The 72,089-nt window shown below is 42.8% G+C and overlaps 2 protein-coding genes across 3 annotated transcripts; one reads left to right on the top strand and one right to left on the bottom strand.

Moving 5' to 3' along the window:
- Nucleotides 1-22,136: 22,136 nt before the first annotated feature.
- Nucleotides 22,137-50,513, bottom strand: mtpap (mitochondrial poly(A) polymerase). Its single transcript, XM_029699458.1, has 9 exons — nucleotides 50,331-50,513; nucleotides 42,477-42,643; nucleotides 42,120-42,353; nucleotides 41,390-41,614; nucleotides 38,847-39,058; nucleotides 36,281-36,507; nucleotides 28,971-29,063; nucleotides 28,783-28,856; nucleotides 22,137-22,911 (listed from the first exon to the last, which is right to left on the bottom strand). Exons 1-9 carry the CDS (start codon nucleotides 50,503-50,505, stop codon nucleotides 22,573-22,575), a joined length of 1,746 nt encoding a protein of 581 aa, XP_029555318.1. The 5' UTR covers nucleotides 50,506-50,513; the 3' UTR covers nucleotides 22,137-22,572.
- Nucleotides 50,514-50,631: 118 nt separating this feature from the next.
- On the top strand, nucleotides 50,632-63,578 carry LOC115153850 (mitogen-activated protein kinase kinase kinase 8). Of its 2 annotated transcripts, none has more exons than XM_029699479.1 (8): nucleotides 50,632-51,127; nucleotides 51,554-51,974; nucleotides 53,393-53,566; nucleotides 54,301-54,562; nucleotides 58,061-58,167; nucleotides 59,580-59,732; nucleotides 61,115-61,358; nucleotides 61,581-63,578. In XM_029699479.1, exons 2-8 carry the CDS (start codon nucleotides 51,630-51,632, stop codon nucleotides 61,709-61,711), a joined length of 1,416 nt encoding a protein of 471 aa, XP_029555339.1. In that variant the 5' UTR covers nucleotides 50,632-51,127; nucleotides 51,554-51,629; the 3' UTR covers nucleotides 61,712-63,578. The 2 variants fall into 2 exon arrangements, with proteins under 2 accessions (XP_029555339.1, XP_029555330.1); XM_029699470.1 differs by having other exon boundaries at nucleotides 50,633-51,127; nucleotides 51,604-51,974.
- Nucleotides 63,579-72,089: the final 8,511 nt, after the last annotated feature.

The following is a 72,089-nucleotide window of genomic DNA, read 5'->3' as shown; positions in this document are numbered from 1 at the left end:
TTAGATGTGTAGTATAAGATCAATTAATCAATCAATGTGCATGCAGAAACATAGATATTAAAACAAACTATTCTATAAAATAACCTGCAACAAAGCATGCTGGGAAATATGATAATGAGGCCCATCCCATGTCTTTTTCACTTAGCGAGTTAACGGAAAATGAACTCAACACTGTCGAGTAACAACATCACCACCTGGTTAACACATTTATTCACTGCTGGTGGCGTGAATTTTAATCCCACTGGTGTTAACCCCACAATAATTAACACATACCTAACACTCACAACACTTTTTGCTTCAACACCGAGATTTTAACACCCCGAAATGTGCTGTGTGCTTGGCTGGCTGGCATAGTAAGGAAGATGGTAGGTTTCAACATCAACAACAGCGTCGTCAAGCGTAAATTCAAGATCTTGTAGAATTTCACCTCAGTTTAGAGGTTTGCCTGAAAGGTTTAAATGTTTATTTCTCTCTGTCAGCATTGTACAGGCTGTTATAGGATATTGTCCATTGAGTCCATATGAGTTGATGTCTTACATAACTGTGTTGTTGAGTATTATGTTATTGGTTTCATTCAGCATTATGTTAGTGAGCCACAATCATTAAACGGTCCTCTTCTGTCCCCTCAGTTGGGTGTCAGCATTACCAACCATCACAATGGATTGACTGGTTTGTGTTGTGTCGTCCGTGCCCCCCCCCCCCCCCCACACACACACACACTCCACCATGGGTAGGGGGAGGGAGGCTGTGCCTGGTACCAGCTAGGACAGGCCAGGGGTGACATCACTCCACTCACAGCACAAACACCATATTACACAACACTCCCTCTTTTTCTCTCTTACTGTTTTTCTGTTGCCCCATCCTCCTCCTCCTCTTCTTCTTCTTCTTCCTCCTCCTCCTCCTCCTCCTATCTCTTACTTTGTCTTTATTTTTAAATGTTAGACCCATGTGGATACCTAAGTGCCTTCATGCTTATTCAACCACATACATAATCATTTAGTAACACTAATAGCTACAGTAGTTAATAGCTAAACTGTTATGTCAAACAAGCTTTCCTCAGATCTTGAGTGATTGAAGTGGCACATGGCTTCCGTCCTGTGTAGGAAACATTTAAAGTGCTGCATGGCTTTATGAGGCTATGAGCGCACGCACGCGCACACACACGCACACACACACACACCCCTCTGGCTCCTTAGCGAGTTTTGGTTTGAAATAACCTGTGATCAAAAGCCAGCGTTCCTCGGCCCTGCCCCCTCCCCCTTCCTTTGTAAACAAAGCTAATCTGCTGTCCAGCTGAGCCAAGGTAATACAGGAGAGGAAAGTTACGAGAGAAAGAGAGAGAACTTTTCTGAGTGTAATGTTTACTGTTTTTTATTGTTTATTTCACTTTTGTTTATCTATTTCACTCACTTTGGTAATGTTAACATACACTACCGGTCAAAAGTTTTAGAACACCTACTCATTCAAGGGTTTTTGTTTATTTTTTACTATTTTCTACATTGTAAAATAATAGTGAAGACATCAAAACTATGAAATAACACATATGGAATCATTTAGTAACCAAAAAAAGTGTACAAATATATTTTATATTTGAGATTCTTCAAATAGACACCCTTTGCCATGATGAGAACTTTGCACACTCTTGGCATTCTCTCAACCAGCTTCATGAGGTAGTCACCTCAAATTCATTTCAATTAACAGGTGTGCCTTGTTGAAAGTTAATTTGTTGAATCTCTTTCCTTCTAAATGCGTTTGAGCCATTCAGTTGTGTTGTGACAAGGTAGGGGTGGTATACAGAAGATAGCCCTATTTGGTAAAAGACCAAATCCATATTATGACAAGAACAGCTCAAATAAGCAAAAAGAAACAACAATCCATCATTACTTTAAGACATGAAGGTTAGTCAATCCGGAAAATTAAGAACTTTGACACCGTCTGTGATTTATTTCAAATTCAAGGCACACTTAACCAGCATGGCTATCACAGCTATAAGGGCACGAGGCCAGACCCAGATGGAGACACGGGAGGCAGATGGTTTGAGTCTTTGATATGTATTATATTCCAAAAGGGTAGGCAAGAGAATGGTTGTGGACAGGCAAAAGGTCAAAACCAGTTCAGAGTCCAGGAGGTACAGTGTGGCAGGCAGGCTCGAGGTCAGGGCAGGCAGAATGGTGAGGCAGGCGGGTACAGAGTCCAAAAACAGGCAAGGGTCAAAACCGGGAGGACTAGCAAAAGAGAATAGAAAAAGCAGGAGGACGGGAAAAACACGTTGGTTGACTTGAACAGACAAGACAAACTGGCATAGAGAGACAGGAAACACAGGGATAAATACACCGGGGAAAATAAGGGACACCTGGATGGGGTGGAGACAATTACAAGGACAGGTGAAACAGATCAGGGAGTGACAACAGCATTCTGCAGCGATATGCCATCCCATCTGGTTTGGGCTTAGTGGGACAATCATTTGTTTTTCAACAGAACAATGACCTAACGCATCTCCAGGATGTGTAAAGGCTATTTTACCAAGAAGGAGAGTGATGGTGTGCTGCATCAGATGACTTGGCCTCCACAATCCCCAGACCTAAACCAAATTGAGATGGTTTGGGATGAGTTGGACCGCAGGGTGAAGGAAAAGCAGCCAACAAGTGCTCAGCATATGTGGGAAATCCTTCAAGACTGTTGGAAAAACATTCCAGGTGAAGCTAGTTGAGAGAATGCCAAGCGTGTTCAAAGCTGTCATCAAGGCAAAGCATGGCTATTTGAAGAATCTCAAATAGAAAATATATTTTGATTTGTTTAACACTTTTTGGTTACTACATGATTCCATATGTGTTATTTCATAGTTTTGATGTCTTCACTATTATTCTACAATGTAGAAAATAGTAAAAATAAAGAAAAACCCTTGACTGAATTTGTGTTCTAAACCTTTTGACCGGTAGTGTGTTTCCCATGCCAGTAAAGCCCTTTGAATTGAATGGAGAGAGAATGGAGGGGAGAGACAGGACATCCACACCATGCACACTGACCAGCCAGGGGGAAAGCATGGCTAAATGTCCCTTTCATCATCATAAACGGATGGCATCATCGTCACGTTCCCTCATGTATCTCTCCATCAGCACATGAAAGAAAGCTGACTACATAAAGCAATGAAAGATCACAAACACACCGATAAATCTCACTGGATTGTCTGGTGCATTTGCTGTAGCAGTGCAATACAATACTTTGCTTAGTTAGGTTCAGTGCCCATCCATCCACTGCAACCAGGAGTAAGTCAACACACACCCACACAGTAGGGGGTTTCCCACCCAGATGCCACTTCAGTCTGCTTTTTGAAAACTGATTAGACTGTATCATAAAACCTGAGCAAAGCAAAACCCCCAACGTAGTGCCTAGCCTTCCTTTATAGGCCCCCCACTGTATATAGACTTTTTGTTTTCTTTTGTTCTGCTGTATTAGTGACTGTATGTTTTGTTTATTCCATGTGTAACTCTGTGTTGTTGTATGTGTCGAATTGCTATGCTTTATCTTGGCCAGGTCGCAGATGTAAATCAGAACTTGTTCTCAACTTGCCTACCTGGTTAAATAAAAGGTGAAATAAATAAATAAACTAAGGACTACAGGTTTTTATATCTGGTGGTTCACTTACTTCTGCGGAAAAGTGTAAAAGACCTTTGAAAACTTTGAAACTTAAACCAGCACAGTGTTTGGAAAGTAAGGTCAAATACGGAAAAACTACATTTCATTGTTTTTCGGTTCAACTCACTTCTTTGCAGGTCTCTGGTACTCTAGGAGTAATGCTGGGTTGTAGGACTGTCTGATACAGTAATTACTATTCTTGGAAGACACACCTCCTCCACAACATTACTCATGTAAATATGACGCGGTGAGACGACAGAAAGATCATGCAAAGCACTTCTGATCCCCCAGCCTGCCGTTGAAACTGTAACCCTGTCTGTGTCCCAAATGGCACCCTATCCACTAGGGCAGGGGTATTCAACTCTTACCATACGAGGTCCACCTGTTGTGAAACTGGCTTCGAGGTCCAGAGTTGAGTTTGAAGGCCCTAGATAGAGCACTATATAGGGAATAGTGTGACATTTGGGGAACATCATTGTGATGATGACAAAAGGTACACAGCAAATTGGCCAGTGTTGATTTTTCAGTATTACATTTCTAGTGCTGATTCAGGAGGAAAACTCTGTTACAGTGAAATTAATACTCAGTGGTGTAAAATAACTCCAGTGTTAGTGTTAATAAAATGGTCCCATCAAAACCACACCCTTCATTATCATATTTCCCAGCATACTATGCAGGTTGGTATTTTTTGGGAGATTGTTTTTAATATCTGTGCTTTTGCATGTACATTGATTCATTAATCTTATGCTACACAAAGATAAATAACATACATTTTGCTAAATTAATCCAATCAATTAGTTAGATTTAGTACACCGTTACTGAAATGGTTGTTCCGGTTTAAATTATTTAAGTGGTCTCCAAAATAAGAGTTCCTAATCCTGGAAGTCATCTGAATGCAGGTTGTGGGTGAATAAAAAGTTAAACTGTTGGATATCTTAACTCTGTCTGGATTCCTAAACTGGAATTACACATCACTTTGCCAGCCAGCATAATTTCATTTGCAGGCCTGATGTGACCTGTAATTTGTAAACCAGGATTTTCCTAACACCACTGTATTAGGGCCAAACTAGGCCAACAAAGCAAGACTGAATGCTATATGTAATGTACTGTCATAAAGTAAAATTTTTATACAATTTTATTTTGGAAAATTTCTCTTACATTTCCTTTAAAACCAACTCATTTATATTTGTACAACGATTATACACATAAAAACAGCAAAAAAGCATATACACTTCAATTGTTAACATTCACCCAAATACTAATTTGGAGAAGGCCACGGACCTGTAGAAAGAAAGAATTCAACAACCATATCTCTGTCACTAACAAATACAGTCATGGGTGGTAACTCTACAATTCACTCAAAAAGAAAAGCCACCATGGGAAATATGCAAATTAGGCTTTAAAAGCGTTAAAACAACATCCAAAATCACTTACTGTAACAGCGTTTTTGCACAACACTAATAGCAGTTACCTCTAGATTAACACTAGTGTTGAATAGAAATAACACTGAGTGTTACTTACCTCAGTTTTCAATTTGAGTAACAATGGCAAGTGTAATGCAGTGTTAATGTAATGCTTTGTAGTGTGAAATTAACACTCAAAATATAACATTTTAATCAGAGGAAGTTTTACACTGTAGAGTGGAATCATATGTTATCTGAGGTAGTGTTAAAATGAACTATTTAAGTGTTGATTTCATTTACTGTGTAGGCTTCTGTTCCACTCTCCACCAGACTCTCCACCAGACTTCCCCACCAGATCCTCATACTGAAACAAGCCATCCAGCTTTCCATAACAAACAAACAAACAAACAAACAAACAAACAAACAAACAATGTTGTGCTCCTTATTTGGGTGGAAAATCAGATCAGGTTGTGATTTGGGGCTCTGATAAATTGGAAATGAGTCTGTTGTACTGCAGGAATTACAATAATGAATTTCTGGGAGGGACAAACAGCCCTGATGTCTGACACACTTCAGCTCATGTGTTCACTCACTGCTGAAATAGTTTGCAGACTAACAGTTTGTGTCCCCCACATGGCACCATATTCCCTATGATGCACTACTTTTGACCAGAGTGCACTGTATAGGGGAAAGGGTGCCTTTTGGGATGTATACACTGTTAGTCTGCAAACTATTTCAGCAGCATTTCAGGGCCAGCATGCAGCTAAAGTAAGAAAGTGGTTTATCACACTGCCTGTCTGCCTAAAATAGTCTGAAAGGGTCTGTAGTGTCACACACACACACCACACTCACTCTTTATTTTTCAATTTCTCTCTCTGTCGGTTAAGGCCAGTAACCGAAAGGTCCCTGGTTCGTATACCCGAGCCGGCAAGGTGAAAAATCTGTCCATGTGCCCTTGAGTAAGGCACTTAATCCTAATTTTCTCCAGGGGCACAGTACTACTATAGCTGACCCTGTGAAACAACACATTTCACTGCACCTATCAGGTATGACAATAAAACATCGTTTTCTCTCCCTCTCACGGGGCGGTCACTCTCATCGCTCGGAGACTCTCCAGACCTCATGGGAATAACTCCTAACTCTGGGTCGAACATGGTCACTTGTTTGTGTGCTTGAGCAATGACACACATTACACTAATCTGAGCTTTACGAACCAACAAAATAAAGAACAGGTCGTTTCTTAAATGAGAAAACGTGGTGGGTGTCTTTGCATAAGACGAGTTTGAAATGGAAATGAAAAGAGATTTTAGGTCTTATTTAGTCTGCAGACGATTAGGAAAATAAACGGAGCGCTGCAGCTCAGATCTCAAATCAAGCTCATTGGCAGCAGACCGGACCTCAAACCCAAACCACTCATCATAGATTGAAAATACCATGATTATACGCACGTGATTATATGTATGCTGCTATATGCAGAGTACCCGGCATTAAAGTGTACCATTAAAATCTGATTACGTAGGTATGTGAACAGATATGCATACGTGTGCACATAGCCACACACACACACACACCCCCACTCTCCTACTCTGACTCTACAGATTGCTCACACATGCTTCCAGTCCTGGCCCTCTGCCACCCGTCTCTCTCCCCAGCACAGGAAACTCAGCAGGCAGGCAAAGGGCAGGGCGGGTTGGAGACGAGACAAGAGAACCAGATAACCAAAGCGGTTTCCTTTATAGTGTACTACTGTTGACCAGGGCCCATAGCATCCCACATATAAATGTTTTCTCTTCTGTACCTCCAGTAATACCTGATGATTCATTAATTGTAGTATGGAGAAGTGATAGTTGACAGTCAGGGAACACTTTACTTGACACCCAGTGCCATAACACTTTATGACATGGTCACAGCCATGTCATAACAGCTGACATAACTTCTAATAACCTGTCATAATATGGTCATAACACTGTCATGATCCACATAGTTACACCATGACTGTAAATAATGAATTACAACAAAAGATTTAAGAAACAAACTCATTTGAATAAATGTGGGTTTTGACACTTATGTAGGTGTTATAACCAGCCATAAAATAATATATGTCACAACTGGTCTAAATATGTGTGTCATGACAGTGTTATGACACGTTTTGTCAGACGTTATGACATGGTTATGACATATGACATGGTTATGACCATGTCATAACTTGTTATGACGCTGGGTGTCAAGTAAAATGTTACTTGACTGTCTACCAGCAGTGCATAGAGAATAGGGCACCATACAGGATACAACCATAGTCAAAATGATGTGAGAGGACATGGACAACAAACCAGCTGCTTACTCCTCCAATCCACTGTATTATAGTTCTCACTCACTACTCAAATCTTCCTTCTAGTTTTTAGTTTATTTTTTGAATCTTACTTTTAGAAGTGTAGGTGTCTCTGAAGAGCTAGAGACTTTTTTGCTTCAGGTCTCTCTCTTTCTTCTTCAGCACACACCCATGTTTTGATTTGCTGGCCAGTGGAATGGAGAGAGAGTGTGAATGGGCCAGACGTTGGAGAGAGGTGATTTTCATGTAATCAAAACGGGTGTGTATTCCCATTCTGCTGCCTGCTACATAGTCTAAATCATACATTGACATTCAGACAGCCACCAATACAGTAATGCTATAATGGATGACTGGTTGCCAAATAGCTAGTGTATTTGCAGTTCACAATCAAAACTATTTGAAAAGTAGATGAAATGTACTGGCCATTGCTTCCCATCTATCGCATCCAATATGTGTCATACGTAGGTTAATATAGCTTACACATCTCACTACTTACTTGACTTTTACATTCATTAAGAATGATGTCATTAACAAAGGAAAAAAAAAAAAGTCTGCCATTAAAAATATTAATTTGTGCTTTCAAATCTCATCCCAAAGTGTTTAGGTTCTGAACACAGAGAAAACGAAGAGAGAAAAGCCTCTGTTCAATCTACTGTCTGTCTCTGAACTCATTTGAAATGGAAAGATGGAAATCTGTCTCAAAGATCTGTGTGGTTATTTATCTGAGAGAAAATGGAAATTCTTCGTTTGCGTCCCAAATGGCACCCTTTACCCTATATAGTGCACTTTTTTCGACCCATGTGCCCTGGTCAAAAGTAGTGCACCTATTGGAAATAGGGTGCCATTTGGGACGAAAGCCTCTATTACCCCAGTGTAAATAGTAGGGTTTACCGTACCGGCCGTGTTCCTCCAGTATCCAAAATATCAAAGCGTTTTTTGTAGTTACTATTTCAAGTTGCAGGGACTCAACCGTTTCCCCACTCCTCTCCTCCACACAAGTTCTCCTCTACAACTTCAAAGGCAGCAGTATTCTTTTTTTAACCCTGTCTTTCTTCTCTCTTAAACAAAAGGAGAGCAGAAAGAAATCAAACCATGGACAAGAAGACAGAGTATGCATCTGAAATGGCACCCTATTCCCTGTATAATGTACTACTGGGCGCTGGTCAAAAGTAGTGCGCTATAGAGTGAATAGGGTGCCATTAACAAAGCCAGAGTACAAGAGCAGCAGGCCATGTGGTGGAACACTGAGCTAACTGGTCTAACATACTGTATCTGGCAGAAGCATCACAAGGGCTGCATCTGAATGGCATCCTTTTCATTATAGAGTGCACTACTTTTGACCAGGGCCCGCATAGGGTTCTGGTCAATAGTAGTGCATTATGTAGGGAATAGGGTGTCATTTAGGACTCATCCAATATGATCCTGTGATATATAATACAGTAAGCAAGTTCACAGACAGAAGAAGAGAAAGATCACTGATGGGTAGAAGAATGGCATTGTGGGATTGAATAGAATAGGAGGATATGTCAGACCATAGAGAATGATAGAGGACTCTTCTTTGTATCTGTCCCATTTTGGCATCTGAGTGCACGGGCAGCGCTGATGAGGCCATCTCCATTTTGAAGTAGTCCATTTTCTTCTTCTCTATGAGTTGGTAAACAAACTGAAAGGGTGCATACTGCCACCTGGAGTGTGTTGTTTGAACAGATATAAAGACAAGTTTGGCAATTTACTGCCACCTGCAGTTATGGAATGTTTGCTCACAAGTATAATTCATTGGCTGAACCCTCCCTAAGACCTGGATGGAATTATGTGATCTTTCCTTCACCCAAGTATTTAACTGGGTGAAGTCCCACCCAGTTAAATACCATTAAACTTAAATTAATAGCCTGGGCATTTTTTGGCTTCAATCACTGAACACAACCAGCGCTTATTAGATACAGGCTTCTATTTGAGCCAGGTGCCTATTTCATTAATGCACACAGCTTCCACCCACCTCTCAGTCTCGTCCTCTTCTGATCCACCTCAAACGTTGAATTTCAACTTTTTGATTTAGCCATTCTCTAACTCGTTTTGGATCAATTCCAAAAAACCTGGCTGTTGCCTCGCCCAAATCTTGCTCGGCGAATTTGATCAATGCTAGCTTGAAAATGATGTGTTTTCTTGTTGGTGGTGCCATGGCGAGCAACGATGACAGAATTGTAAAGATTTTATTAATGAGCTGTGTAAACAATTAATTTAGACCCAACATTTACAGGTGTTTATTTGCTATTAAAAAGGGACAGGCGGCTATATGAGACTTGGCATTTAATTGAAGTTTTAGGGTACTTCAAAATGGTGAAAGTCCTCAATGGTACAGCCCATGCTAAAATGGGCTTTTGGGAAGATGGTGTGAGGTGGATTGAGAAGGTGGAGAAGCACATGTGCTCCGTCCCGTAATCGCAGCAGAACCCCACTTCTCTCCCCCCTTTCCGTCTCTCCCCTCTTTTCCCTCCACTCGCTCCTTCCCTGTCAGAGCTCTGGCACGAAATTCCACACATGCCTTTAATTTGGAAAGAAGGGAGCCCAAGAGTGAAGCTATCTTACCGCTCTGGAATTTTCCACCCCTCACCTTCCTCAACGGTTAACCCAGATGCAATTAGAGCGAAGGGGGGTAGACAGGGTGGGGTTATTGGAAGAGGGGTGCCTAACTAACGAATGTGTGCAAAATAAATGGAGTCGGTCTCAAAATATGTCCCATTGGTTTGGCTGTCATTCCGTCTACTTGTTTAAGGATGTCTAAATGTAAGGGTGTAAATGAGAGTGAGAGGATGGGGGGGTAGCATTGGGGCGGAGAGGTGATGACTGGATAAAATGTACAGCTTGTTACTGTATCCAGAATTCCAGAACCTCCCCCTCGGTATACAACTCAGAGCACTGCAGCAGAGGTAGTTAGCCCAAAAGCGGCGGATGGTGATATTGAGTAATTTCATCTTACCGGCCAAACGCATTGCATCCAGCCGGCAATACATTCCCATCCCTCGTGGACCGGTTCGTACCTAAAATAATTCTCCATTCAGGCTGCATAGGCTTTGATTTCCTCAACGTCATTTAATGGCGAGAAGGCGGAAAACAACGTATTGGGGAAAATATGCATACTTTCTTTATGAAACACCATTTTCCATCACAATGCTAGTTGCCTAATGCTAATTCCGGATGTTCTGTATCATGTTCAGCCAGAGACAATAAAAAAGTAGGAGATAAGAATCCCAGCGGGAAATTAATGGAGAAACGTATAATGCTCCGCCTGGCAGACTGTCGACCAATCACGTTGTCATGCTAATCGCCACGCAAGATGCGAGTTAATTATCTCGAAAAATATTTGTGTAATGTTGTACTTCTTGTTCACGTAATTCATGCTAATGTTGACTCCCATTCACTACTTGAAGGAATGGTCTCCTTGTCCCAGAATCGCCCAGAATGCACCTCCTGGCCCATTGACAACGCATTGGCAACATACACAATGGGTGTTAATACGATTCCAATGGAGTTTCCCAACTCCTCAAAAATATCTCTGGCTCAGTCAGGTTGAAACTATCAGACCAGGGGTTCTATTTATTTAATTCCTGCTGTGTTATGTTAGGGGTAAATATAAAATAAAATGACTGCTGCAACCTGATTGGCTGAACATGATACACAACATCCGGGATTAGCATTTAGCCACTCTAGCATGGTGGTGGAAAATGGTGTTCCATAAAGAATGTACGTTTATTTTCCCCCTTTATTCTGCCTTGTCATTAAATAAAGTTGAGGAAATCTAAGCCTATGCAGCCTGAATGGAGAATGCCTTAAGTACGAACCAGTCCACGAGGGATACCAATGTATTGCCGGCTGCGTAAAATGCATTTGGACGGTAAGATTAAATGACAATTTCGCCATCTGCTGGCCTTTGGGCTACTCCTCCTCATCACCCCTGCCCCACCTCCTCCCAACCTTTCCTCCTCCTCACCCCACCTGCTCAGTTGTCACTAAATAACACAGCCACTAAGTCACAATGTCTAAAACCCACCCATTTCTACAATTTATCTTCTTAAAATGTTATTTTAAACCTAAACCTAACCCCAACCCTAACCTTAACCACACTGGAAATCTCATCACTAACCTTTAAACTTAGACCAAAAGCTATGCTGAACAACCACCACCACCACCACCACCACCACCACCACCACCACCTCCACCTCCTCACCCCTCTGCTCCCTTGTGAGGGCCAGGAGCAGAATAAAAGCAGTATAGAGTTACAGAGTCTTGTCCAACTGCACCAAATGCCTATTTAATCAAAAGAAAATAAACCTGGCCACATTCAAATATTGTCCGTCTGAGTAGGTCAACCTGTCCCTATTGGCCGAGCCCCAGAATTGGAACCTTCTGTCTGAGGTTTAGGCATTTAGACTCAAAGTTTGAAATGGCACCCTATTCACTATACACTGCACTACTTTTATGCAGGTCCTGGTCAAAAGTAGTGCACTACATAGGGAATATGGTGCTATTTGGGACACAGATATAGAATCAGGCATCTGGCCTGGCCTGTGTCTTCAGGCCCCCACGCCTACTACCTAAACACACTGAGGAAGGAAGAGACACACCCAGACAGCACTCAGGATGTATGCCTAGGCCATACCACACATATCACCTGGAAGGAAATACATAGAAAAAAAAGGTTCTACTGTTTTATTCAGTTACATGTTGGAAACGACCGATAATGATAAGTTGCAGCAGAAGTCAACAGAGTAAAAACTTCTAGAACATGTTGTGTTGTTAGGTATAGGAACCCCTACCTATATGAACAGTACATAACTTCCTCAGTTACCTCGTACCCCTGCACATCAAGTCAGTACTGGTACTCCCTGTACATAGCCATGTTATTTTATACTGCCTGTATAAAGCCATGTTCTTTTCTACTGCGTCTATATATCCATGTTATTTTCTCCTGCCTATATATAGCCATGTTATTTTCTACTACTTCTATATATAGCCATGTTATTTTCTACTACTTCTATATATAGCCATGTTATTTTCTACTACTTCTATATAGCCATGTTATTTTCTACTACTTCTATATATAGCCATGTTATTTTCTACTACTTCTATATATAGCCATGTTATTTTCTACTAATTCTATATATAGCCATGTTATTTTCTACTACTTCTATATATAGCCATGTTATTTTCTACTACTTCTATATATAGATATGTTATTTTCTACTACTTCTATATAGCCATGTTATTTTCTACTACTTCTATATAGCCATGTTATTTTCTACTACTTCTATATAGCCATGTTATTTTTACTTGTTATTTCTATTTGTTATTCACTGTGTATTTATTCCTCGGGTCACTACTTTATTTTTTTACTACATTTTTAAAAATCTTATCTTTAACTCTGCGTTGTTGGAAAGGGACCCGTCAGTCAGCATTTCACTGTCATAGTCTACACCTGTTGTTTAACTCTTTAACTCTGCATTATTGAGAATGGCCAGTAAGTAAGCATTTCGCTGTCATAGTCTACACCTGTTGTTTACGAAGCATGTGACAAATAACATGTAATTCGATTTTTGAATAAGGATGTCTCCTGATGAGGTTAAATGAGTTAGCATGGGTAATGGCCAATCTTCCCCTGGGCGGAGTCACAAGGTCAGCCAGGTCATGGGGTTAGCATCCTGAAGGTCGTGTGGCACGCAGGAACCCTCGGTTACACACACAGGCTGTTGTTCATTATGGAGCCAATCACTAATGCAATATGAGTTAGCCTGTCTACTGCCCCCCCAGCCCGATGCATACCATCCCACGTCCCTGGACTTCTAGAGGGTCCCTTAACAGGCTATCATTGTCTGGAGTTCTGGAGGAGGACGGTGGAGCTTCTGTGTTTCCACTTCTCTGGGGGGGGGGGGGGGGGGGGGGGGGTCATTAAGCTGTCAGACAGACAGTAATGTGGCCCAGCAACCCAACCAGCAAGTGGAGGGGATGAGGGAGGGATGGAGAGCACAGAGCAGACCCACTGCAGGCCCAACAGAGACTACTCTTCCTAATGGGGTTCTTTAAAGTAACACAATAGCTTTGTCTGGGTATAACAGTTGAGGAAGAGAAGAGGCCATGCAAAGAACCAGCATGATGTTGATGTTGTTTTCCTGACTCGGACAGGCTTACTTTGCATATTCCAGAATCCAAATATTTGGTAACAAGAGATGCGTTGTGGGCAGCTGAAGCCCAACAGTACAGCTGATGGTTGGGATAGGACGGGATGGACTGTTTGTATGGGTCTGGGTTTTGCTGTGCTGGGCCGTGGCTGGAGATGTGTTCCCTGGAAGCTGTTGTACAATGCCATCATCTAGCTTAGGCCTACTGATGGTGTCCTCCAATGAACAAGGTAGGTAGGTATTAACGGGAATGTTTCAAGGCAGTAGCCGTGGGTGACCACAGTAGCTAGCTCCACCTGGGACATCACAGGATCACAGACCTGTTTCTGCATTACAGCCTATCATCCTTGAAGCCCAATCAGTCTTCCTTGTCACTGGGACTGGGTTGCTGCCACAGATGTCCTTCTAATGAGGCACTAACGTCTTTAAGCAGGTGTACTGATCTACAGGAAATCACACTACAAACCATCACCCTCATGCATTTAAGACGAGGTGTCACACCCTAATAAGGGCATTTTTTACACTTAAATCATATCACAATTGTATAAAATAAAAAAGTCTGAAGAATGCATCTTAAACTTGGTGAATGCAGAGTCTTCTGAAGCTGAGCGAAATGAGGTGGCATGTGGGAAGAGTCTGACTTTCAGGAAATGAAGGACAAGTACAATGAATTTAGCCTACCAATCCCCAAAACGCCTATTTATACCCAGTCACGATCTCTTAAAAGTTACTACCTGCAGTCTAGTTTGTAACATGCTCTATGAAAAGGGCTTTTAAATGATGTATGATAACTCCATCATTTCAAAATGTACATGTTAAGTCCATTTGAATTTGGTTAAAATTAGCCAACTTGACACAACTGTGGGAAGCATTGGCGTAAACATGGGCCAGCATCCATGTGAATTATCCTAAACCTTCAGAAATGCGCGTATAACTTTCTCACTCATCATTATTCACAATTAATTCGGGACTTTCCGTAATCACGGTAGCATCCACAATGTTGAACTGTTTAGAAACATATTCTATTCTTATTTACAATAAAAGTGACTCCAAAATAACAACACATCATTTACCATTCATATCTATTGGGCACAAAATAATCTGAAACACAGCCAAAGTAAACAGCAAATGCATCCAACAAGTTTGTAAAGTCACAAGCTTGATATAATCATTGCGTACTAGGAATATGGGACAAAATACTAAACTTGACTACTTTAATACACAAGTCAAATTTGTCCCATTACTTTTGGTCCTCTAAAAATGGGGGACCATGTACAAAAATGACTAAACGGTTCACCCAATATGGATGAAAATACCCTCATTTCAAAACCAAAGTGCTGGAGTAGAGCCAAAACAACTTTTGTCTTCAGAATAGGGGATGCGCAAATAACATTTTTTATTAAAAAAAGTGCTGATCTAGGATCAGTTTCACCTTTCAGATAATAAGATCATAAAGGACAGGGGGGACCTGATCCTAGATCAGACAGTAATGAACCTGTAAAGTCACCGCTCTGTGAGTGAGTATTTGTGTAATGAGTTGATGGAGCCTTCGTTAACCAGACTGAACCTGCACCAGGAAGCCGATAGAACTTTAATTACACAAGCTAAACTAAGACGGATTTAATTGGAGCCAAATCAGGAATGTGGGAGTGGGGGAGCATGTAGACAGAGGGAGTAAAGGGGGGGGGGGGGGCAGCGTATTATTTCATATCAGCATTTTCCATATTTTCCCTGATCTGCTGGGGGGGAAAAAAGGAGGTTGAGGAAAAGAGGGAGGACATATCCGGGGAATAAGGAGAAAACTCAACTTGCATTCTGTATCTCATCTGTATGCCATTTCTCCTCCACCGTACTCTCAAGTCCATCAGCCAATCAGATCTTGCAGAGTGGACACGGAACTCACCACACTGCGGGGGTGTGACCAATGACCAGTGAAAGATTGCTGTATCTACGCCGCTGATTGTCCACTGAGACAATAGACAGCTGACAATAGAGAGTAATGTCTCCCAGCCAGCAAAGCTACCCTACTTCTGACGGTGGGTGTGAAAAATAGCTTCAGACAGGGCCTCTTTTGTACCTCTCACACCCTTCCTGCCCTGTTCTGTCCCAGCTAAGCTGACCAGATAAAAGGTGTTTGTCCACACACACACACACACACACACACACACACACACACACACACACACACACACACACACACACAGCCAGCCAGAAGGCGGGTGACATTCGTCGTCGTCTCTGAACACCAACAGACAGACCCCAGCAGCAGAAACCCTTCCTATGTGCCGTCTTAGGTTACATTGGCTGTGGTGTGTTCATGCAGTACAGTGTGTAATGGAATTCATTCTGGGAAATCATAAACCCACATATTCTGAGGCTCTGTCACTACAATCAGACTAGTAGTCCCTCCTTTTACTCTATTTCTTCACACCACATTTCATTCCTATTCCCTCCCTGCTAAATGTTTCCCTTCAATGGTATTGTTCATGCTCTATACGGAGTAAAGGACACCTCCCTTCCCCCACCAGTCCAATTCCACAAAATACATTAGACCCCCTCCTCCTCCTCGGACGATTCATTTCAGATGTATGTGGTCGCTGAATTCCTTAAATAGTTTCTCTTTTTAGTCTAGTCAGTCAGTCTTCCAGTAACAATGAATCCTGATCAGAATCAGCGGTCATAGGAAAGTGAACTAAACAAATCAGACTACCATATGGTATTTCGCTAGCTAACAGCCCCTTGTTATTCAAACTTACTCACTGCCCTCATTCTGCTGGTCCAAACAGGAGAGGGAAAAGGTTGTGTTTGGCTAATTGAAGTGATACGGTACAACAGAAGTCAGATTAAAAGGATGAATGGATCCCAAGAAGGCTATATTTGGTGTGGTGGTAATTGTGTCCCCTGATAGTGGCGGTCAGACAGTCTTAAAGTATGGTGGTTTATTAGGGCAATGGGAGGTGGAGATGAGGTGTGTGTGTGTGTAGGGGAGCCAGGAGTTAGGCTCTCTCTCAGTTCTGGCTGATTATGAAAAGAGAGGGAGGAGATCTGGCCATGGCGGGTTCTGATCTTCTCCAGCTACCCTCCCTCAGCCCATGGACAGACTGTTCCACCCACCTGGATGGATCCTGGATCCTAACAGTGTCCAGGGCAACCACAGAAAGGCCCACACTGGGCACACAGAGCTTTGCATTGAGACCAACCAGGGAGGACCAAACAGCTGCCCTTAACAGGGCATTCAAAGAGGCAGTACAGTAGCCTACCAGTCCCAATCTTCATCCCAAACAATGCTGGATTTAACCACAGCCAGGATGTACAGTAACAATGTTGTAAACATTTTGCCATCGCATCTTTTTCCAATGAGCAGCTGACCCCTATGAGAAGCCATCCTCGGCCAGCCTCCAGGATTTGTCCCAAATGGCACCCTATTCACTATATAGTGCACTTCTTTTGATCAGGAACCGGGGCCCTGGTCAAAAGAAGTGCACTATATAGTGAATAGGGTGCCATTTGGGAGGCTATGAAAGTGTTCCGGAGAGGGTGTTACCACGGCGACAGACTCACGCCTTGTCCTTCATTCCGGTAGGGGTGGGTATCTGGTACAACGGTGTCTGTATATGGCGTGGGCCCATACTCCAGTTCATTTTATTAATTAAAGCCATACAGATATTGAATCAATAGAAGGCTACTGAATGGGTGGCATTCTCGGTCATCCACCCTAGGTCTGCTATGACGGATTTAAAAGGTGCAAACAACTATGGTGCCACCATTCAATTACCAACCCTGTGCCAGGCACCAACTAGGGCTAGGCAGCAGAGCACCCTGAATCCTGACCTGAAGCAATTTCCCTTTTAGTACAGTGAGACAAAGGCATTCCCTTCCACTGTACACATTGCTTACATTGTTGGCAGAGTCGCCAATGGCTACCTTTACTCTGCTTTCTTAGAGGTGAAAACGGTTTCCCAGTTTAACTGCGACAGCTAGTTTTTTCCAGACATGGGAGCTTTCAGTGACTGAAAATGGAAGCTAGACTGACGTTCCACCGCAACTAAGTAGGAGAACTTGAGAGGAGATACACACTGATAACCTCATGGGACCCGAGTCTGCTCTACCTACACCCCTCCCATGAGAGAGAGACAGGCTAAATGGCATATACAATATATATGAAAGAGAGAGCGAGACAGACAGGAGGGTAGAGGAAGAGTGAGAGAGGAGTTGGGAGAGAGCCAAGTCTGCTTGGTTGGATGACGGGGGAGCGGGTGGTGTGGATTAAAAAGAGGATTGGTGGAGCTATACACTGATACACTGCCTGGGAGACTTGGACGGTTGTCCCGTTTGTCCCTCAACCCACGGAACCCATGTAATAGCCCCGGACAACGCTGTCAGAACAATTCATGGAACTGGGAGGGGAAGTGATTGGAGATAAACTTTCTCCACTACGCACAGGTCTTTGTAAACTGTGAGTACGACCCAAATGGCACCGTATTCTCTATATTAGGGTTCTGACGATACCAGTATCATGATACTCGTTAGTATCGTGGCAAGGAAAGAAAACATGAACCTGATTTAACTTCTTTAAGAAAGCAGTCCTAATATAGGAAACAACCATTTTTGTCATCCAGAGTCGCATGTATTTATTTTCCAAGATATAGCACACTATTCTACATAAAGCAGGTTTTAAAGGACCAAATAGTTTGGTCTGCTTCGTGTTTTCAGTTTTGGAGTGGAAAATAAGTGATATTGGCATAGCCCTACTCTGTAGAGTGCACTACTTCTGACCAGAGCCGGTCAAAAGTAGAACACTATATAGGGAATAGGGTGCCATTTTGGGACGCACAATGTGTGTGGAGCCTGGGGAGTGCTATTAGCATGGATCAGATGGTTTGATCAAAGTGGTTCGAAAGATAAGGCCAAATAAGGACTAAATGGCAGCCTATTGCCTATATGACGCACTACGTCTGACCAGAGCCCTATGGGTCCCATGAGCCCCTGGTCAAACGTAGTGCCGGTGCACTATTTGAGACATAGGGTGACATTTGAGAGACACACTATAGCACTGGAATGTGTATTCAAATAAATTACAAAGAGGTCATTTCATAAATTACAATAAAAACTGCACTCTCCAGGTCCACTATTTCATACCAGGTTTTTATAAGGAAACATTTAATCTTGGTGTAAAAAAAAACAAAAAAACACGAAAGAAATTGTTAAAAGCTTGCAAAATATAAGCTTTTAAAAGTGGAATTCCAAATCCAACTGCAAGCCAAGACCATTTTTTAATCCTGTTTTCCATCTGATTTTTGCTCCAATCCCTCCATTTTTCAAACCCTCAATCCACCCTTTTAAATTCCTTTAAGGCTCTGAAGGGCGAGCAACTTGGAGCCAAGAAAATCCCCCAGTAACAAACTGACCAGACCTGGCTTCAGCTATATTAAATCATTTCAACTATTCTAGCTGGGCTTGATTGAGCTTGCCTGTACTGTAGCAATAAAAAAGTTGTACAACAGAAACCCCCTTCCAGCTATCACTGTAGGCTGGCTAAAACAAGCACTAATAATATTTCAAAGATTTCAAATACTATTTGAACCCAGGCCTGACTGACCACGTCCACAGCGGGTTCGCCGCTAGAACCTCCCGAGTTGCTCTGAGTGTTCCAATCCAGCGCGGCCCTACCACCATGTTGGCTCATAAATCAGAGCCCACGGTGGGCTGCCCGGAGACACAGGATGGGGGTCAGCGCTAGCAGGTTAGCCAAACACACCCCTTGAGAATCCCAAGAGCAGCTAGACACACTGCACCCTCTTCAGAAGGAGTACCCCGACACAGAGAGTGAGGGGTGTCTCTCAAATGGCACCCTATTCCCTATTTAGTGCACTACTTTTGACCAGGGCCCATATGGGAAAGTACTGCGCTATGTAGGGAATAGGCTATCATTTAGGAAACACCCCCTCTTTCTCTGTGGAGTGGTACTACTTCTGCAGAGGACAGACATGCGGGTGGGCTACATACTGGAGAACCAGTCAGTTACATACCATAGGTACACATTAAGAGAAGGTATAACACAGTGTTATTGTGACCCGGAACCTTCCCACCTCTCTGTTGAGGAAGTATTGGCTCATGTCCGCAAATGGTCAGAAACTACGATTGTATTACACATGAGTACCTATGGTACCTACATAGCGATAAATCCAAGAGAAGAGTTAGTTATGTTAAATCATTGTTCTTGTGTAAGAATACATTCCTAATAGTACGCCAGTCATAATTAAGTACTGGACAGAAAATCTGACTATAGTATGTTCTGCAAAATGTATTTCTCTCTCAACATTGTTAACCTGCACCCTCCTGAACAAACCTCAAACACAAGCTCTCTAAACCTACAGCTACTCAGAGGGGGGAGAATCAGTGAGAGGAGAGAAGTTAAGCTCAAAGCTATCCTGGCGTGAGTGTATAAAATGTATTTGTGTATGTAGTCAATCAGTGTAAAGTGTGTGTGTGTGTGTGTGTGTGTGTGTGTGAGGAGGCAGTTGGTGCTCCTCTCCTTCCCGTCTCCGAGGACGAACTGTTAAAACTGGATCCCTTTTCACCCCCTAACCTCCCGTTGCACAGAGCGGAAAAACAGCTGTGGGGCCACCACACACTCCTGCACCAATCTCCTGGGACCCTCATGCGCACACCCACTCTCACTGTCTCAAAACACACGCACACTCGCTCAAACACACCCACACGCTCACTCACTCAAAACACACCCACTTTTTAGCACGAGTCCGACAGTAGTACCTCTATGGCTCGAAGAACCGCAAATGAGGCAGAAACTTACAGTAGCTGGAAAAAAACACATTCCCTTTCCCTAACGGCAAATTATTCAGTGAGTAGGGGTCATTCACAGAGAGTACTTAGGTTGCAAGAAGTTTTGATTAAATAACAGTCTAAATGGCCTGATCTTGTGTACACAGTTCACCAAGCTTATCAGGGCTTGGCTTGGAAATGCCACATTTCTAATTAACATGACTGGCAATTAGGCAGATTCTGTAAAAACAACATTAAGGCCCTGTCTTTCTCGGTCTCCACTGAGAAAACGAAGGACCTGTGTTTAAAATGGAATGTGCCTACTCTCTAGCTACATATTTGACATGTTAGCTTAACCAGTAGCCAGGAAGAGGTCAATCCATTTGACAAAATAACCACACCGCTGGTTCCCCTCTGCTCCAGACTGACTGGATAACCAACGGTATGGACTAAGTGTTTAAATATGGCCTTGACTAACAAGCAAGCATGAGTGAATCATTGGAGGTGTCCCAAACGGCATCCTATGCCCTATGTAGTGCCCTACTTTTCATAGGGCTCTGGTCAAAAGTAATGCACTATATAGCGAATAGAGTACCATTTGGGGCGAAGATATTGCTTTTCGACGGCTGATGGTAAAAGTTGAATCCAGAAATAACAGATCCCTTTAGCACATTGAATGAGTGACTGTCGTACTCTTCATCATCCGCCACACATATTTCAATAAACTTGACCACAACTGTTTTTATTTTGTCATTAAAAAGTCTTAGTCCATTTTGTGACACTGATTTAAAGGTCATGAACAGTCAAAATGATGCTTTTCATGAAATGTGATGGTATTTGAAGGAAACCAGATCAAAGTATGAAAAATGATGGTTGCTTCTACACTGATAAAGTTTGATCATAAAGTTACTGGTCCCCTCCCCCATGTCAAACACTTGGATACATTATTAAGGGGACATCAATTTAACAAATTTTAATACAACAATGGTAACATGATATTCTCTTACCTAATTTTAAAAAAAGTACCACCAACAACAGAGAAAGCGTGTTTGCAGAGGGGCTAGATAGCTACTCTACTGGTGCCAAAATTTGACTGTAGGGTGTCAGAAAATGTTATTAAAAGTTTACCTTATTCATCTATGGCAAAGATACTTACACGTTTCTCCTTCCATCTGTGTCTGGTGTTAGCTAGTTACTGGCTAGCTAGGGCTTGTCAAGTGAACACAGCCATCAGTGCTGCTGTGAACCACATCACAAGAGACATGCCAAAATGGGAGATATCTATTTTTTATTATGTAAATGATGCAATTAAAAAAAAAGCCAGCCGCACCAATGTGTCAGAGGAAACACCGTACACCTGGCAACCGTGTCAGCCTGCAATGCGCCCGGTCTGCCACAGGAGTTGCTAGTGCGCAATGGGACAAGGACATCCCTGCCGGCCAAACCCTCCCCTAACCTGGACGACGCTGGGCCAATTGTGCGCCGCCCCATGGGCCTCCCGGTCGGCTGCGACAGAGCCTGGACTCGAACCCAGAACCTCTAGTGGCACAGCTAGCCCTGCGATGCGGTGCCTTAGACCACTGCGCCACTCGGGAGGCCTAATTGATGCAATTTCAATGTTGTTTGAGTTGCTTTGTGTCTCACCAAATTTGCTTGAGATGATTTCACTGCAACACTGCATCCAAGTTGCTTGACATAGGCGTTTCAAAGAGCTGTCAGTCAAGGCGAGCTCATGAATATAAGCTCCCTGCCCACTCAGCCTGCCTTTTCAAACTTCCTGGTAGTTAGCCATGAGAGAATGACTTTTCAGAATTACTGTTCAGGATCTTTAATAAAAAACAACATCTGAATACATCTGATCTAAATGTATACAAACAAAACGATGTCAGCGGACCCTATAACTTCATATCTTTATGTAAATCGATGTGCAAACGTCGCCATGTAGAGTAGTCGGGCTTTCTTATAAACGAGCATCTGGTCACAGGTACCCTTTTCACACTACCGTGCTGAACAAAACCAAACTGTTGTCACATTGTCCTTTTCAGGTAGGTTCCAGCAACCATGGCGCAAGCCATATCAGTACAGCTTGGTTTGGCTCGGATCGGTTATTTGCAGTTGTGTGAAAAGCAATTGGACAAGTCCTGACATGTCCATTCTTTACGGCCATGATAGGGTACATAGCCACTGTTACCCATAGACCCAGAACTCACCAGTGACCTCTAGTGGGGCTGTACTGCATGGCCGCTCTCTAGCTCTTCACCTCCCTGTTCTTTAGAGACTCCAGCAGGCCCTTTATCCTCTCGCTGGCCGGCTCCCTCTTCCTCTTCTTACGACCTTTAACTCCGGCCACCTGGGAGACCGAGGGCATGAGCAGCGCTGCCAGGCCCCAGGGGGCGTTGTTTCCGGTACCGCTGCCGCTGTGCGGTACGTTGAACTCCCGCTGCTGCAGCATCCAGGCGCTCTCCCGACACAGCGCCACGAAGCGCTCCAGCTGCGTTCCGTTAACATTCTTACTGACGTTCAGCGCAGGCTCAAAGGGGTTCTGGATGTGCAATGGGGAGACCTCGGGTTTGTTTTGCTCCCTGCCCTGTGAGACAGAAAGAAAGAGAAAGTAAGAGATTGAAAGAGAGCAAGCGAGAGAAGGAGAAAACGTGAGATGGAGAGAGAGAGAGAAAGAAGGATTGAGAAAGAGAGAAAAGGTAAGAGGGAACGAGATCGTGAAAGTGAGAAAGAGCTGTCAAAATACCAACTGGTCTTTATACATGGTCCATCTATCTTATTGGTCATGCTGGTGAGGTCAGGTGTTTTGTGGCTGTTATCTATGCCACATGGACCCAGATAGAATGGATCGGGCTGGTCTGAGTCTGGCACACCTCTCCTCTTCCCAGGCCAGGCTAACACGGGGATATGTCTGCGTTCTAAATGGCTCCTATTCCCTATATAGTGCCCTACTTTTGACCAGGGCCCATAGCGCTCTGGTCAAAAGTGGTGCACTATGTAGGGAATATGATGCCATCTGGGACACAGCCAGTGTCAGCTTAGCTATGAGGAACGAGCCTGGGGGCAGCACCAGCAGGGTAGACACAGATTTACCACGCCTCATCCATCATACCACTGACCCTCTCTGACACCATCACTAGGCTGGTCCAAGATCGGTTTCTGCCATCTTGCTAACTCCTTGTCACGCATGACAGCAAGGCTACACCATTGCTGCTTTGGAAAATGTGTCTGTGTGACACGGGGATAGGGTGCCATTCGGGACGTAAGCAGAGCCCTCCAAGGTTCTATGCACGCAACAGACCCACTTGGGTTCAAATAGCGTTTGTTTTCTTTCAAATGCTTTAGCTGCTGCCCGATCGAGCTTGCCTGACGAAATGGAACCAATGGAATAGTCCCAATGGTGCAACACTCCAGTCTGGCTCAATCGAACCACACAAGGTATTCGACACTAAACAAATAATATTTGAATTCAGGTCAAGCATGGCCTGCAAAACATCTAAAGCCTGGGGTTGTAACAAATAAATAAAAAAAGGCTGACTGGATAGATGGCGAGAGATGGAGCCTCCAGCTCCATTGGATGGAGGGATGGATGACCATGGAGCATAAAGCCATCAGTCAGAGAGAGAAGAGGAGCAGGTAGAGAAGAGGGGGGAGAGATGGTCGGTAGAGGGAGAGAGAAAGAAAGAGGGAGACAGGAGAGAGACAGCACACAGTAAAGATGATTGATGGTGGTTTCTCTACTATTGAAAGGCCATGGCCACCACGCTTCCTACAGGCCTTCCTTCAATACATCAATCCCGACCCTGGGACATGCACACACGGCTGACCCCAGGTTAACGTCTTTAATACATTATATCTCTAGACTAAGGAGGAGCAACAATGAAAATGAGCAACCAAGCAAAAAACTAACTGGGTAAATGGTGTCCAAATGAACACGCATCTAAGACTGAATAAACGCGTTGTTTGTTTTTGCTTACTGAGCGTGAAGAACTAGAGATTGGGTTCATAGAGAGATGGGTGGAGGAGCAGCAGCCATCAATCACACAGTCCTCGGACGGCTGTAGTCTTAGCAGGCACCAAGGGACGTCAGTGTGATGTTGGTGTGTGATCGACAAACAACACTTTACGACGACTAGCTCCCCTCAGAGCTGGCCAATTATAAACTATGGCAATTAGGCACAGGGGTGAAAGAGTCTGTTTATAGCTAAAAGAAATAGGTTATTTCTGTTTAAAGCTTTCAGTGAAGCACTGTCACCTTATGTCTAAGGATGAATGGAGAAACAGAATGACTTGCTAGTTGACGCCGATTAAAACAGAATGCCGTGTGCGTGCAAGCACATGCTTTATACTTTTTTAAAATGTAACCTTTATTTAACTAGGCAAGTCAGTTAAGAACAAATTCTTATTTACAATGACGGCCTACCCCGGACGACATTGGGCCAATTGTGCGCCGCCCTATGGGACTCCCAATCACGGCCGGATGTGATGCGGTCTGGATTCGAACCAGGGATCATTGTAAACCTGCCACACACACACACACACTACATGATACATTTACTAAACATAAGAATGAGTGTGAGTTGTCACAACCCGGCTCGTGGAAAGTGACAAAGAGCTCTTCTAGGACCTGGGCACAAATAATAATGATCAATAATTTTGCTCTTTATTTAGCCATCTTACATATAAAACTATTTGTTCATTGAAAATTGTGAATAACCACAGGTTATAACTCTGCAATGTTGGGTTGTATTGGAGAGTCTCAGTCTTAAATCATTTCCCACACACTCTGTGCCTGTATTTAGTTTTCATGCTAGTGAGGGCCGAGAATCCACTTTACATTTACATTTTAGTCATTTAGCAGACGCTCTTATCCAGAGCGACTTACAGTAGTGAATGCATACATTTCATACAATTTCATACATATCATACATTTTTTTTTCTTCTGTGCTGGCCCCCCGTGGGAATCGAACCCACAACCCTGGTGTTGTAAACACCATGCTCTACCAACTGAGCTACAGGTACGTGGTTGCCAAGGGCATCCGTGTCTTAACAGCGTGATTTGACAAGGCAGGAAACTCCGAGCGCAGCCCAATCCAGAAATCTGGCAGTGGCTTCTGATTAAATTACATTTTCACAGAACAGCTTGTTGCAACTTCGATGAGGCTCTCTTGTTCAGATATCGGTAAGTGGACTGGAGGCAGGGCATGAAAGGGATAACGAACCCAGTTTGTGTCATCCGTTTTGGGAAGGTACCTGCGTAATTGGGCATCCAACTCACTCAGGTGCTTCGCTATATCACATTTTACAATGTCCGTAAGCTTGAGTTCATTCGCGCACAACAAATCATACAATGATGGAAAGACCTGTGTGTTGTCCTTGTTAATGCAGACAGAGAGCAGCTCCAACTTCTTAATCATAGCCTCAATTTTGTCTCGCACATTGAATATACACTACCAGTCAAAGGTTTTTGAACACCTACCCATTCAAGGGTTTTTCTTTATTTTTTACTATTTTCAACATTGTAAAATAATAGTTAAGACATTAAAACTATGAAATAACACATATGGAATCATGTAGTAACCAAAAAGTGTTAAACAAATCAAAATATATTTTATATTTGAGATTCTTCAAATAGCCACCCTTTGCCTTGATGACAGCTTTGCACACTCTTGGCATTCTCTCAACCAGCTTCACCTGGAATGTTTTTCCAACAGTCTTGAAGGAGTTCCCATATATGCTGAGCACTTGTTGGCTGCTTGTCCTTCACTCTGCAGCCCGACTCATCCCAAACTATCTCAATTTGGTTGAGGTCGGGCGATTGTGGAGGCCAGGTCATCTGATGCAGCACTCCATCACTCTCCTTGGTAAAATAGCCCTTACACAGCCTGAAGGTGTGTTGGGTCATTGTCCTGTTGAAAAACAAATGATAGTCCCACTATGCGCAAACCAGATGGGATGGCGTATCGCTGCAGAATGCTGTGTTGTGACTTGAATTCTAAATAAATCAGAGTGTCACCAGCAAAGCACCCCCACACCATAACACCACCTTCTCCCTGCTTTAAGGTGGGAAATACACATGCGGAGATCATCCATTCACCCACACCGCCTCTCACAAAGACATGGCGGTTGGAACTTAAAATTTCATTTTTTTTTTTACTCCAGACCAAAAGGACAAATATCCACTGGTTTAATGTTCAATGTTCGTGTCTCTTCTTCTTATTGGTGTCCTGTAGTAGTGGTTTCTTTGCAGCAATTTGACCATGAAGGCCTGATTCACTCAGTCTCTTCTGAACAGTTGATGTTGAGATGTGTCCGTTATTTGAACTTTGTGAAGTATTTTTTTAGGGCTATAATTTCTGAGGCTGGTAACTCTAATGAACTTCTCCTCTGCATCAGAGGTAACTCTGGGTCTTCCATTCCTGTGGCGGTCCTCATGAGAGCCAGTTTCATCATAGCGCTTGAAGAAACTTTCAAAGTTCTTGACATTTTCCGTAGTGACTGACCTTCATGTCTTAAAGTAATGGACGGTCATTTCTCTTTGCTTTTTGAGCTGTTCTTGCCATAATATGGAGTTGGTCTTTTACCAAATAGGGCTATCTTCTGTATACCACCCCTACCTTGTCACAACACAACTGAATGGCTCAAACGTAATAAGAAGGAAATAAATTAACTTTTAACAAGGCACGCCTGGTAATTGAAATGAATTCCAGGTGACTACCTCATGAAGCTGGTTGAGAGAATGCCAAGAGTGCGCAAAGCGTGGCTATTTGAAAAAATCAAATATAATATATATTTTGATTTGTTTAACACTTATGGTTACTACATGATCCCATGTGTTATTTCATAGTTTTGATGTCTTTACTATCATTCTACAATGTAGAAAATAGTTAAAAAATAAATTTTAAAAAACCCTTGAATGAGTAGGTGTTCTAAAACTTTTGACCGGTAGTGTAGTTCCCGGAGTCATTCAGGCAAGAAAAAAAATATTTTTCAAAATCACCCAGATAGGCCAGTCGTGTGAGAAACTCATCATGCAAGCAGTCAGACAAGTGAAAATTACGGTCAGTAAAGAAAACATTAAGCTCGTCTCTCAATTAAAAAAATAAACGTGTCAATACTTTGCCCCTTGATAACCAGCGCACTTCTTTCTGTATGTTGTAAAAGCGTTACATGGTCGCTGCCCAAATCATAGCATAATGTAGAAAATACATGAGAGTTCAGGGGATTTGCTTTAACAAAGTTAACCATTTTCACTGTAGTGTCCAAAATGTCTTTCAAGCTGTTGGCAGCAAGAGCCTCTCGGTGGATGCTGCAGTGTACCGAAGTGGAGACGGGAGCAACTGCTTGTACGCACGTTACCACTCCACTATGTCTCCCTGTCATGGCTTTGTACCAACACATCTTGGCCATCAAAGTCCATTTCATTTCACAAAGCTGTCCAGTACTTTAAAATGTCCTCTCATGTTGTCCTGGTTTCCAGAAGAGGATATCTTCATTTATTGACCCCCCATAAACGTAACGGACATATACCAGGAGATGTGCCAGGCCCGCCACGTCTGTTGACTCATCCAGCTGTAACGCATAGAATTCACTGGCCTGTATGCGAAGCAGTAATTGTTTCAAAACATTTCATGCCATGTCACTGATGCGTCGCGAAACAGTGTTGTTTGATGGAGGCATTGTCTGTATAGTTTTTTTGGCCTTTTCCTCCAGCATTGTCCCAGCCATAACCGTGGCAACAGGAAGTCCTCCACAATAGTATGGGGCTTGCCTGTCCTAGCCACTCGGTAGCTCACCATATAAGACGCTTCTAGCCCCTTATTATTAATGGTATCTGTTGCTTTTATACATTTCTTCTACTCAAAAGTCGTCTTTATTCGTCCTCAAAACCCCCGGGGCTTATTTTTTCAAATGGTCATGTTTTGTTTCTAAAATGTCTGCGCAAGAGTGAAGGTTTCCCGCGAGAGAGTAACGGTTAATGTGATTGGATGATATTTGACTAGGCTACCTGTATTTGACATTGTGTTGTTATTTCACTGAACACTAGATGGTTTAATTGTATTTTTTGGCAGTGAAACGAGGCTACTCAGACAAGAAAAAAACATCACCCAAATGTATAGCCCCGTTGGACAATATAAATGTACTGTTAGAAAATGTAAAAAAATATATAATTTTTCGTTTTAAAATGTGAATCACATTTTTATTTGGCGTACCCCGACGGCATTGTGTGTACCCCTGGGGTTTGGGAATAACTGATTTAGACCATACGCAGGCCATATCAAGTTTAAACCTGTGCGCTGGTAAATGTTTTGAGTAGCCGTCAGAACTCAATCTTTAACCAGAGATTTGAACATTTAAAAAAGACTATATGGCGAAGACGCGCTAGGCATGTTTCTCTCCACTAATGCGCACTGACTCCCGCCAATTTGCGCGCATTCATTGTTTGTCTGTGTGTTACCTTTCTGATATTGATCGACATGCGGTTGAATGCGAAGGTGCTGTAGAACTCAAAGAACTCCTGCAGCAGTTGTTCTGAAAGGAAATACAAAAGAGTATGATAAGAAATACCACATTCATACTGATGAAGAAACCTGTTTCCATGTGGAAATAAAATACTAAATAATCACATTTATGCTATGGGCCCACCTAATGTCTCTGTGTTGTCTTGCAGTTGTATTTTTGTGACGTCGCTGACAAACGTGCAGTCGTTTCCCTCGATGACACTCTTATCTAGAGGGCCTTGTAGAAAAGGGTGGGGGATCATAAGGTAAATGATAAGGTATATACCACAAGGTAAGACACACTACACACAAGGTAAATGACACTTTACACATGGAGGGCCTTGTATAAGAGAAAGGGGAAAGTGTAAATTACATACAATATATTAGATGTCTATGTACACACCTATGAGGTCCATAAACAATACCAGGGCTGCCTAATTCCGGTCCTGGAGGCCAAAACACTTCTGGTTTTGTTTCTACTTGGTAGTTCATTACACTCACCTGGTGTCCCAGGTCTGAATTAGTCCCTGGGTGAAAACCAAAAGTGTCACGGCCATTCAGGACCGGAATTGGGCAGCCTGAACAAGACAAAGATTAGGGCCCCATAAAATCTGTTTTATTTTTTGCCTGATTCTGTTTTTCCCCCCAAATTCAGTTCTCTCCATTTTGTTTTTCCAGGTTTTAGGTCTCAAAATCAAACTTTAATAGAAAAACAACAAGAGTGGATGTTCTAAGTTCTAACAATGCTTAACCCTATACACTCATACCTGTATACAGGTTGAAAATGGCTGATTTGGGCACCAATAAGCGCCTAAATTGGAACGAAGTGGCTGTAAAGTAACATGCTATCAGTGGAGGCTCCTCAGAGGAGGAAGGGGAGGACCATCCTCAATGAATTTCATAAAAATAATGAAACATTAAAAAAAAGTTATAATTTTTAGATAAAACTATACTAAAACACACTTTTGTGATGAAGGTCTACAGTAGCCTCAGCAGCACTCTGTACGGTAGCAACACAGCGTAGCCAGAGGACAGCTAGCTTCTGAGCCCCTCTGGGTACATTGACTTCAATACAAAGCCTAGAAGGCTCCTGGTTCTCACCCTCTTCCATAGACTTGCACTGTAATTATGACAACTTCCGGAGGATGTCCTCCGACCGAATAGAGCTATTGCAGTATGAACTGGCATGTTGTCCACCAAATCAAAGGATCAGAGAATTAATCTAGTACTGAAAGCATAAACTACAGCCAGCTAGCACTGCAGTGCATAAAATGTGGTGAGTAGTTGACTCAAAAGAGAGAAAGACAAAAGTTGGAAAGGTTTTCAACAAATTCATTTCTTCCAAAATTAAGCCAGAGAGCTGGCTACATTTTGTAGTACATATATACAGTACCAGTCAAAAGTTTGGACACCTACTCATTCAAGGATTTCTCTTTATTTTTTACATTGTAGAATAATAGTGAAGACATCAGAACTATGAAATAACACATATGGAATCATGTAGTAACCAAAAAGTGTTAAATCAAAATATATTTTAAATTTGAGATTCTTCAAAAGTAGCCACCCTTTGCCTTGATGACAGCTTTCCACACTCTTTGCACCTGCACCCCATTTTCCAGGAATATTCTTATCATGTTACTGAATGTATCCAGAGTATTTACGGATTTTGTCGTCAACAAATGCGGTGAAAAGAACAGTAAATGTAAAATACACATTTAAAATCAGTGTAATGTTTGTATTCAGTCTTCAACTGTCGCGCATTATCTCCAAACTGTTCGCTTTCAATTGCTACCATGGTTAAGCATATGCTTTTTATATTTATTCTGAAAGAAACATTTCAATTAAGCCCTATCGATATAAGCCAATTCTCATGAGTGTAAAGGAGACCACTGAGTTCTGGGGAAAATCTAAGAAATTTAGATTTTGGGTGAAGTTCCCCTTTAATGCAAGTGCACACCAGCAAGATAACATTTGGTAAGCAATGTTTCTGTAGCGCTCATGTGATTGCAGAGTTTGCGAAACAAATGGCCACTGGATTGATGGAAATAATCATGATATCATTCTGCCAGATAGGCTACTTGTAGTTAACATTTAATTGAGAAGATTTTTGAGAAAGTGTTACCATCTCTACCAGAAGACGGTTATCATTAGCATCATCGCTAACGGCATACACACACGGGCATTCCTGTGCCGTTTCAGAAAGTTGCAACAAAACACGAATCACTGATGCATTTTGTTCATGTTTTATGATTAACTAGGGGAAATTAATGACTTTTCTAATAAGTTCAAGAGACAGTTGATTTCCTACTAAGTTCAATACATTTTCCAATATTATTGAATTCTGTTTAAAAAAAACATTGATTTTTATTATTTCACCTTTATCTAACTAGGTTGGCTAGTTGAGAACAAGTTCTCATTTACAACTGCGACCAGGCCAAGATAAAGCAACACAGAGTTACACATGGGATAAGCAAACGTAGTCAATAACACAATAGAAAAATCTATATACAGTGTGTGCAAATGTAGAAGATTAGGAAATAAATAGGCCATGACGAAATAATTACAATTTAGCATTAACACTGGAGTGATAGATGTGCAGATGATGATGTGCAAGTGGAGATACTAGGGTGCAAAAGAGCAAGAGGGTAAATAATAATATGGGGATGAGGTAGTTGGGTGTGCTATTTACAGATGGGCTGTATACAGGTACAGTGATCGGTAAGCTGTTCTGACAGCCGATGCTTAAAGTTAGAGAGGGACATATAAGTCTCCAGCTTCAGTGATTTTTGCAATTCGTTCCAGTCATTGGCATCAGAGAACTGGAAGGAAAGGCAGCCAAAGGAGGTGTTAGCTTTGGGGACGACCAGTGAAATATACCTGCTGGAGCAAGTACTATGGGTGGGTGTTGCTATGGTGACCAGTGAGCTGAGATAAGGCGGGGCTTTACCTAGCAAAGACTTATAGATGACCTGGAGCCAGTGGGTTTGGTGACGAATATGTAGCGAGGGCTAGCCAACGAGAGCATACAGGTCACGGTGGTGGGTAGTATATGGGGCTTTGGTGACAAAACGGATGGCACTGTGATAGACTACATCCAATATGCTGAGTAGTGTTAGAGGCTATTTTGTAAATGACATCGCCGAAGTCAAGGATTGGTAGGATAGTCAGTTTTAACAGGGTATGTTTGGCAGCATGAGTGAAGGAGGCTTGTTGCGAAATAGGAACCCGAGTCTAGATTTAATTTTGGATTGGAGATGCTTAATGTGAGTCTGGAAGGAGAGTTTACAGTCTAACCACAAACCTAGGTTTTTGTAGTTGTCCACATATTCAGAACCGTCCAGAGTAGTGATGCTAGGCGGGCGGGTGGGTGCAGGCAGCAATCGGTTGAAGAGCATGCATTTAGTTTTACTAGAATTTAAGAGCAGTTGGAGGCCACGGAAGGAGTGTTGTATAGCATTGAAGCTCGTCTGGAAGTTAGTTAACACAGTGTCCAAGGAAGGGCCCGATGTATACTGAATGGTGTTGTCTGCGTAGAGGTGGATCAGAGAATCACCAGCAGCAAGAGAGACATCATTGATATAGACACAGAGAAAATAGTCGGCCCGGGAATTGAACCCTGTGGCACCCCCATAGAGATTGCCAGAGGTCGGACAACAGGTCATCCGATTTGACACACTTAACTCTGAGAAGTAGTTGGTGAACCAGGCGAGGCAGTCATTTGAGAAACCAAGGCTATTGAGTCTGCCGATAAGAATGCGGTGATTGACACAGTCGAAAGCCTTGGCCAGGACGATGAAAACGGCTGCACAGTATGGTCTTTTATCTGTGGCGGCTATGATATTGTTTTGGACCACGACCGTGGCTGAGGTGCACCCATGACCAGCTCGGAAACCAGATTGCATAGGGGAGAAGGTACAGTGGGATTCGAAATGGTCAGTAATCTGTTTGTTAACCTCACTAGGGTAGGGGACAGCATTCGGAATTTTGGATGAAAAGTGTGCCCAAAGTAAACTGCCTGCTACTCAGGTCCAGAAGCTAGGATATGCATATAAATCGGTAGATTTGGATAGAAAACACTGTAAAGTTTCCACAACTGTTAAAATAATGTCTGTAAGTATAACAGAACTGATATGGCAGGCGAAAACCTGAGGAAAATCCATCCAAGAAGTGCCTTTATTTTGAAATTCCTGTTTTTCTATTGAAAGCCTATCCACCATACAAAGACTTATGGTGCAGTTCACGATCCCTAAGGCTTCCACTACATGTGGCCAGTCTTTAGGCATTGTTTCAGGCTTTTACTCTGAAAAATTAGGGAGGAACACCACTTTCAATGAGAGGACAGTGGAAATTTCAAGACATTGCGTCCAGCGCGTGACCGGGAGCACACCTTTCTTGTTTCTCCTTTTCTATTGACAAAGATATTGTCCGGTTGAAATATAATCTATTATTTATGACAAAAACAACCTGAGGATTGATTATAAACATCGTTTGACATGTTTCTACGAACTTTTATGGTACTTTTAAGATTTTTTGTCTGCATGCTGTGACTGCGCTTTGTTCCAATGGATTACTGAACAAAACGCACAAACAAAACAGAGGTTTTTGGATATAAAAGAGGGACATTATCGAACAAAACAAACACTTATTGTGTAACATGGAGTCTTGGGAGTGCTACCATATGAAGATCATCAAAAGGTAAGTGATACATTTTAGCACTATTTCTGACTTTTGTTACTCCTCTTCTTGGCTGCTAACTGTTAGTAATGATTTGTCTGCTGTGCGCTGTTCTCAGATAATAGCATGGTTTGTTTTCGCCGTAAAGCCTTTTTGAAATCTGACACAGCGGTTGGATTAACAAGAAGTTTATCTTTAAACTGGTGTATAACGTTTGTATCTTTTATGTATGTTTATTATGAGAATTTCTGTTTTGTTGAGTTTCACGCTCTGCAATTTCACCGGATGTTGTTTGATGTTGCTGCGGGGGGTGCAGAGCTGTTGGCCGGAGTAGGGGTAACCAGGTGGAAAGCATGGCCAGCAGTAGAAAAATGCTTAATGAAATTCTTGATTATTGTGGATTTATCGGTGGTGACAGTGTTTCCTAGCCTCAGTGCAGTGGGCAGCTGGGAGAAGGTGCTCTTATTCTCCATGGACTTCAGTGTCCCAAAACTTTTTGGAGTTTTTGCTACAGGATGTAATTTTCTGTTTGAAAAAGCTAGCCTTAGATTTCGTAACTGACTGTGTATATTGGTTCCTGACTTGAAAAGTTGCATATCGCTGGGGCTATTCGATGCCAATGCAGTACACCACAGGATGTTTTTGTGCTGGTCAAGGGCAGTCAAGTCTGAAGTGAACCAACGGCTATATCTGTTCTTAGTTCTACATTTTTTGAATGGGGCATTCTTATTTAAGATGGTGAGGAAAGCACTTTTAAAGAACAACCAGGCATCCCCTACTGACGGGATGAGGTCAATATCCTTCCAGGATACCCGGGCCAGGTCGATTAGAAAGGCCTGCTCGCTGAAGTACTTTAGGGAGTGTTTGACAGTGATGAGGGGTGGTTGTTTGACCGCGGGCCCATTACAGACGCAGGCAATGAGCAGTGATTGCTGAGATCCTGGTTGAAGACAGCAGAGGTGTATTTAGAGGGCAAGTTGGTCAGGATGATATCTATGAGGGTGCTCATGTTTACAGATTTGGGGTTGTACCTGGTAGGTTCCTTGATCATTTGTGTGAGATTGAGGGCATCTAGCTTAGATTGTAGGACGGCCGGGGTGCTTAGCATATCTCAGTTTAGGTCACCTAACAGTACGAACTCTGAAGATGGATGGGGGACAATCAATTCACATATGGTGTCCAGGGCACAGCTGGGGGCTGAGGGGGGTCTATAACAAGCGGCAACAGTGACAGACTTATTTCTGGAAAGGTGGATTTTTAAAAAGTAGAAGCTCGAACTGTTTGGGCACAAACCTGGATAGTATGACAGAACTCTGCAGACTATCTGTGCAGTAGATTGCAACTCCTCCCCCTTTGGCAGTTCTAGCTTGACGGAAAATGTTGTAGTTGGGGATGGACTAGTCGGGATGGATCGGCGGGACTCCGTGTTGGCAATAAAGGGTCCAGGCCAATTGGCAAAAGTATTGTAGCCCACGAATTAGCGGGTATACCTCTTCGGCTAGCCGGGAGATGGGCCTAGCTCAAGGCTAACTGGTGCTTGCTTCAGGACAGAGGCGTTAGCCAGCAGTAGCTAGTCAGTTGCAGCTAGCTAGCTGCGATGATCCGGTGTAATGGCCCAGAGCTTGTGGCAGAAATCCAATGATGTGGTGGAGAAAAGCAGTGCGATATGCTCTGGGTTGATATCGCGCTGTGCAGATTGGCAGGTATTGACCGAGCTAAAGCTGGCTGGTGTCCGAGCTAAAAGGTGAAGACCGCTAGCCCCGGCTAACAGTGACTACTAGCTAGTTTGCTGGCTAGCTTCTGATGGAGGTTCCAGTTATAAGGTATAAAAATAGCAGATACGTACCACATTGGGTGAGGCGGGTTGCAGGAAAGTATATTTAGAACGTAGGTGGAAAGTGAGATTAAAAATATATAAGGATAAAAACCACAACACCGCCTCTTTACATGGGCTACGCCATCTTGGATTAATGTCTGGATTACGTTATTCCCTCCACAACGCAGATTTTATAGGGCCTTAAAAGATGTTGTCACTCAGAAAACTGACAGGCAAAGAGAGAGAGAGAGAAAGAGTGGGATGGATAGAGAGCAAAAAAAGAGGAAGACAGGTCAAAGAAGAGGAGCAATTACAAACGAGAGAAAGAGAGTGAGCGGTAGAGAGAGAAGAGGGAAAACAGAGAAAAAGAAGAAGAGGAAAATAGAGATTTCTGATCAAGCTTGGCTGTCCATCAGAGCCTTGGTACCAATCTTCTTGACCGTGTCAGCCGAGGGTCAGAGGAGAGGCCGGTGGTGTGTATGAATTTGCTATGCGCACGCGCGTGTGTGTGTGATTAAATAGATGCCCAATGCTGGGAGGGTCTTGGCCCCTGCCAGAGTGATGGGGCCTTTATAGTGCTGTAAGCACTATGTGATACTGCCTGGGATAGTGTCTCTGTCTAGTCTAAGGTGGATGGAGGGAGGGAAGAATGCAATTATCTGAGAGCCAAGGTGACAAGGGAAACAGGAGTATGAGGGGTGGGAGGAGCATCACTGCACCAACACAGATATTTGTTGACAATGAGGCTCAACGATTAATTGCTTGAAATTAAATAAATAACCCAAATTGCCACTCACTCAGTGGTCCATTGCTACCTGCTGAATGTCAATTTCCACCTTTCTGAATACAACTAGGAAGTGTAACAATGCAAAACTACAGACTACTATTTGCTAGCTCTTTGGAGGTGAGATATCGATAGTATTGATTGTTAAATTAAATTGTCATAGTGCTCCATTGTAATATACCTGCTAGTTCCTTGAGGTGGTCCAGGGTGGGTAGTATAGGAATAGTCCTCCTCTGGAGGAAGAATAGGACCATGACAGTGAGAGAGAAGTTTGAGATCCAGGCTCCAGGTATGCTGCTGGTGATGCTGTGGGCCCGAGCCCAGCACCGGACACTGAACACCAGGCAACGCACCCGCCGGTCCAGCCCTCCATACAGGTACAGAAGCTCCGAGCTCTTCATCGCCACCCTGTGGACACACAGAATGACAGTTAAGACTACAGTAGTCATTAAAATGAGACACTTGACCCTGTCTGCGCCTTTTAATTGATCTTTCTTACATTACTTTACATTTTTACATTTACATTTTAGTCATTTAGCCGACGCTCTTATTCAGAGCGACTTACAGTAGTGAATGCATACATTTCATTAAAAAAAATTTCAGGACTGGTCCCCCGTGGGAATCGAACCCACAACCCTGGCGTTGCAAACACCATGCTCTACCAACTGAGCCACACAGAACCCACAGGACCCACCATTCCTAATATTTTAATTTATAACATGTATAACATTCTATTTTCGATCTGATATATATTTGTTTGATATATTCTCTGTACAAAACATCTCAATCTGATGTTAGAAACCATGAAGGTTACAGAAGTTTGTGAGAAGAGAATATGAAAGACAGTGGCACACAATATCCTCCAGAGGGCAGCATTTAGCTGAACTTTACAATTCTCACTTAGTACCAAAACATCCCTCTATTTTGAAAGGTTCCGTATTACAAACCGTGCATAACCATACCCTTCAATGATTTAACATAAGCATTGAGAAACCCGCTCTACTCTATTTCCTAATAAACTGAAGCGTGGGTGGGTTTGTTTCTGAACATTAGCAGGTGTGTATGTGCTTGCTTCACTCTCAGGCTAACCACAGTATCCGTCGGACCAAGAGAAGAAGTGAAACAACAAGCAGTCTCACCTCTCCCTGTTGCACGCTCTCTCTCTCCCGCCCTCATTAGTGCCCCCTCCCTCCCTCCCTCCTTAGTTCTCTCTCTCCCCCCCCCCCCCTCTCCCCCCCCCCTCTCTCCCTCCCCCCTCTCTGGTGCTGACTCTCTCCCTTATTGGTGCCCTCTCTCTCTCTCCCCCTCCCTCATTGGTGCCCTCCATCCCTCCCTCATTGGTGCCCTCTATCCCTCCCTCATTGGTGCCCTCTCTTTCTCCCTCCCTCATTGGTGCCCTCTCCCTCTCTCCCTTCCTCCCTCATTAGTGCCCCCTCTCTCCCTCATTAGTTCCCCCTCTCTCCCTCCCTCCCTGGTGCCCCCTCTCTCTCTCTCTCTCTCTCCCTCCCTGGTGCCCCCTCTCTCTCTCTCCCTCCCTGGTGCCGACTCTCTCTCCCTTATTGGTGCCCTCTCTCTCTCTCTCCCTCCCTCCTTCATTCATTGGTGCCCTCTCTCTCTCTCTCCCTCCCTCCCTCCCTCATTGGTGCCCTCTCCCTCCCTCCCTCCCTCATTGGTGCCCTCTCTCTCTCCCTCCCTCCTTGGTGCCCTCTCTCTCTCATTGGTGCCCTCTCCCTCTCTCTCCCCCCCTCCCTGGTACCCGCTCTCCCTCCCTGGTGCCCTCTCTCTCCCTCATTGGTGCCCTCTCTCTCCCTCCCTCATTGGTGCCCTTTCTCTCTCCCTCCCTCATTGGTGCTCCCCTCTCCCTCTCTCCCCCCCTCATTGGTGACCTCTCTCTCTCTCCCTCCCTCATTGGTGCCCTCTCTCTCTCTCTCTCTCTCTCTCTCTCTCCCTCCCCCCGGTGCCCTCTCTCTCTCCCTCATTGGTGCCCTCTCCCTCCCTCTCTCATTGGGGCCCTCTCTCTCTCCCCCCCTCCCTGGTGCCCCTCTCTCTCTCCCCCCCCTCCCTCATTGGTGCCCTCTCTCTCTCTCTCTCCCCCCCGCCCTCATTGGTGACCTCTCCCTCCCTCATTGGTGTGCCCCCTCTCTCTCTCCCTCATTGGTGCCCCCTCTCTCCCTGGTGACCTCTCTCTCCCCCTTCATCATTGGTGTCCTCTCCCTCCCTCATTGGTGCCCTCTCTCTCTCCCTCCCTCCCTCCCTCCCTCATTGGTACCTGACTAGTTTCAGGGCACAAACACAAGCCACCTATTTTTTATGTTCCCTCTTTCTCCCCCCCTCTCCTCTCTGGTTTCCGACCAGTTTTGGGCTAGCCAGCTTGGAACCAGCATACAGAGCAGTTTCTACATAACTTATGTTTCTGTCTGGTTTGTGCAACACCAGTAGGTTAAGGGCAACGAGGAACTAACACGTTAGAGAGTTTCGATGAAGCATGAGAGCTAAATGCCATTTAAAAAGGTGACTAATAGTTCTGGGAAAAGGTGAACTTTAAAGATGAACAATTCAAAATCACATCTAGGCAGGCAGAAGTATGCTTTCATGAGTCGCAATTGTTTAAAAGGCACTGGTTAAGCATCATAAAATCTGTTCTAATTTAATCACACTGATGATTAACCATGATGGATGTAAACCAACTTCTGTTTGAGACTGAATAAACAAAAAAAAAATGTTTGATCTGTGACCGTTTGTGTTACCTATTGTTAGCCGTGAGGTCACACTGGAAACCTGACGGTTGGTGGGCGAATCGGACTAGGGGACAGCGAGCCTGGAGGATCTTCTGCACCCCGACACAGCCAGGCCCAAACTGGTCTACACACTCCCCGATCACAGACAGGATACTCTGGGTACACGCCCGCTCAGACGCAGACCTCTTTGTCTGGTACTCCAAGGAGAGCCCTGCTTTTGGCTGGGCAGATGGGACATAACATTCTCATTACTGAAACATAGGGTTAAAATGCATAGGGTTACAGTGAGTATCGTGAGTGAAGATGGCAGGCCAAGGCTGAAAAAGAATGTATGGACGACATAGACACTAACAATTGCATGTGCCTGCCCACACATAAGGGTTTAATATTTTCCCAGAGAATCTATCAATTTTCCTTCCTGAGAAAATTGCAAGAATTTACAAGGCATTCCGGTATTCCTGTTCTATTTAAAAGCATACAGCAGAAAAAAAATAAATCGGACAGGATTATACCACTGTTAATGGAGAAATATATACATTAATCTAACATTTTCTTGCTGTATTTGTTGCAATTTAATCAAAGTTCTCTCAAAGTCACCACACTATTTCGTTGATGTAGCCTATAAAGAACTGTTGGGCGATCGGTAAAATATTACTATAGGTCTAGTAAACATTACATTCGCTTTAGCCTGCCTTCGACTGAAAAACGTCAGACAGCTTGTTGACCCTTCTCTCTCCCCTTTCACCTGGCTATTGGGGGAGTTTGGGAAGGTGATGGCTGTTTTGACTTCATGATATCCCGCTTGTTGTGGTGACTGTCACAGGGAATTGTCTACCTTAACTGCGTCCAGAGGTCATGTGTAGCTTGCACATATAGTAAGCAATTACATTTATAGAAGCCATGCAAGTAGCCTAAGGGACGTTTTACAATTTAGTCATTCAGCAGACGCTCTTATCCAGAGCAACTTACAGTTAGTGCATTCATCTTAAGATAGCTAGGTGGGACAACCACATAGAAAGCACATTTTTTCCCTTGATAACGTAGCTGTCAGTAGTCAGAGCTGGGGGGGGGGGGGGGGTCAAGTGCTAGTTAAGTGTATTTTTATTTATTTTTTGGAGGGGGGGGTGGTCGAGGTGAGGAGGATTATTTAAGATACTGCTTGAAGTAGGGTTTCAGACGTTTTCGATAGATGGGCAGGGAATCTGCTGTCCTAGCTTCAGGAGGAAGCTGGTTCCACCATTGGGGTGCCAGGACAAAGAACAGCATGAACTGAGCTGAGCCTGAAGATAGGGTTCTGTAAGTAAGCACCATGGTCTTGTAGTGGATGCGAGCTTCAACTAGAAGCCAGTGGAGTGTGCTGAGAAGCAGAGTGACATGAGAGAACTTGGGAAGGTTGAAAACCAGGCTGGCTGCAGCGTTCTGGATAAGTTGTAGGGGTTGGGATTTCAAAAGCAGGGAGCCCAGCCAACAGCGAGTTGCAGTAGTCCAGACGGGAGGACAAGTGCCTGGATAAGGTTGCTTCCTGTGAGGTAGGATCGTACTCTACGGATGTTGTAGAGCATGAACCTGCAGGAGCGGGTCACACTGCTTTGATGTTTGCAAAGAAACCGGTTTCTCAACATTATTTATCTCGGGAAATGAGAATGGGTTTGGGCGGAAAATGTCGGTAACCCGGTTCCCGCTATTAAACCCTACCATACATAAAGAAAAGTGCATCATTTCAATCTTATAAAACCAAGTCAATCTTTGCAAGTCAGATTGACACTCAACATTCACATAGAAGACAGAGCTTTGACAAGCTCCGCAAACTCTCTATAGGCACAAGGGTCTTCTGTTTCTACTGAACAGCCTTGACTACAGGTGAGGAAATGGTGATTTGTTGCATTGTGCACATCTCTCACTTCCCTAAGATCCTTCTTAGCAGAATGTTTACCCAGTGTGTGTGTGTGTGTGTGTGTGTGTGTGAGGGAGCGCACGAGAGAAAAGCACTGATAAAGGCCTTAGTGGGCCTCTTATGGGGCTTTTCCCACACTATACTGTCAATGTAAAAGAAAATAGCTTCCCCCTGTCTCTTTGAACAAATGTTTTACAGCTCAACAACAGTAAGGGTCTGGTTAACAAGGTTCTTGAAGTCCTATCTTACATGAGTTATTGTAAAGATAGATGTAAACAAAGACAATCTAATTAAAAGGAGAAGGTATGAGGCAGAAAACATGAGACAAATGTCTCTACAGCTGTTTTATGATATGAAAACAACCCTTGGCCAAAATTGGCATCTAAGAACCATGACAAAAAGGTAAGGGATAATCACTTGGAGAGATTCCCGGAAGCTTTGTAGCACTGACATAATCTTTCCTCCATTGCTTATATGATCTAATTTCAGTGCTACGAAGCTTTTGGGAAACAACCCTGATGTGTTTTTCTCGTAGATTCCTACCTAAACTTATCCAATAACAAAACAGATATTTTTTTCCCCGCGTTGACAAACGTTTTGCTACGGTGTGCCCTACTGAACGTGACTGATGTGGTTTCTACATAGTCCTCATCCTCACCCTTTTCAGATTCCTTCCACTGATGCCGTCCAGGTCCAGAAACATGTCTAGGTCACAGCCCAGCTTCCCGAAGCCGTTCACAGAGGAGCCAAAGGGTCGAATGGTGCATTCTGGGAAATATGCAGCAGCTATGTCCTTTAGAAGGGAGCAGACCAGGAAGCGCAGGCAGACGTTCTCTTCCGTCAGCTGGTACGTCTCTGTAAGGGAGGAGATTTGTTGGTCTATCTGAGATAAAGAAAGAGAGAACACCAAAACAGTGTGATTATTTGTGTGTTCAATATTAAGCCTAAAGCAAGGGTTATCTGGAGATCCTTGTTAACCAACAATAATATAGTTGAATATCTCGGAAACAATTAGCACAAAAGCTAACAATACCTATACGTTGTCCCTGAGACATATAGTACCAGTCAAAAATGTGGACGCCTACTCATTCTGGGTTTTTTTCCACTATTTTTCAAGGCAGAGTGGCTACTTTGAAGTACCTAAAATACATGTTGATTTGTTTAACACTTTTTTGGTTACTAAATGATTCCATATGTGTTACTTCATAGTTTTGATGTCTTCACTATTATTCTACAATGTAGAAAATAGTAAAGCTAAAGAAAAACCCTTGAATGAGTAGGTGTGTCCAAACTTTTGACTGGTACTGTATGTTACTATGCTAATCTTTACTCAGACAGACAACTTCAGTCGTTTAGCTAGTATTTAAAACCAGGCCATGTAGACCTACACTGTTTTCTTTGGACAGTCTCTGTATGAGGTCATTAATGTGTATGGTGGTCTGTGGTTGGCACTGAGGGGCGGACTGGCCATTGGACATGTCTACAGGACCAGTGTTTCTGAGCGAAAGCAGTCTGGACTTGAAAGGCACTGTAGCTTCATGGTTGATACTGGGGATGGCCGTCCCTTCGTGGAGTGATACGAGGCTCTCCTTGTTGGAAAACTCCACCACAGCATATGTACCCTGGAAGGCCAAACATGAGCAGTGACAGCACAGTCAGTTATCTTTGACAACCTTTTCAGCATGTTTTTTTATTTACGAGTGTTTATTTGTAGACTCATATCTTAGCACAACTGAAATACTTACATAGCTTTCATAAAAGAAACATTTGTTGATATCTCCATGTCTGGATAAATAGTTGAGGAACTTTTTCTCGTTGGTTTTGGCCGGGCAGCTGATAAGGACAGATCTCTCTGCCTGCTCTATCTTCTCCTCTTGGACTGTGTAAAAAGATTTGTTTCCATCCTTTGAGTCTAAAAAGCAAGAAAACAGACAGACATACTTTAGCAAGATGATATCATTGTCTTTGGTCTGAAAATTGCAACCCATGTCAAAATCTAGCCATCATATGATTCTAAAGACACGGCAAAAACAAAAGAGTCACATCATGGCAAGTTAATTTCTAACATTCATATACGCCAACTACCTTCAGGATGTTCAGGCCGGGGGAGTTTTATTAAAGAACCCTGACGCTCTGAATGTTAAAACGCACGGTTTTGGAAACATAAGGAATGCATCTTTCATATCAGCAATAAATCATTTTCAAAAAACAAAAAAAGGTTAGATTACTACACTATATTTATAGGGTTAAGGTTCCCACACAGCCATATGTCCATGTTACAGCGCTTGTTTACGGAAAACAGACGTTAGAAAGAGGAGTACCTGCGATAATTATACTGAACAAAAATATAAAACGCAACATGTAAATTGTTGGCCCTCATATTTCTTGAGGCGAAATAAAAGATCCCAGAAATGTTGCACAAAAATTGTATTTCGCTCAAATTTTGTGCACAAATTTGTTTACATCCCTGTTAGTGAGCATTTCTGCTTTGCCAAGATAATCCATCCACCTGACAGGTGTGGCATATCAAGAAGGTGATTAAACAGCATCATTACACAGGTGCTCCTTGTGCTGGGGACAATTAAAGGCCACTCACACAACACAATGACACAGATGTCTCAAGTTGAGGGAGCGTGCAATTGGCATGCTGACTGCAGGGAGGTCCACCAGAGCTGTTGCCAGAGAATTGAATATTAATTTCTCTACCATAAGCCGCCTCTCCAATGTCGTTTTAGAGAATTTGGCAGTACGTCCAACATGAATCCCAATTTCAACTGTACCAGGCAGATGGCAGACAGCGTGTATGACAACATGTGGGCGAGCGGTTTGCTGATGTAACGTTGTGAACAGAGTGCCCCATGGTGGTGGCGGTGTATTGATATGGGCAGGCATCATAAGCTACGGACAACGAACACAATTGTATTTTATCGGTGGTAATTTGAATGCAAAGAAATACTGTGAGGAGATCCTGAGGCCCATTGTCGTGCCATTCATCCGCCGCCATCACCTCATGTTTCAGCATGATAATGCATGGCCCATGTCACAAGGATCTGTACACAATTCCTGGAAGCTGAAAATGTCCCAGTTCTTCCATGGCCTACATACTCACCAGACATGTCACTCATTTAGCATGTTTGGGATGCTCTGGATCAGCGTGTACAACAACATGTTTCAGTTCCCGCCATTATCCAGCAACGTCGCACAGACATTGAAGAGGGGGACAACATTCCATAGGCCACAATCAACATCCTGATCAACTCTATGCGAAGGAGATATGTCGCGCTGCATAAGGCAGATGTTGGTCACACCAGATACTGAAAGGTTATCTGATCCACGCCCCTACCTCTAAAAAAAAAAAGTTAAAAAGCTATCTGTATTCCCAGTCAGGTAAAATCAATCCATAGATTAGGGCCTAATGAATTTATTTCAATTGACTGATTTTCTTATCAAGTCAAATTTTATTGATTGCACACACATATTTAGCACATTATTGCAGGTGTAGCAAAATGCTTGTGTTCCTAGCTTGTGTTCCAACAGTGCAGTTATATCTAACATTTCACAACAATACACACAAATCTAAAAGTAAAATAATAGAATTAAGAAATAAAGAAAAAATTAGGACGAGCAATGTTGGAGTCCGGAGTATAAATATATATGATATGGGATGTATAGACCTTGTGGACAGTAAGTAGATAGAATACGTAGTATATCTGTAGGATAGAATAGTATATGTATAGCAATAGTTGAATAGGATGGCCATGACTAGAATACAGTATGAGGTATATGAAATTAGTAAAACAATACGTAAACATTATTAAAGTGACCAGTGTTCCATGTCTATTTACATAGGGCAGCAGCCTCTAAGGTGCAAGGTTGAGTAACAGTGACTAAGTTCAGGGCAGGTTTACTGGGTGGAGATGTTTTTGTGGCCCCTACCTCATCAAAGTTACCCATCCCTGACCTAAACGGAAGACAGGCGGCACAAACAATTTGTCACTAAAAAAATACGGTCGGCTGCAACTGTTAAAATAGGTTAAAACATGCGGAGGGGAGGACGGCTCATAATAGCAGCTGGAACGGAGTAAATGGAATCAAACACCTGGAAACCATATTCAGACCACTTCCCTTTTTTCATATTTTGTTACGTTACAGCCTTAATCTGAAATGGACTAAATAAATTTTGTTCCTCATCAATCTACAAACAATACCCCATAATGACAAAGCAAAATAGGCTTTTAGACATTTTTGCAAACGTATTAAAAAAAATTAAATACCATATTTACATACAGTACCAGTCAAAAGTTGACACACCTACTCATTCAAGGATTTTTCTTTATTTTTACTATTTTCTACATTGTAGAATAATAGTGAAGACATCAACTATGAAATAACACATATGGAATCATGTAGCAATCAAAAAAGTGTTACATCTAAATATATTTTATATGGGATATTCTTCAAAGTAGCCACCCTTTGTCTTGACAGCTTTGCGCACTGTTGGCATTCTCTTAACCAGCTTCATGAGGTAGTCACCTGGAATGCATTTCAATTAACAGGTGTGCCTTACTAAAAGTTAATTTGTTGAATTTATTTCCTTCTTAATAAGTTTGAGTCAATCAGTTGTGTTTGACAAGGTAGGGGTGGTATAAAGAAGATAGGGCTATTTGGTAAAAGACCAAGTCCATATTATGGCAAAAACAGCTCAAATAAGCAAAGAGAAAAGACTGTCAATCATTACTTTAAGACATGAAGGTCAGTAAGTCCGGGAAAAAAAAGAACTTTGAAAGTGCAGTTGCAAAATCCATGAAGCGCTATGATGAATCTGGTTTTCATGAGGACAGCCACAGGAAAGGAAGACCCAGAGTTACCTCTGCTGCTCAAATAAATGCTAAACAGAGATCAAGTAACAAACACATCAACATAAACTGTTCATAGGAGACTGTGTGATTCAGGCCTTCATGGTCCAATTGCTGCAAAGAAACCACTAATAAAGGACACCAATAATAAGAAGAGACTTGCTTGGGCCAAGAAACACAAGCAACATTTTAGATTATTGGTTCTGAAAACCATGTCTTTGTGAGATGCAGAGTAGGTGAAAGGATGATCTCTGCATGCTGCATGTGTGGTTTCCACCGTGAAGTATGGAGGAGGAGGTTTGATGGTGTCGGGGTGCTTTACTGATGACACTGTCTGTAATTTATTTAGAATTCAAGGCACACTTAACCACCATGGTTACCACAGCATTCTGCAGCGATATGCCATCCCATCTGGTTTGTGCTTTGTGGGACGATTATTTGTTTTTCAACAGGAAAATGACCAAACACACCTCCAGCCTGTGTAAGGGCTATATAACCAAGGAGAGTGATGAATGTTGCATCAGATGACCTGGCCTCCACAATCACCAACCTCAACCCAATTGAGATGGTTTGGGATGAGTTGGTCCGCAGAGTGAAGGAAAAGCAGCCAACAAGTGCTCAGCATGTGTGTGAACTCCTTCAAGACTGTTGGAAAAGCATTCCAGGTGAAGCTGGTTGAGAGAATGCCAACAGTGTGCAAAGCTGTCAAGGCAAAGGGTGGCTACTTTGAAGAATCTGAAATATTAAAAATATATTTTGATTTGTTTAACACTATTTTGGTTACTACATGATTCCATGTGTTATTTCATTGTTTTGATGTCTACACTATTATTCTACAAAGTAGAAAATAGTACAAATAAACAAAAACACTTGAATGAGTAGGTGTGTCCACATTTTTGACTGGTACCATCAGTATTCAGATCCTCAAAATTGAGCTCAGGTGCATCCTGTTTCCAATGATCATCCTTGAGATGTTTCTACAACTTGATTGGAGTCCACCTGTGGTAAGTTCAATTGATTGGACATGATTTGGAAAGGCACACACCTGTCTATATAAGGTCCCACAGTTGACAGTGCCTGTCAGAGCAAAAACCAAGCCACGAGGTGGAAGGAATTGTCCGTAGAGCTCCGAGACAGGATTGTGTCGAGGCACAGATCTGAGGAAGGGTACCAAAACATTTCTGCAGCATTGAAGGTCCCCAAGAACCCAGTGGCCTCCATCATTCTTAAATGGAAGAAGTTTGGAACCACCAAATCTCTTCCTAGAGCTGGCCGCCCGGCGGGGAATGACCTTGGTCAGGGAGGTGACCAAGAACCTGATGGTCACTCTGACAGAGCTCCAGAGTTCCTATGTAGAGATGGGAGCACCTTCCAGAAGGACAACCATCTCTGCAGCACTCCACCAATCAGGCCTTTATGGTAGTGGCCAGACGGAAGCCACTCCTCAGGAAAAGGCACATGACAGCCCACTTGGAGTTTGTCAAAAGACACCTAAAGAACTCTGACAATGAGAAAGAAGATTCTTTGGTTTGATGAAACCAGGATTCAACTCTTTGGCCTGAATGCCAAGCATCATGTCTGGAGGAAACCTGGCACCATTCCTAAGGTGATGCATGGTGGTGGCAGCATCATGCTGTGGGGATATTTTTCAGTGACAGGGAAACTAGTCAGCATTGAGGGAAAGATGAAAGGAGCAAAGTACAGAGATCATTGATGAAAATCTGCTCAGGACCTCAGACTGGGGCAAGGTTCACCTTCCAACAGGACAACGACCCTAAGCACACAGCCAAGACAATGCAGGAGTGGCTTTGGACAAGTCTCTCAATGTCCCAGCCAGAGCCCAGACTTGAACCCAATGGAACATATCTGGAGACCTGAAAATAGCTGTGCAGTAACGCAGAGAAGAATGGTAGAAACTCCCCAAATACAGGTGTGCCAAGCTTGTAGCATCATACCCAAGAAGATGAGGCTGTAATCGCTGCCAAAGGTGCTTCAACAAAGTACTGAGTAAAGGGTCTGAATAATTATGTAAATTTGATGTATTTTTTTATACATTTGCCCCCCCAAAAAACTGTTTTTGCTTCATCATTATGGGGTATTGTGTGTAGATTGATGAAAAACACTATTTAATCAATTTTAGAATAAGGCTGTAACGTAACAAAATGTAATAAGTCAAGGGGTCCGAATACTCTCTGAATGCACTATTTGATGCCATTCCACTCCAGCCATTACCAGGAGCCCGTTCTCCCCAATTAAGGTGCCACCAACCTCCTGTGTTGTACAGTAAGTGTATATTGTGAAATTGTGATATGAAAGTAGAGGGCTTTATTTTCAAGAACAGTACTGCAATTGAGAATCTATTCACGTTCAGATAGATTATTTGGCTGCCAGAACCAATACGCCTCGAAACAGAACATGTAGCTTAGGTCCTTGGTTCAACGTTAGGCTTATTGGGCTAGAGACAATGGCTCTAGCTACATGACCTGATAAGTGGAAGGGAGCTTGTGCTGGAGATAAGCAGTTATCCATTGACACTCTTTGGAGAACTGGCAGCTCACTATAATTAATGGACATTTGTGACTCGTTTCAGGGAAACCAGGCATATGTCGCGGGTCACTACTTCACAGGAAAGCCATTTGAATGTAAACTTATTTTTTTTATTACCAAAATACATTTTTTGGCAGAAATGCCTTCTGGGAAAATGTGAACATTCATGTGCCCTAATAACAAACTTGTATGCCATCTGTAAATACGAATACAATTGTTAAATTACAAGCCTATTTGGTTAAGCCAGAGAAAAAGTCAGCAACCTTCCCACTAGCCATGATTAGCTGAGATAATGAGTGGGCTGGACATGTCAAGAGAGGAGTTCAGATTGGTCTGCCATATAGAATGCTTCTGTCTATTTGAGCTGGTCAGTCTGTGTTGGTAATCCTGGCGAACGCAGCTTTTTTTATGTATTGTGTAGTGGAGCTGCATAAGTGTTGCTCTCCACTTTCTGGAGGATCGAGTTTTGAAATCAGTGGAATTAGAGTAGGATAGCTAAAGAGAGAGAACACACGTCATCCGGATTGCATCTTCAAACTAAGGGAAACCATGGAATGGCATCCATGACAAGGAGACGCGTCCATCATGCAAAATGATGGATGATGTATGTAAGATAGTCGAGCTTGCCACATTTTCAGTTATTACACGTTTCTATTTTGCAAGAAAGTGATTTCATTTCAAGCCAAAGTGTACTGTTAGCTAGCTAACGTTAGCTGGCTGGCTCCTTAGCTAACGGTATGTGTATGATATTATTCGTATCCCAGAGCTGTTTGCTTGGCTAGTTAGAGCCTAATGTTAGCTAGCTAACATTGAACCTGGTTGGTTAGTTCCCATCAGATTCGTGCAGGGTAGTAACGACATGATTTGGCACTGTTCATGGTTGTTGTTTCACTAGCTAACGTTACGTGTATGATCTTACACATTGTTTACCTAGCTAGGTTCATTGTTTACCTAGCTAGCTACAAGTCTTAACAAAAGACTCCACTATGCAAGTAACCATTTTGGGTGCATTCGTAAATTCAGTTTGAGTATGCCAGAGTGCAGAATAACTGCTGAATTTACAAACGCACAACACCCATTGAATACAGCCAGTGTCAGTAAAAGTCGGCAAAAAAGCTTAATGAAATAGGCTGTTTTCATGTTATCCAGATGTAGGCTGGACACATGACATTTTTAACAATGCTTTTTTTCTGATAAAAACTAGTTCACTGCATCCGCCGTGGAGCCCAGTTTCATAATATTACCATATGTCCCAGCTGCTTGCCATAGTTTTGAAGTAATCGCAAAAAAACAGGCCTTATTTTAGGGCATTTTTCACCCTGCCAGTTCCTAATAGTTCTATTGAACACGGTGGCACCAACTCGCCTTCCGAATGTTCTATTCCCAGCGTATTGTTCTACGTCACAAAGCCTGCTTTGCTATTGTTGGCAATGAGACCTGCCCACGTTGTTTGTAGTTCAAATGTAAACAACAAATTAATCATGGAACTCTGAGGTCGTCCCATTGTTTCGTGTAGGGAAATATAGGTACGTCTATCTATTTAGGAAATATCTCGGTGTGTATATTTATATTTTTATATTTTATTGGACAGCATCTTAATCATGATAATCTCCTCTTTCTAATTATATAAGGGTGGGCAGTATTCCCTTGTCATCAAAAGCTAGCCACGAAATACATTTTGCCCTTGGAACGCTGAGCTCCTCATGCTCGTGTTCCAGCTTAACCAACGTTATTTTGCCATTTTTCAGCCTTGGGTGAACTTTGACTTGTAATATTGTCCAGTCTACCATAGGTAAACAAATCATCGGCAAGAGCGTCAAGGGGGCGCTCTGAACGACCCAGATCGAAACAAGATGGGTGGGAACGATGCTGAATGTCTGTAGACGAAGAAGAGCTCTTCACTAGATACCAAAACATTCAAAAGGCCATTTTCTCAAAAGTGAGATAACAAGTTTATCAACTTTCAAAGCAGAATTACTTAACCATTGCTCTTCAAAAATGATGATATACCATTTTGTAGCCCTGAGTCTCTACTCTATCCAATGTAAACAAATAAATAAAATGCAAATGTTGCTACATAAGACCTATTTGAGCCGGTCGGTCACATTTAGCTATGTAGCAACGTTAGCAATCTAACGTTACAAGTCATGTGGTTACAGCCATGTTGTGTGTGTGGTCGGTGGATGAGAAACCTACCAATTGTATATTTCTTATTGGGTGCATCGGTCTTCGTAGCAGCAGTACTAGTTCCGAACTTTCTTTGAAAACATGAATCTACTTTTTTAAAGCATTTAGAGAGGCTGCCCATATGCAACCTGCACACAGCAATGGAAGACGCCATCGCTGCACTGAGACTGCAGTGAAAGCGCATGCGTGTGCTGTATGTTCTATGGCATCCGAAACCTGCCAAAAATCAAAGCTCAATCAGCGTCAGACATGAGTTTTGCGTTTTTCCTATATTTGCAAGACCAAAGTGATCAATTGATTGAAACGAGTGTATGGTATGGGCACTGCAAATAGTCTCATGATGACACTTTTTTATCATGCTGTCACTATATAGTCAGTTCTCTCATATACTGTTTTTCTTGAACTTAAACAACAGGGAACATTGCGAAATATTTGTATCGAAGCAAGCACAGGCAGTATTGTTGGAGTAGTGAAAATACCGAACTATTCCATGGAATCTGATGAATCCGTTTGCCTACGGAAATCAAATATTACGGGGAAATCCAATAATATGAAAAGGAAAACGAAACTACAGAGGAATACACTAAGGTTACAAGACACCACTTTCGGCTTATGTTTTTATTTACACAATACCACCTAAACACAGAGACTGATAAGGACTTCCTCTTCTACTTCCTACATCGTGAGTGGGAACTACAGTCGGTAAACTCTACAGTGCGCGTTAGAGTTGACAGCAGTCGGACGCAAGAATGGAGTAGCGCATTCGGAGGGGATTTTACCCTGCGTTATTTATTACAAAGAATCAGGTAAGCACATCGTTATTACGCTATTTCAAACAAATAATGACCAGTTTATATTTGCTATTTGTTAGTGACTTTAGTTATGTTGAGTGTTCAGTGTTGGGAGGGCAATTGGTTGATGTAGTCTACACTCGAGTACATTCTTCTTCACTTAGCTATAACCTACAGCAGGGTCCCCAACTGGGCCGCGGGTGATTTTATTGGCCACCCAAGTTTTCTAAAAACATAAGACTGTAAAAACACGAGCAAATAATCTACAAGTGATTTTAATTTAAGAAATCTGTTCAAAGTATTCCCACGCATAATAGAGCGGTATGTGATTGTATACAAGGTTTGAAATGTTTTAGTTAGATATGTTTTAGTTAGATATTATATCTGTTTGTGCTTCTTGCGGTCAATTTGCAATCTATAAATTATGTCATTATTTTCCAGCTCATATTGGAATTTCAGTTGCCTAATGAATCATCACCGTTCCATTTCAGAACCCAGCAGAAGCTAGAATATTAAAATGGATTACAAATATGCCAATGCTGGAATAGAACTCCTGCTGGCTCACATGAACATAGAGGATATCATTGGCGCTGTTGAGAATCTCTATCACACCAAGGAGGAAGAGGCTGGGGCATTGTGTGAAGGTCTCTCTCAGGAGGAGATGGATGAGAACGAGGAGACTGTGGATGATTCGGGGGACGAAGTGACAGGAGGGACCCAGGGCACACAGCAGGGGAACGGTGGTGGTATGGTCAGGTACGGGACGGTGTCGGACTTGCTCTCCTTCGTCAACCTGATCTCTAACATGCAACCAGAGGCACTGCAGCACCAGCCTGAGGAGATGGGTGTGTTACTGAACAAGGTGAGACTTCAGGACATTAGTGTTTTTTATGTATCTGTCCCCACAAAGGTCTCATTAGATACTTTTGGTCATGTAGTGTACAGTGTGTGGACATCTCAATCCAAAATGTTGGAACATTGCTGCAGGGACTTGCTTCCTTTCAGCCACAAGAGCATTAATGAGGTTGGGCACTGGTGTTTGGCGATTAGGTCTGGCTCGCAGTCGGCGTTCCAATTCATCCCAAATGTGTTCAATGGGGTTGAGGTCAGGGCTCTGTGCAGGCCAGTCAAGTTCTTCTACACCGATCTCGACAAACCATTTCTGTATTGACTTCCGCTTTGTGCACGGGGGCATTGTCATGTTGAAACAGGAAAAGGCCTTCCCCAAACCGTTGCCACAAAGTTGGAAGCACAGAATTGTCTGGAGAATGTCATTGTATTCTGTAGCATTAAGATTGCCCTTCACTGGAACTAAGGGGCCTAGCCCGAACAATGAAAAACAACCCCAGACCATTATTCCTCCTCCACCAAACTTTACAGTTGGAACTATACATTCGGGCAGATATCGTTCTCCTGGCATCCGCCAAACCCAGATTAATCCATCGGACTGCCAGCTGGTGAAGCATGATTCATCACTCCAGAGAACGCATTTCCACTGCTCCAGAGTCCAATGGCTGCGAGCTTTACACCACTTCAGCCGACGCTTGGCATTGCGCATGGTGATCTTATTCTTGTGTGTGGTTGCTCGGCCATGGAAGCCCATTTCATGAAGCTCCCAACAGACAGTTCTTGTGCTGACGTTGCTTCCAGAGGCAGTTTGGAACTCGGTAGTGAGTGTCGCAACCAAGGACATACTATTTTTGCGCACTGCGCTTCAGCACTCGGCAGTCCCGTTCTGTGAGCTTGTGTGGCTGAGCAGTTGTTGCTCCTAGACGTTTCCACATCACAATAACAGCACTCACAGTTGACCGGGGAAGCTCTAGCAGGGGAGAAATCTGATGAACTGACTTATTGGAAAGGTGGCATCCTATGATGGTGCAACGTTGAAAGTCTCTGAGCTCTTCAGTAAGGCCATTCTACTGCCAATGTTTGTCTATTGAGATTGTGTGGCTGTGTGCCCGATTTTATACACCTGTCAGCAATGGGTGTAGGTGAAATAGCCGAATCCACTAATGTGATGGGGTGTCCACATACTTTTGTATATATAGTGTATCAAAGTTTATTTGTCATATGCAAAGGACAATGAAATCTTAGAAGTGGCATTGTGTGTGTATAAGTGTGATTGAAACTGTCTGTCCCTTTGTCTGTTAGTCAATCAGTCTGTCTGTTTGTCTGCGTGTATGTATGTGGTCAAGTATAGACAATCTGTCTGTAGTGTTATTTAAAGCCTTTACTGGTTCAGCAGCACCTTTCACACCGTTTTTCACTACTTCTGTGCAGAAACACATGGTGCTGAAGAAGGGACGCTATCGCATCGATTTGGATGTACTTCTGTTTCCATGGATGTGGACCTACAAGACTCCAGGCTCCGGCGGCCATGTTCCAAAGGGCTCATTTGGGAAAGTCCACTTGGCCCAGGATACCGTTACCAGGAAGCGAATGGCATGCAAACTGGTGAGTCAATGAGTCCGTGTGCAGGAATGTCTGGCATGTTTGCAGAGTGGATTTCTCGAAACTGCCGCTGGCCGGTCTATGTGCCAAGATTGATTTCTGGCAGGAAGTTTTGTTTTCAAAGCAAAAGAAACTCATTTGTTAGGCCAATATAAAAGCAGAATGTCACATGTGAAGTCCGTCAGGTCTTTGCACCCAAAAACTTTGAAACCTGCAACAGAACATCTAGAAAGAGGAACACTATATACTGTAGAAAGAGAAAAATATTTATCTGCGACATCGCAAAAGCCAGTATTGCAGATAGAAACTGAAAGTATTTGTCTGGTTACCCCACAGGAAACCCCCCACGCTAGTCTATCGCAGGGCCAACCCCCAATCTATATATGAGTGTCAAGCAGAGACGCATCGGGTCCCATTTTTACAGTCTTTGGTATGACCCGGCCAAGGTTTGAACTTCCAACATTCCAATCTGAGGCAGGCACTCTAATCACAATGGCACTTCACCTGGGGTAGAAGAGAATATGCCATTGATATTATTTCTGCCCACAAATAGTTACACACGATGGGAGTGGCTTCCTGGTCTGGCTATTCCATAGTCAGTGGAATGTTTACATACTAAAGACTTTGTAGATACTTTGCATAATAGACATACTTTACTGTACATGTCTAAATCTCTTTTTAAATATAATGTCTATAGAATGTTCTTTATGCCTTAATGGTTATATTCATGCTACCAGATCCCCATGGAGCATTTCAAACCAGCTGATGTGGAGATCCAGGCCCGGTTCCGTCACGAGAACATTGCAGAGCTCTACGGTGCTCTCCTCTGGGACCAGAACATCCATCTGTTCATGGAGGCCGGCGAGGGAGGCTCGGTTCTGGAGAAACTGGACAGCTGTGGACCCATGAGGGAGTTTGAGATCATCTGGGTCACCCAGCAGGTCCTCAGGGGCCTGGAGTATCTGCACGCTCACAATGTCATCCACCACGACATCAAACGTGAGTGGAAAGTGCCCAAAACAAACGTTAAAAAATGCACATCAGTACACTCAATTTAGTAAGCATTAGAGTTAGAGCAAGTTATAGGCCTGTAGCCTCTGCTTTTACCACAGTTTAGAAACTCAGTTTTTCTCAAATTCTAGCCCCAAATACATCAAAAATGGAACCCAGGTATGTGTCCAAAACACATGCACACTAGTAGTATATGTGTGGCCTCCACTGGGCCCAAGCTGGTTAAATCAATGTTTCAACATAATTTGTCAGTATATTATGACATGGAATCTATGTAGAAAATACATTGGATTTCAAAAAAGTTGTTTTGAGGGTAACATTTCATCCACAGGATTATGCCATCACGGTAAACAATTTTCAACAGAGACAAACCTTGTATAAAATATGTTGAATTTGTACCTTTGAAACAACGTCAGATCTTCAATGTAATATCCACTATAAGAAAAAACTGTAGGCTGGGCTGCACCTCCTACTGGGGAGTCAATCTATCTACAGCAATTTTTCTTCTGTCTCCCATCCAGGGTTTTAACCAAGCCCAGCTTAGCTTTGATATTTGTCACTGACTATTACCAATGTGCTACTGTGAGAATTATTGTGGAGAAATCTACACTTAATAGATTCACTGGCGCTATCAAATTAATTCCAAACATTAGGTTCAACAGAGCAAATGAAATGTAACCATACTTTATGAATCAGATATTCTCAATTATGCTATTTAGGCCTATATAGCATTTGAGCGGTCATCAACAGCTATTGTTTAAATTCAGCCCTTGTAGGCCTAGGATTTCAAATGGAATATACAAGGTAATAATATATGTTGGATTCACGTCTCCATCTCAACCAAAAATAGAAGTTAAAGAATTTAAAGTTTGATTTTATTTAGTCCTATTCTTTTACCTCGATTTTTGGTCAAAATTGAGACGTAAATCTGACATGTCAATTATTAATTTGTAGACAAACTGGAATTAAAGCAAGACTCATTGGCAAAGATGGAGCTATCTCCTTCAAAGGTTTATATTTGGTTGCGTTGACAACCAAACACTATTCAATATCACTTTTCCAATACAGTAAATGGCCTATTAACTGTCGACAAGTTAACAAATGAAATGTTGGATTCACGTCTCCAGCTCAACTAAAAGTTAAAGAATAGGATTAAGCCAGTGGATCAGAGGGAACTATCCAAGCAGTAGAATGGTGTTTGATTGCATTGTCAACCAAACACAATTCAATATTACTTTTGTAAGATAGTCTTAACTTTAGGCTATTTACTATCTTACAAACTAATGTAACATTCAACTTTAAAATGAGTAACACATCCATGGCCACATTTTGAAGTTACTGTAACAAATTTATTTTTATATAATCGTGGAAAGCGTGCATGTTCAGGGTTGAAGGTCTTTGGAAATCTAAACAATTGCTGTAATAATCTGCACAGATTCTCAAATGGCATTGTTCACTTGCACCATGTACTTTAATGTAATTTCAACTAACTGCAATCCAGTTAATTTGTTTGTGCTATTAGATGAAGCAGTGATGACACATTAAGTTGTTTTATAAACAAAATATCTGACATTGTAGTCCCATTTGAACTTTGGTGTGCTTTTAAATGGTTGAAAGTGCAGTTTAGGTGACAACTAAACCAAAAACCAGACATTGATTTCCTATTGGAATTTGGTTGTGCTTTTACATGGTTGAAAGCATAATGATAACATATTGGGAAAATAGGTTGAAATCTCACTGATCAACGTATGTAACCAATATTGCCCAATGCTGCACATTGAAATGACATGGTGTGCCCAGTGGGCTGTGACTGTCATTATCCACTTTATGTGAAATGTAACCAAGATAGGAAAGGACTTTAGAGTGAACTGTACCTTGAACCAACGGCTTCATAGGAAACTTAACCAACTAAAGAAACCACGTGAACCTTGTAAGAAGGCAGGATGAAGCTGTGGTGTTGCTGACGGTGTTCAGGTCACACAGGTAGCTAACGGGTTTATAGGTGCTGTCCCAAATGGCACCCTATCCCCTATTTAGTGCACTACCTTTAACATGGTCAAAAGTAGTGCACTATATAGGGAGCCATTTGGGACAACCCCCAGTATCTGCTTAGCTAGCTACTGAAGTTGCTGAAACACAGGATTTTAGAGCAAGATAGATTAGATAGCAAGGCTAGGGCTGCAGGCAGGTGGCAGTGAGCTAACAGTCTCTTGTGACAGACTGCTACCATAATTGGAGTAGTGCAGCGCTGTCCATCGCACGTGAGATTTGCTTCCAAGATTGTAGTGAGCTAAAGTCAATCACAACACAGCAACACAGCTACAGCTAACATCAGTCAAAACTGTTGATAAATGCATTTTTATTTAACCTTAATTTAACCATGAAAAGACCCTTGAGGTTAGAAACCCCTTTTTCGAGGGGGACCTGGCAAGAGGTCAGCAGGAAGTAGTCGGCGTGTACATACGACACGAGCACAATACTGTCAATTAAAAACAATTACAATGGTCAGCAACATTTTCCTCTATCAGAGCTTTAAACTCAGCAAGCGATACCCTCTCCTCCAGTAAATGTATTGTATTAACGTTAACTTTATAATGTGGGGTGTTCCCTAGTAAAAGTAACCCCTATAGATGGTATAAATGTGTTGCAATGAACTTTAAACAAAGACCTGTGGGCCAGTCTATCATTCAGTCAGTCAATCAGGGCTTGGCTAAAGACTAAATGCACTATATGTAGCATCTGGAAATTCCAGTCAGACCCTCCCTCCTTCCCTTCAGCAAGGTTAACTGTAGGGCTGCTTAGAAGAAAGCAGTGAGTTATGACTTTCTGACGTGGCACTGTGGTCTTGTGCTCTTCCTGTCCTCCAGTCAAAGGCTACATCCCAAATGGCACCCTGTTCCCTATGAAGTACCCTATTCCCTATGTAGTGCCCATAGGACTTTGGTCAAAAGTAGTGCACTATATTAGGAATAGGGTGCTATTTGGGACACACAGAAATATGTAATGTCAGGGGGGCAAGGAGGGAGAGGAGGTTTGGGAAAAGCCTGCTTATTAATTATAACTGTCAAATTCTGTGCCAACCCTGAAAGATGTTTGTTTGACTTCAGTAATGACTTTTAAACGCTTTAGTTCCCTTTTTCTTTAAGCTCAGTCAAAAGCCATTCAGAGACTCAACATGCCTCAGCATGTTCCTTGTGAACTTTAATTTTACATCAGTGTAAATGTTGATACTTCTCATTTTCTTAAATGTACATACAGTTCCTATCACATATACTGTATGTCAAGAGCAATTGTAGCAAATTATAGAAGAAATATTGACCTCGTGACAAACATTTAACAGAGTAGCAAGTTAGCACACACTGTATTAGGCTCTGAGATTATACTGTATCTTGCAGCACATATTCTTTAGCTTTGACATGGCTGAACTGCACAGCTTTTTTGGTGAATCTCACTCACTCCCCCTCCCTCCCCCTTTTCTCTATTCAGCCAGCAACATCGTTCTGATGTCAGACAAAGCGGTGCTGGTGGACTTTGGCCTGACGGTACAGATGACAGAGGAGTTGTACACCCCTAGGGACCTGCGCGGCACAGAGGTAAGTGACTCTGCTGTCTGCTCTCTTCAACACCATCAGGCCTATGACATAACAACAAAAGACACTCTCAGGCCTATGACATAACAACACAAGACACTCTCAGGCCAATGACATAACAACACAAGACACTCTCAGGCCTATGACATAACAACACAAGACACTCTCAGGCCTATGACATAACAACACAAGACACTCTCAGGCCTATGACATAACAACACAAGACACAATCAGGCCTATGACAGAACAACACAAGACACTCTCAGGCCTATGACATAACAACACAAGACACTCTCAGGCCTATGACATAACAACACAAGACACTCTCAGGCCTATGACATAACAACACAAGACACTCTCAGGCCTATGACATGACCTACAGGGTCAATTAATTTTCAATTCAGTCAATTCATTTTTTGGGGGGGGGATTTGGAATTTCAGTTTACTTCCTGGTGACCTATGACATGACAACAACAAGAGCAACTTCTTACTTCGTGAGAAGTTCAATAAGTGTGTTTACTGGAAGGTAAAGCAGCAGTTTTCCGTTCAAGATTGAGATCAAGCGATGCCTCAGGGCACTCTGAAAATGATTTAGTTAGTAGATGTGTTAGTGTTTGTCTCACAGTGTCCCATATTAACGGAAAAGGTGCAGGGGAACCACATCAAACACGAAGAGATATTGTATAGGTTTATAGGTGGACTATAGGTTTTTGTGTGCAATGCACAGGCTTCAGAGTTGTCTCAAATGGACATTGTTTATCAGTAATAATACAGTAGGTTGAAAGCCTTTGAACACTAGCATTTTCAGATTCCAATTTACATCCTTATTCACAGTTGGGAAAATCTTGGAGGAGGCATTCACTCTGTTCTTTCTCACGACCCTCTCTCTGCTCATCGTCCTCTTCCTAATCCTCTCCTCAACCCTCTCCTCCCCTCTGTGGTGACCTATACCCCTGGTGGCTGAGTGGGAAAGTCCCAGGGCAGAGAGACAGACACCCAGCATTAATAACAGGGAGGGAGACAGCTAGCCAACAGAGTGGAGGTGCTGAGACTAGGCTGACATTAGCTAACATGGGGGCAGGCTGGAAATTCCAGTTGGGAGATGGACTCTGGTCTGATGTTTACTGTTTCACATTTCACAGACCGTACACAGTGCAGTTCAGAGCCTAACACCAGCCCAGCTGCTCTTAGGGTTCCTGTATTAATACAGTCATAGAGACACTGTATTATTCATTTTATAACTGTTATGATTATCACTGGCAACATGACTACATAAAAATTACATTTGATGAAGAAAAATATTGGGTACTGTCCAAACACTTATTTTCTTCTTCTACAATTGACATTATGCCATTGACCCTGTGAGTAACCATTGACCCTGTGAGTAACTGTTGTCTTGTGTTTTTCTTCCTCAGATGTATATGAGCCCGGAGGTGGTTCTGTGTCGAGGACACAACACCAAGACGGATATCTACAGTCTGGGCACCACCATTATCCACATGCAAACTGGCAGCCCGCCCTGGGTCAGGAGATACCCACGCAGGTCCTACCCATCCTACCTCTACATAGTAAGTGCCACTCTCCCTATCTCCCTCTCTACCCATCCTACCTCTACATAGTAAGCATCTCCTGATAGTAAAAAACAACAACTATTAGATGATTTATACACTTCCAATAAATGCACAAATATATGAAGTAGTGTAGCAGAAGTTGTTTCTGCATAGTCACTCCACTAAGTAATGGGACAATGGAAAGTGGATGGATGAACTGTATAGATGAGTGAATGGTGAACATACAGGCCTTCCTCTTGCTACACTGACAGGGCTGAAGGAGGGGAAACCCCCACTTGTAGCCAGTCTTTGAAACAGACAGATTTTTTCATCACCCGGTTTAGATTTCCACGGCATAGGCCTAGATTCTTGCAAGATCATTTCTCAAACATCATGTGATCCCTTAACGTGACTGTGTGTGTCCCAAATGGCACCCTATTCCCTGTATGGAGCACAACTTCTGACCAGAGCCTTAGGGGCCCTGGTCAAAAGTAGTGCACTATATTGGGAATAAGTTGCCATTTGGGATGCTGCCTCTGTCTCTGGCACATTATCAGCATACTCCTTTAGGCTCAGTACAATAGTTCTGTTTTGCTTTCAACAGTGTTTTTCATTATCACATTCCTGATTTGAAGAGGTCCTGTTTCTCTTTTTGGATTGGCTGCAGTTCCCGAACCTGACTTTCTGTTGCTAAAAATACTGAGATTTCTGCTTATGCGGGATCCAATAGCCTATGTCCTTTCAGCTGCTGCTCAGTGTGCAGTCACTCCATGACTCCGCTGCCGCCTGTACACAAAACAGTTTGAACAATGTAGTTATTTGTCTGTTTGTGTATTAGGCTATTGCAAACATAAGCACGACACAAACAGGTTGTTTAGCAATTCGATTTTATTCCAGGATTCACGATTTCTGGAAGACCAGGGAATTTATTGAAAGTTCAAGGAATTTTGCAACCCTACTTGTACATCAAACTTGTTTTACACTCGGGAAGTTGTGCCCAGAGATCGCATGAGTTGCAGGATAGCTTTGAGTCTCACCTAGCCATCACTATGACTAAAAAGACAAGGAATGATTATAGTGATGGTGGCTAGGTCTCGCCTAACCTGACATCGCATTCTCACATTCCATAGAAGACTGGTATGTGAAACTGTTGCATCAGACCTAGTTGGGTTGTTTTCTTTAAAAGAGCAGTGTTGGGTTGTCAATGCTGGGTTATTGAGAAATTACCCAGCGGGTCAGATCCAAGACTGGAGGTGCAGTTTAGTTGTTTTTAACCCAGCATTTTTTTTAGAGTGTAGAACTATAAGAATAGCTGTGAAACCCTAATTATAGGATCTATATGGTTCTTCCACAGAAGTAGAATGGCTTTACTACAATTCTAATTCTATGGCTCCCCTCAGATCCACAAGCAGGCCCCTCCCCTGGAGGACATAGCAGAGGACTGCAGCAGTGCCATGAGGTCCTTCCTGGAGCGAGCCCTGGAGAGGAACCCTGCCCAGCGCAGCTCTGCAGCCGAGCTCCTGAGGGACGAGGCCATCAACCCTCCCAGGGAGGAGCAGCCACGCTGCTGGAGCCTGGACTCAGCCCTGGTGGAGGCCTCCCACCCTCTGAGGCAGCACAGCCAGCAGCCTGACACCACACAGGGTAGGGACCTCTATATATATCTTCCTGTTCTTTATCATCGTACTTCCCTAAAATATACTTTGTTCCTCATATTCCCTACAGAGGTAGACAGGGACTTCAAATGTTAACTGTGCTGTGGTAAAATGCCTACGCACTTCCTCAAGCGACACATAACACTAACATTTGTATGAAACTTCATGAGAGCATATGTTACCAATAACATACAATTCCCTTTTTTTGCAGAATCGTCTCTGTACTCTGAGCCTGAGGACTCTGCCCACCTGAGGAGGAAGGGATCACTGTACATCGACCTGGGGGCAATGACTGGGTACTATAATCTAGTAAGAGGCCCCCCTGCTACAGAGTATGGTTAACCCTGAGCGTAACCCAAAGACACATTTAGTAAGACCTCTGACAGAAATTGGTCTGGTAAAGCTATAACTGTAACCTTTAACCTTAGCCTGGTGCTAAGATAATGACTTTATTATCCCCATGGGAACATTTTGGTACGGGTGAACTGATAGGTCAGAGACTCTCAGGAAGTTGAGTTTGGAACTCATGAAGACTCAATGGTGAATGTGTGTCTGATATGTTTTGAAAGAGTCACCAGAAGGACAGAGGGTTGGGTAGAGCAGGTGAAATGGACGCTGTAGCTATCTTAGTTTGCCATCTCTCAAGAGTGCCGAGCCTCATTGGTTAGATGAGATGTGATATTCAGTAACTCTGGGTTTCATTGGTTAACAGTGGAATCAGCGACATCTTGTGATGTGCTATGGAGATACATGATATATTAGCATGTTTTACAAGTTTGTTTCTTGCTCTCTTAAAAATAAAGGTGCAAGTTGGAACCAAATCAGATTCTCGAGAGCGATGCCATAGGGGAACCATGTTAGGATCTCTGAAGAACCATAAATGGGATGGTTCTTTGAACAACCATACCAAACCGGTGTAGGGTTTTAAGCCTTATTTGCATATTTCCCAGGGTGCCTTTCGAGTGAATATTAGAGTTAAAAGTACTACCCATGACTGTTTGCTAGTGATAAAGACATGATTGTTGCATTCATTCATTTTCAGTCGTGTGGCTTCACCAAGAGAAATCCTAAGTGGATGTTGTCATTAAAATCAAATTATTTAAAACAAAAGATATTTCATAAGGCCTTTTTTGAGTGCCTAGTTGTGGCCTGAAACTCATAGTTTACAGGCCACAATATGCTGGCTTTATAAGTGATGTGTAATTCCTATTGGAATCCAGCCAGACTGGGGATATTAAATGTTTGACATTTTTTATTCACCCACAACCTGCCTTCAAAATGACTGCCAGGGTTGGGGAGACTAAGATACTCATATCTTAATCATCTAAACTGGAACAACCATTTCAGCAACGGGTGCAATAAGTCAAGTAACAGATTGGATTTGTTTACAAAAATGTATGTTATTTATATTTGAGTAGCATAAGATTTATGAATCAATCAATGTGCATGCAAAAACATTTTAAAAACTATGTACTAGGGCCTGCTGGGAAATATGATAATAATGGGCGTGGTTTTGGTTCAACTCTGGTTATTAACACCAACAATGGGGTTCTTTTACACTACTGAGTGTTCATTTACCTCTACAGTGTTAATTTAACTTGAATCAACACTAGAAATGTTACACTGAAAAATCAACACTAGTTAACAGTGGCCAATTTACTGTCTGCTATGAAAGGGACACATCTGCAGGCTTCAATACAATTCAAAAACCTTTTAGAATTCTGAAGAACCATCACGTTAAGAACCCCACATTTAACTCAAAGGTTCTTTATTGAGAAAGAGTTCCCCAAGGAACCTTCAGAGTTTAGGAAGAACCATTTAAAAACATTTATTTCTTTTCAGCGTAAAGAAATGTCTGCATGTGTCTTATGATTGAGACATTCTGTGTGTCAATATGATTTCTGACAATGAATTTGCGGTTTGTACAAACCATATTGTCTGAAGTTCTTAATGAACTTTTTGTTTGTTCCTGTGGAATCTGAATATTATATTTTGAGTACTTGCTATGCAAGTTACACCGTGTAGTACATGTGTAATCAATGATCTTTTACATCTATTTTACCTGTTGGGTTTGTGGTTTTCTAATGAGAAATGTCTATAGCATTTTGTAAATTGACTTCAGTCTCTTACACGGTATTTTGTCTCAATATGAAGTTGAATTACTGAATAACATGTCATATAATTCATCTGAATAAAATGAAAAAGTCAACACCTGTGTTTTTGTCATGTTAATGGTTGAATAACTAGATAAAATGGAAGGGGGGCATCATATTGAAGGTATCTGTTTCTATGGTGAGTGAGTGGGAGATTTTCATTTCTGGTCAGCTTCCACTCTGTGTGATCATGTCACAGCGCAGGCAGTCAGCTCATACACACAAACACCTGTAGTTACTAGTTCCTACTCTAAAATGTTTTTGAAGAATTGCAAATTGTTATTATAAAGCTTGCATACTATTTACATTACAACTCTTCCTTCAACTACTATGTGAGTGGGCTCCATCCAACATGCTCAAATGTTTCTGTTGCACAACTACAGTATCCGTCTGTGTTTTCTGGTACTTTGTGTATGAAGAACAGTTCCTTGATAGCATCGGAGATCAATTTCCTTATCAGGAAGCATGTTGCTCCAATCTCTCTGATGTCATGGTAAGTGTGTGGGCAGGACCGGTGACAGGGCGAGGGCGGGAATCAGCTAGGTATTCCTTTACCTCAGCTAACTATGACTAACACTGACCTGTGATGACCATATATGGCTGTATGAGTGGCTGAGATGCAGATAAACCTGCTACTGTAAGTTCTGTGTTATTTACTAATAGATCTGAGGCAAACCCCTCTGACGATCACCATCCCCCACACAGTGAGTATCCCAAATGGCACCATATTCCCTACATAGTGAGCCAAATGGGCTCTGGTGAAAAGTAGTGTACTATATAGGGGATAGGGTGCTATTTGGGATGCAACCAGTGTGAAAGGGAAGTGCACGCCCAGATAATATGATAAATAGCTCACACAAACGGTCGCATTGAGGTGGAATCTCTGAGAGAGAGAGAAAGGGAGAACAAACAGACCACACAGAGCCCCAGTACAGAACACAATTAGACCCAACCAAATCAGGAGAAAACAAAAAGATAATTCTTTCCAATGTGTCAAGTAATTAACAAAAAACCAGAATAGACTAGAATGCTATTTGGCCCTAAACAGAGTACACAGTGGCAGAATATCTGACCACAGTGACTGACCCAAACTTAAGGAAAGCTTTGACTATGTACAGACTCAGTGAGCATAGCCTTGCTATTGATAAAGGCCGACCATAGGCAGACCTGGCTTTCAAGAGAAGACAGGCTATGTGCACAATGCCCACAAAATGAGGTAGAAACTGAGCTGCACTTCCTAACCTCCTGCCAAATATATCAGAGACACATATTTCCCTCAGATTACACAGATACACAAAGAACTCGAAAACAAATCCAATTTTGATAAACTCCTATATCTATTGGGTGAAATACCACACTGTGCCATCACAGCAGCAAGATTTGTGACTTGTTACCACAAGGCAACAAGGCAACCTTTTGTACTTTGATTATTTGCACATAACATGACATTTGTAATGTCTTTATTCTTTTGGAACTTTTGTGAGTGTAATGTTTACTGTTCATTTTTATTGTTTATAATCTAGTTCACTTGCTTTGGCAATGTTAACATATGTTTCCCATGTCAATAAAGCCCTTAAATTGAAATTGAGAGATAGAGACCATAGCTGGTTTCTCATTATGAAGCTATGGTCAACTCATTATTGACACTGAGTCAGTCTTTGATCTTATCAGTGATGAACGTAGCAGGGGAATCCACTGAAACCTATTTTATGTCGCTGTTTATCAATGAGCCCCCAAGGGAGAGTATGAGGTAAATCCGGTGATGCACACTGAGTATACAAAACATTAAGGACACCTGCCCTCTTCATGACAGACTGCTGAGGTGACCATATCAACGCCAAACCGACAGTCATGAGTCATGGCAGCAGTAAAATTCCGCTGAGTGACCATTGAGTGACGGTAATCTACTCTTATGCACTCTGGACATGAGTTGGTAGTACCCAACTTCCAAAATATCATCAGGTCGCTACTGGCCTGGTACTAAGGGCTCTATTGTCGCTCTAACCACTCTGACATCAATGCAATTGAAAATCACATCAAACACTTATCCTGAAAACAGTATGTGCTTTTAAAACTCACCTCACTGTGATTGATTGATTTGACAGGTTGAAACTAAGTGGAAAACATGGTCTTTGTGGATGTTCTTTAAAACCTAACACAATGAAATGGATAGCGCTTTCTAAGGTAATGATTCATTCAAAACACCCATATGCAGAAGAACATATCAAGACTGCTTCAAGGACAGCTTTTTTCCATCTACGTAACATTGCAAAAATCAGAAACTTTCTGTCCAAAAATGACGCAGAAAAAATCTACTAGCCCAGTCTGAAAAGTGCTAGCCTCGGGCTAGCTTAATTTCCATCCCTGCTGACTTATAACTGACTTCACAGATCATTTGATTAGTCATGTACAAAAGATGCACTTGGGGAACAAAACCGTTTGTGTTTTGTATAGGAAAACAGTGAGCCCACAAGTCCTTTGTGAGCTGGCTAGCCAGCTAGTTAATATTAGCTCACTGTTTGTGTAGTCACACTTTTCCATGTGGTGACAATCTACCTAATGTTAGCCCACCAGTGCAGGGCTATTTAGCTAACATTTCAAATCAAATCCAATTTTATTGGTCACATATACATATTTAGCAGATGTTATTGCAGGTGTAGCGAAATGCTGGTGTTCCTAGCTCCAACAGTGAAGTAGTATCTAACAATTCACAATAATACACACACATTTAAAAGTAAAAGATTGGAATTAAGAAATGTATAAATATTAGATCGAGCAATGTTGGAGTGGCATTGACTAAAATACAGTAGAATAGAATACAGTTGAAGTCGGAAGTTTACATACACTTAGGTTGGAGTCATTAAAACTCGTTTTTCAACCAATCTACAAATTTCTTGTTAACAAACTATAGTTTTGGCAAGTCGGTTAGGACATCTACTTTGTGCATGACACAAGTAATTTTTCCAACAATTGTATACAGACAGATTATTTCACACATAATTCACTGTATCACAATTCCAGTGGGTCAGAAGTTTACATACACTAAGTTGACTGTACATTTAAACAGCTTGGAAAATTCCAGAAAATGATGTCATGGCTTTAGAAGCTTCTGATAAGCTAATTGACATACTTTGAGTCAGTTGGGGGTGTACCTGCAGATGTACTTCAAGGCCTACTTTCAAACTCAGTGCCTCTTTGCTTGACATCATGGGAAAATCAAAAGAAATCAGCCAAGACCTCAGAAAAAAAATAGTAGACATCTGTACAAACAATAGTACGCAAGTATAAACACCATGGGACCACGCAGTCGTCATACCCCTCAGGAAGGAGAAAAGTTCTGTCTCCACCTATAGAGACCTGCCAAGAGGAAGGATGTTAAGTGCCACATGCCTTTCAATGCATGACTTTGAACACCTTGAAATGCATTTGTTTAACCCTCCTGCTGTGTTCCGGTCGAATTGGACCGATTTACAATTTCTAGTTCATTTAATCTGATTGTCATAAGGTTCCATGACTTTGTCCACACAGGGCATCTGAACACACAAAATTCATTTTGATGATTTTCATAAAATTTGGGGTGTTTTATTTAACTTTTGTACACATGTGGTGTTCCCGGTCAAAAATGACCGGTCATTAGAAATCAATGGTTGATACTACAATTAGTGTATAAAATTTAGTTCAGGCACATGCCCATTCATCAGATGGACACACTTCCTCTCCCAGACCCCCACATGCATGTGTGTTTGAGCACATGCGCACGCACGCACGCACGCACGCACACACACACACACACACACACACACACACACACACACACACACACACACACACACACACACACACACACACACACACACACACACACACACACACCTCCCTCCTCTTCTTGGCTTCCATGGCAACCCCCAAGGGAACCTTTCCCCAATATAATCTTTCCCCCACGGGAACCACACCTGTTGGCATTCTCACAAACAATCGCAACATTGTTTCAATAATATATAGAAGTTTTCTCGCAGCTCTGGTATATAAAGACAATTCATTATGTGGCAGCACAATGACCAAACGATATACTGTATGTGAGGCTCTTGATCATATCTTTGATCATGACACTGTAGTCCTTGTTAAACTTTGACACAAGGTAGTCTGTGATAAATAGCACAATATGTTTCATCGGAGAATTTGTTATAGCCTTATGCTTTTTTTACACAAAAACAAGTTGTATGAGCTCAGGTCAATGATGCCTACAGGCCATAACTAGCAAATAGAAGTTCAAAACGTGTAAAGTTCACAAGAACTTAAGTTGACAAAAAGATCTAACACAATATTAGGTGATAATATATGTATTATTATGGATTTATAATCAGCTATAATGGGGTGGTCATTTTGGACCGGGAACACAGAATTAATTAACATGAGGACTTGTGAGGCGTCGATTTCTCAAACTAGACACTGTAATGTACTTGTCCTCTTGCTCAGTTGTGCACCAGGGCCTCCCACTCCTCTTTCTATTCTGGTTAGAGCCAGTTTACACTGTTCTGTGAAGGAAGTAGTACACAGCGTTGTACGAGATCTTCAATTTCTTGGCAATTTCTCACATGGAATAGCCTTCATGTCACGGCTGTCGAAAGGAGCAGACCAAAGTGCAGCGTGGTTGTAGTTCCACATTTTATTAAATTCGTGAAACTTTGCAAAACATAAATAACTGAATTGACAAAAACAACAAACCGTGATGCAGAGAGAAACAAACACTACTCAAAATATAATAACCCACAAAAACCCAGGAAGAAAACACCCTACTTAAATATGATCTCCAATCAGAGACAACGAGGACCAGCTGCCTCCAATTGGAGATCAACCCAAAAAACAACAACAGAAATAGAAACCTAGAACATAAACATAGAAATACAAAACATAGAAAAACACAAAACACCCCCTGTCACGCCCTGACCTACCCTACTATAGAAAATGACATCTTACTAGGGTCAGGACGTGACAGTACCCCCCCCCCCCCCCCAAAGGTGCAGACTCCGAATGCAACATTACACAACAACAGAAACCACAAAACAAAAGGGAGGGTAGGGAGGGTGATAATTGGGAGGGTAGGGAGGGTGATAATTGTCTATGGCGGCTCAAATGCAGTCCACATAACCTTAACCTCCAGCAGAGGAGGCGTAATCCCCGTTCCACCCACTGATCCCTCCGCTTTAGTACCACCGGACCATGGATCGCCGTCGGAGGAACCGGGCTGTAGATCGGCGTCGGAGGAACCGGGCTGCAGGCCGCCGTCTGAGGAACCGGGCTGCAGGCCGCCGTCGGAGGAACCGGGCTGCAGGCCGCCGTCGGAGGACCCGGGCTGCAGGCCGCCGCCGGAGACTCTGGGCTGCAGGCCGCCGCCGGAGACTCTGGGCTGCAGGCCGCCGCCGGAGACTCTGGGTTGCAGGCCGCCGCTGGAGACTCCGGACTGGGGAACTTCTCAGGAGGTTCCGGACTGTATGCCGTCTCAGGCGGTTCCGGACTGTAGGCCGTCTCCGGAGGTTCCGGACTGGAGGCTGTCTCAGGAGGTTCCGGACTGTAGGCCGTCTCAGGAGGTTCCGGACGTCTCAGGAGGTTCCTGGACGTCTCAGGAGGATCCGAACTGTGGACCGTCACTGCAGGCTCCGTGTCGTGGATTGTCACTACAGGTTCCGCGCCATGGATCATCACTGGAGACTTCATGCCATGGATCATCTCTACAGGCGCCGGGCCATGGATCATCCCTACAGGCTTCTTGCCATGGATTATCCCTACAGGCTCCGAGCCATGGATCATCCCTACAGGCTTCTTGCCATGGATCATCTCTACAGGCTTTGGACCATAGACCATCACTGCAGGCTTCATTCGTGGAGCTGAAATAGGTCTCACTGGACTAGGGAACGTCGCTGGGAGTTCTGGACTAGGGAACGTCGCTGGAGGCTCCGGACTGGAGAGCGTCGCCGGAGGCCAGGTGCGCAGAGCAGGCACAGGGTATACTGGGTCGTGGAGTTGCACTGGAGATCTGGAGCTTATGGCTGGCACAACCCGTCCTGGCTGGATAACCTCCGTAGCCCGACAAGCGCGAGGCGTTGTGACAGGTCGCACAGGTTTGTGTTGGCGAACTGGGGTTACCGTGCGTAGAGCTGGCGCAGGATAACCTGGGCCGAGAAAACGCACCGGAGACCAGGAACGCTGAGCAGGCATACTCCTTCCTGGCTGAATGCCAACTCTAGCACGGCACCTGTGAGGAGCTTGCACCGAGCACACCGTGCGTATCTCAGCATAACATGGCACAGGTCTCCAACCTGACTCTGCCAATCTCCCCGTGTGCCCCCCAAATTTATTTTCTTGGGGCTGCCTCTCGCACTTGCCTCGCCGTTGGTATCGTGCCTCCTCTCGTCGCCGCTCTGCTCTCGCTGCCTCCACCTGTTCCCATGGAAGGCGATCCCATCCAGCCTGGATCTCCTCCCATGTCCAGGTTCCCTTGCCGTCCAGAACTTCCTCCCAGGTCCATTCTTTTCCACGCTGCTTGGTCCTTTTATGGTGGGTTATTCTGTCACGGCTGTCAAAAGGAGCAGACCAAAGTGCAGCGTGGTTGTAGTTCCACATTTGATTAAATCCGTGAAACTTTGCAAAACATAAATAACTGAATTGACAAAAACAACAAACCGTGACGCAGAGAGAAACAAACACTACCCAAAATATAATAACCCACAAAAACCCAGGTAGAAAAACCCCTACTTAAATATGATCTCCAATCAGAGACAACGAGGACCAGCTGCCTCCAATTGGAGATCAACCCAAAAAAACAACATAGAAATAGAAACCTAGAACATAAACATAGAAATACAAAACAGAAAAACACAAAACACCCCCTGTCACGCCCTGACCTACTCTACTATAGAAAATGACATCTTACTAGGGTCAGGACGTGACACTTCATTTCTCAGAACAAGAATAGACTGACGAGTTTCAGAAGAAAGGACTTTGTTTCCTGCCATTTTGAGCCTGTAATCGAACCCACAAATGCTGATGCTCCAGATACTCAACTAGTCTAAAGAAGGCCAGTTTTATTGCTTCTTTAATCAGAACAACATTTTTCAGCTGTGCTAACATAATTGCAAAAGGGTTTTCTAATGATCAATTATCCTTTTAAAATAATAAACTTGGATTAGCTAACACAACGTGCCATTGGAACACAGGAGTGATGGTTGCTGATAATGGGCCTCTGTGCGGCTATGTAGATATTACATAAAGAATTCAGCCGTTTCCAGCTACAATAGTCATTTACAACATTAACAATGTCTACACTGTATTTCTGATCAATTTGCTGTTATTTTAATGGACAAAAAAATTGCTTTTCTTTCAAAAACAAGGACATTTCTAAGTGACCCCAAACTATTGAACGGTAGTGTATATATATATTTTTAAACAGCCCTAGACCATTATTTCTTCTCCACCAAACTTTACATTTTGCACTAAGCATTGGGACAGGTGACTCATGGCATCCACCAAACACAGATTTGTCCGTCGGACTGCCAGATAGGGAAGCATGATTCATCACACCAGATCAAGCGTTTCCACTGCTCCAGAGTCCATTAGCGGCGAGCTTTTCACCACTTTTGAACGGTAGTGTATATAGAAGGCATTGTATTGCTAAGATGCTCAAACTTAACTTAATAGCTACACTCACCAACACTGGATAAACTTTATCCCTCATGCTGGCCCTGACCAAACCAGTAAGTTGCCCCTCACTATTGCTGCACTTCTCCACATGGCCAGACTTAGTGGTCTTCTCCCCTTTTAATGCTCTTATGCTCACCCTTGAAAAATGCCATAAGGTATGAAATAGACACCAAAGTCGACATACTGTACACATAATTATCTAGGCAAACATTTATTTTTGATCTACTGCTCTGCTAACTAGCTAGCTAAAGTGTAGTCAGTGGCTAGCTAAAACAGAGACAGCACATGGATTTATCATGGATTGGGCACAGGTCTCTGATCTTGCTGGTGAATGATAGCTGACAGTGGCAGCTAGAGAAGACATGCAGGAGCTTCCTGCATGAATTTGTAGTCTTGCTCAGGTCTTTGTTGCTAATTAGCATTTCAATATTTTAGAGTAAATTCGGCGAGTATGTTGATAAAACTCACCTTGTCCGAGAAAGAATTACACAGTTCTCAAAACGTAACGCCAGGGTAAGCCTACACCAAACACATACTTAATTGGAAGTGTTTGTAAAATTCACTACGTGAAAAATGAATGGTGGAAAGACAATTGGAACTGTTTCTGTGTTTGACCGCTAGGTTTTATAGGTATTATGATGCGTCCACTGTGCGGGACTATAAGCGTAGGCGATGCTGTTGGTTCATTGATTGTGCAGGCCAGCTTACAGAGTTAGCCTTCAATTATAGTGAATTTGTATTTGATTTTGAAAAGTCTAGTAATAGGGCATTTATTATAATCAATAGGCTGACACATTACCTTTAACTACAGACTCAGATCTCACCACTGTGCATTTCCATGTCCTCCCCTCTCTCCTTCATTCCTTCCT

Source organism: Salmo trutta, chromosome 2 (genome assembly GCF_901001165.1).
Source record: "Salmo trutta chromosome 2, fSalTru1.1, whole genome shotgun sequence".
In the NCBI taxonomy this organism is placed as follows: domain Eukaryota; kingdom Metazoa; phylum Chordata; class Actinopteri; order Salmoniformes; family Salmonidae; genus Salmo; species Salmo trutta.
Note: the sequence above shows the minus strand (reverse complement) of the source record. Positions and strands in the feature narration are given on the sequence as shown.

Excerpts from the sequence above, each read along its gene's own strand:
- mtpap (XM_029699458.1), bottom strand. The coding sequence starts at position 50,505 with ATGCGCTTTCACTGCAGTCTCAGTGCAGCGATGGCGTCTTCCATTGCT. Across the intron at positions 39,059-41,389 it reads GTGGAAGGAATCTGAAAAGG|CCAAAAGCAGGGCTCTCCTT; the intron begins GTGAGGATGAGG and ends CCATCTGCCCAG. Across the intron at positions 29,064-36,280 it reads CCACCTCAAGGAACTAGCAG|GCCCTCTAGATAAGAGTGTC; the intron begins GTATATTACAAT and ends CTTTTCTACAAG.
- LOC115153850 (XM_029699479.1), top strand. The coding sequence starts at position 51,630 with ATGGATTACAAATATGCCAATGCTGGAATAGAACTCCTGCTGGCTCAC. Across the intron at positions 51,975-53,392 it reads TGGGTGTGTTACTGAACAAG|AAACACATGGTGCTGAAGAA; the intron begins GTGAGACTTCAG and ends ACTTCTGTGCAG. Across the intron at positions 58,168-59,579 it reads GGGACCTGCGCGGCACAGAG|ATGTATATGAGCCCGGAGGT; the intron begins GTAAGTGACTCT and ends TTTCTTCCTCAG.